This window comes from Camellia sinensis, chromosome 10, assembly GCF_055761805.1.
Source record: "Camellia sinensis isolate YWXY chromosome 10, ASM5576180v1, whole genome shotgun sequence".
NCBI lineage: Eukaryota > Viridiplantae > Streptophyta > Magnoliopsida > Ericales > Theaceae > Camellia > Camellia sinensis.
In genome coordinates this window covers 3060904-3132992 of record NC_138970.1, presented here as the reverse complement: position 1 = coordinate 3132992, position 72089 = coordinate 3060904, and the positions used below count along the sequence as shown (strand labels likewise).

General features: G+C 38.2%; 1 protein-coding gene and 1 long non-coding RNA gene across 4 annotated transcripts; both read left to right on the top strand.

Annotated features, from left to right (window-relative positions):
• The first annotated feature begins 30641 nt into the window (after positions 1-30641).
• LOC114306406 (uncharacterized) lies at positions 30642-42916 on the top strand. 3 transcript variants are annotated; one of them, XR_014343057.1, is made up of 6 exons: positions 30642-30765; positions 38247-38336; positions 38717-39031; positions 39489-39572; positions 39950-40070; positions 42683-42916. It is a non-coding gene; the product is annotated as an uncharacterized LOC114306406 (long non-coding RNA). The 3 variants fall into 3 exon arrangements; XR_014343056.1 differs by having other exon boundaries at positions 38717-39036; XR_014343055.1 differs by having other exon boundaries at positions 30644-30765; positions 38717-38788.
• An 8049-nt stretch (positions 42917-50965) lies between these two features.
• Positions 50966-51523, top strand: LOC145801529 (uncharacterized). Its single transcript, XM_082893297.1, has one exon. The coding sequence runs from the start codon at positions 50966-50968 to the stop codon at positions 51521-51523; it is 558 nt and encodes a 185-aa protein (XP_082749423.1).
• Positions 51524-72089: the final 20566 nt, after the last annotated feature.

Sequence of the window (72089 nt, the reverse complement as noted above, 5' to 3'; positions counted from 1 at the left end):
GCCGACGCAGAAACAAGATACCTACCACTGGAAAAATTAATGCTGGCCTTAGTAATGGCTTCAAAGAAGTTGAACCATTACTTTCAGGCACACAAGATTGTGGTCCTAACAGAGCACCCACTGAAATCCTTGTTGCAACAAGGAGACTTAACAGGAAGGATAGCAAGATGGGCTGTAACCCTGGGCCAGTTTGACCTGGAGTTCAGGCCGAGAACAGCAATAAAGGGTCAAGTTTTGGCCGACTTCGTCGCAGAACTCACACCTGAAACCATCGCACATCGGGCTCCGTCGAGCGAAGATGAGCATTGTCCCAACAAGCAAAAAGAATCCCAGCCAAAGACAAAAAAGCAAGAGAAGGAAAAGCTCAGACCCTGCAGCATCTACATCGGCGATACATTCAGACTATTCGTCGATGGAAGTTCAAACCGCCAGGGAGCAGGGGCAGGAGTACTGCTGATATCTCCAGATGGAGAAATAGTAGAACAGTCCATCCGTTTGGGGTTCAAAGCCTCAAACAATGAGGCAGAATATGAAGCATTAATTGCAGGGCTAAAGCTGGCAGCAGCAGCAGAAGTAGATGAGGTAATTGTTTTTTGTGATTCACAACTCATTGTTAACTAGTCAACAGGAGAATTTGCAGCCAGGGACGAAAGAATGTCGGCATATGCAAAGGAAGTCATCAGATTGGCAGCCCTATTTCAGAACTGCAGATTGCTCCAAGTTAGCCGAGATGACAACACCCACGCCGATGCATTGGCTAACCTGGTCAGCTCAATTCAAACTGGAAAAACAAGGACAATTATGATCGACTACATGTCGGCCCCGAGCATAGATAAATAGAGCACCGAACAAGAAGCAATGTGCGTGGACTTGGGACCAAGCTGGATGGATGCAATCATTGCATTCCTAAAAGAGGGGAAGCTGCCAGAAGACCATAAGGAAGCACATAAAATCAGGCTGAAGTCGGCCAGATTCAGTCTAACAACAGAAGGCCATATCTACAGGAGGTCCTTCACTGGTCCGCTCTTAAGGTGCGTACACCCTTTTCAGGTTGAAGATTTTCTTTACGAAATTCATGAAGGAATTTGTGGAAGCCATGCTGGGGGCAGATCATTAGCCCACAGGGCCATTACCCAGGGGTATTGGTGGCCCTACATGCGAAATGATGCCGAAGCCTATGTGAAGAAGTGTGAACAATGCCAAAGGTTTGCACATTTGATACATCAGCCAGCTGCTGACCTGAACCCAGTATCCAGCCCTTGGCCGTTTGCCCAATGGGGCATGGATCTGGTCGGACAACTTCCCCAAGCAACTAGGCAAAGAAAATACTTGCTGGTAGCAACAGACTACTTTACAAAATGGATAGAGGCAGAACCTTTTGCCAAAATCCGAGATGTGGACGTCAAGAATTTTATATGGAGAAACATTATCACCAGATTTGGGATTCCAAGAGCAATAATCGCCGACAACGGAACACAGTTTGACAGCAAACTCATCAAGAACTTTTGTGCAAAATTCAAAATCAAGAATTATTTCTCAACACCAAGTTTTCCTCAAAGCAATGGGCAAGCAGAGGCATCCAACAAAGTAATTCTGGATGGAATAAAGAAGAGACTGCAGGCTGCAAAAGGAAAGTGGGTAGACGAGTTGCCCAACGTACTTTGGGCATATCGGACTACGCCAAGAAGATCAACAGGAGAATCCCCCTTTGCCATGGCTTATGGCACAGAAGCGGTCATCCCATTGGAGATCGGCATCCCAGGGATCAGAACCCAGGGAGTAGAGAATAGCACCAATGACATACTCTTAGCCCGAAATCTGGATTTGTTGGAAGAACGAAGAGAGAAAGCTGCAATTCAACTTGCAGTATACCAGCAACAGCTTGCCAAAGCTTACAACAAGAAGGTCAATCCAAGAGTTTTCAAGTTGGCGACCTAGTCCTGAGAAAAGTCGTCGGGAACAAGAAGGATCCCAGGGAAGGCAAGCTTGGCCCAAACTGGGAAGGACCCTACAGAATTACTTCAGTATTAGGCAACGGAGCTTATCGGCTTGAGGACAATGAGGGCAAAGCATTGCCCAGACCTTGGAATACTTGTAATTTGAAATTTTTCTATCATTAGATGTGCATCATTTTTTGGCCGATATCATCAATAAAGTCTTTTCAGAATTCTTTCAACACATATGATTGATAAAGTTATACATTGATGTTTATTGAAGACATAATTAATGTGAACCCAAGTCAAACTCAGGATCACATTGGGGGCAAAGAAAAAGCCGAGATTATTCCTTAATTCACTTGTTGAAATTTGTAGCAATTTACAAGTTGGAATTAAGCTGATTCCTTATCTTCACTTGTTGAAATTTGTAGCAATTTACAAGTTGAAGTTAAGCCGAGATTATTCCTTAATTCACTTGTTGAAATTTGTAGCAATTTACAAGTTGGAATTAAGCTGATTCCTTATCTTCTCTTGTTGAAATTTGTAGCAATTTACAAGTTGAAGTTAAGCCGAGATTATTCCTTAATTCACTTGTTGAAATTTGTAGCAATTTACAAGTTGGAATTAAGTTGATTCCTTATCTTCACTTGTTGAAATTTGTAGCAATTTACAAGTTGAAGTTAAGCCGAGATTATTCCTTAATTCACTTGTTGAAATTTGTAGCAATTTACAAGTTGAAGTTAAGCCGAGGTTATAACTCTAGTTCTCATAGCAATATATGGGTTGCTTAAACCTAAGGAAGATGCTTAACACTTGTCGAAATTTGTAGCAATTTACAAGTTTATGTTAAACCGACATATGATCACCCGCTGAGGTATACAGAAATTTACAGGTTGAAGTAAAGGCTAAGTATATTGTTTACTACTTGTTGAAATTTGTAGCAATTTACAAGTAGGATAGACCGAGATCACTGTTTAATACTTATTGAAACTTGAGAAAAAGCTTGCAAAGTTTACATTGAGTAGTATATGCTTTATACTTGTTAAAATTTATGCATGGTTTGCAGGTCAGTATTTTGCCGAAGTAAAAGTTTTGTAGTTATACCCGAGGTATGTAACCCCGAGAAGATTGCACAAAGGAAGCAAAATGGAAAAGCATGCAAAAATTTCTAAGTATAGAATTACGTAGAAGCAATCAACGGAACATCACAAGATTAAAAAACATCTATAGAAAGAGCAGTTGCAGTTACATATTGAAAAAGTTACGTCAGCCATAAGAAGGAGTTTTACATTATCCAGAAATTAAAAGAGAGTACGGAGTGCAAAGTGCAGAAAAAGAAGAAAAAAGTACAAAAGGCATTTTAAATCAAGACTCTTCAGTATTAGCAGCTGCAGGGACTGGGACCTCGGACGATTCTGGTGGAACCTCGTCGGCCACTTTTTCTGCTTGTATCTCGGCATCAATCTCTGCTAATGTTTTCTCAACACTTCTTTCTACCAAGAGAAGATCGGACGATAGCTGCCCAGTGACAATTTCCTTGGCTGCCTTCTCAACTTCATCACCCTCCTCATCCAAGGTTAAGTCCATAACCTGCTCAGCAGGAGGAGGGGACTTGGCTTCAGCAGCATCCTTGGATTTCCTCACCAAGGCTTCATCATCATTTTTCTCTTCATCCTCATCCTCAGCATCAGCCTCAGTCTCTGATTCGTCTTCAGTCTGACTTGGAGGAGGAAATGGTAAAGGAATGACATCGGCATTACGAAAGGGCGAGTCAACAGGGAGATCAAGTTTTTTAATCAAGGACATCCAACCAAGGGAAAATCCCCTGTTGCATGCCTGCCTGACTTGAAGTTTATAATCCTCTGCGACGTCGGCCATACCCTGGGCATAGGCCTTTTCATCGGCCTCTTTGACTTCGGCCTCTTTGGTGGCCAGAGCTTGCTGGAGCTCTTTCTCCGCTTGGGCCTTCTTAGCCTCGGCCTCTCTTTTCTCAGCCTCAGCAACTTTTTTAACGGCCTTAGCGGATTCGGCCTTCTCAAGAGCTAAAGTTTGGGCTTTAGTTGCAGCCTCGGCCTGATCCTCTAGTTTTTTCATCTTTGATTCAAGAGATTTGATCTCCTTCTTTAGGGAAGACACTTCCCTCTTCATATCAACCAATCTTTGCCGATTTTCAAAAGATTGCATTGAAAATGAATGGGCGTGTTGGATGGCCTGAAGAAAAAACAGAAGTGTTAGAAAATATTCAGAGTAAGAAACAGAAGGAAAAATCACGAGTGCAAACAGGAACACTTACCTGAACGGAGTGTTAGAGCATGAGAGCGTAATTCTCATACTCACTGAGCTTAGAATTTCGTTCCAGATCATTCGGAAGGAGAAAAGCAGTGCTGACGGTGACACCTACGTTGATATCGTCGGCGCTTTCGCTGGCCATAATAGGCCTATCCTCCAGAGTTAGTTCAGGAGCCCATGGAACGTCGGGCTTCTTGGACGCCGAGGTCGTCGCAGACGATGACCTCGGCTTTTTTGATTGTGTAGACCCTGAGGGTTGGGCTTCAGCAGACCTCTTGGTGGAAGCAGAGGTTGATTTTTTGCTTTCTGCCAACTGAGAAATAGGCAAAGCATCCTCAGCCTCGGCATCAGTAGCCTTGACCTTGGGCTGAGCCTTTTTTACTCTCTTCGGTTTTGGTGGGGGCATCGCATGCGTTGGTACAACATCGGCGTCGGTTGGAAGGTCGGCAAGCAAATCTTGAGCGACAGGCCTTGGACGAACCATCTCGGCAGTCTTCACAAGTCTTCGTCGACGTTTACGTTCTGGAATTGGTATTAAGTAGGGGGCCGAAGTGGATGGAAGATCGACTGGGTCAGAGGTGGATCCTTGATCTGTTCGGGATGAAGAAGCGGTTACAGTTGTAGCAGTAGGTGGAGAGAGACTCTTTTTCTTCCTTTTTGGGATGTCGGGTAAAGTGGATTTATATGTAGGGATGAAGTTTAGTAACAGTGGGGCTTTTCGTTTATGGATTGGAAGGTCAAGGAGTTTTTTCAGATCTGTTCCTGGGAAGAAGGATTGACGGAAGTTTTTCGGTGGCTAATGAAGATCTGCAGGACAAAGAAACAGACGTCAGAAACAGAAAGTATTAAAGACTTAAATAAAAACAACCAAGTGTTGGCTCAGGGCTCTTACCCTTGCACTCTTTTACTGTTCGAGGAAGAGGGTAGAGGTGGACATCTTTATCTGGGCCAAATTCCCAATTCCCCGAAGCGATAACAAAGTCATCCCCAGCCCCCTTGTTGGAGTCTGGGAGATCGGCTACAATTTTGTACTTGGTAGACCTCGACTTAAGGTAATAAACAAAGCCCCTTTCCTTCAGGTTGAGGGCGCACATTGTATAACAGTACTGAAGGTCGGCCAGGGTGATCCTAAGATTCTCTTGCCTAGCTAAAGCTATAATACCGTTAATCACCCTATAGGAGTTGATGGTAAGTTGCATGGGGTTCAGCTTGTAGAAATAAAGAACTTCACGAAACAAGGGATCAAGTGGAAGCCGAAGTCCACATTCAGTAAAGGCAACTATAGGAAAGGGCATCGTATGGTCTGTGGGCATGATGGTATCATCGTCCCCAGCTAGCTTAAGGTGAACATCGGCTGGGATAGAGAATTCCTGCCTAAAGTATTCAAGTTTTGTTGGGGTATTTACCCTATGCCTCCACATACCCATTACGTCGGCCTAAACAAAAAAGAGTGTGTTTCAGAAGATGGGCGTCTTAGAAGGATTGCAAAAACCTCGCCAAAGGCCTAGGAAAGGACTGATAAGGCTTGTTTCGGTTTTTCCTAAAATTTGAAGGTTCTACACACAAATCCCAAGCCTAAGAACTATAAAGATCAAGATCGAAGGCACAGATCTGGGGCAGATACAAAAAGAGAAAACAAAGACGAAGTTTTAGATTCAAGAACAAAGATGGACTATCAGAAACACGAAGAATACAAAGGGATAAAGGTCAAGAATTATGGCAAGAAAAATGTTGAAACAGTGCAAATGTTCAAAATATGAGAGAAATCGAGCAACAAAGCAGTAATGGTAAAAACACATAAAAAATTGGGAGTAAAGGAAACAGGGCCTTACCAGAACAAATGAAGTCGGAAAGAACGACGCCGAGAAATAGTAACGATTGCAGGCACAACGGAACAGAGGAAACTTTGCTAAGGTGAAGAGACAAAAAATCGTAGAACTTCGAGTTAGAACAATGGCAGATTCGAAAGAGCTTTTGCAGAGAGAAAGAGCAAGAAATCAGAATGAAAAAGTGAAGAAAGAAAGAGGCAAGGAAAAGTTTTGTCAAAAACGTGAAACGGCGGCAAAAATAGGGCATTTATTACGCTTAGAGCAACGCACGCGTCAGACGGCGCAGGCAAATGACAGACGGCTTTCAGGCGCGTCACAGACACGCTCCAATGAAGACAATACACATAAAAAGAACGGTTAGATATGCATGACAGCTCATGCGCGTGGGAGAGTACGTTCGAAACCTTGTTCTCCGAAGAGAATACATCGGCTGGAAGTGGATTATCTCGGCTAAACGGTTTTTTGAGCCATTACTCAGAAAAGAAACGTCGAAATATCGGTATAGGTTCCATCACCTCAGAATGCCGAGGTAATAGAACCTAGGGGGCAGTTGTGGGGATATATTTTCTGAATACCAACACGTGGCATGGTGACGCTGACGTGTCAGCCGAGGTGCCACGTGTCGTGGTAGTTAAGCCGAGATGATCTCGGAGTTGCCGAGGTTGTCTCCGAAGATATCGGAATCCGAGATAAGCGGATAAGGGACAAGAGTCCTAGAACGAAGAAGGAACTTAACCAAGATAAGGATAAAACTCTTAGGGAGTTTATCTTTATCTCTTAAAGAGTCCAAAGTAAGCACTAAATTGGAGTTCATAGAAGTCATACTTCTAGTAGGACTTGGATTGAATATATTATAAAAGAGAGGCACCCCCGTGGGTCTAAGGTATGCAATTTATGTTTTGAGTATTAAGTTTTGCACTTGATTATCTTTGAGAGATATACTGACTTGATCGTCGGAGTGCCCCCGGGTGGAAGAACCACCGCCGTAGCCTTTTCTTTCTGTTTCAGGTTGCTGAAGCCATCTATTCTGCCTGTACTCTCCAGTTGATCACTAAGCAGGCAATGTGGTCAGATTTTCACCCACACAGTATCCAAAGAAGCAGTAGAGAATAGATCGCAACAATCTCAAGAAACAAAAACTGAGCACAAATTAATTAATTTCTCATTTTACATAAATAGAAAACGCAAGTAAGACATTTCATATAATTGTACACAGTTTTTCCGTTTCCTTTTCCAATAGATGACACCAATAGATGAAACCAGTAAATACAGAACCTTTCAAGGTAATCTATTAGTTGTTCGAAATAAAATCTGTCGTTGAAGATCTTCGTAGTACGCCCTTTGCATTGGATTTAAATTTGTCATGTCCATTGACATTATTTTATGATCTTCATTTCGTTGTTCTCTTTCATTCATCATAGATAGGAGTTTTAGTTGTTCCTCCCTATCTTCGGCCCTTCTTCGACGGTCTGCAGCTTTCTGGTTACGGTCGATCGCCTTTTGTTCATCTCGCTCAATAGTTCTAGCAGAAATAGTTGATAACACTTCAACCATTTTGGATTGGTTGGCAGCCATTTCATCAAATCTACTATCGTGGGTTGTTTGATTCTTCAACTTCTCTTTCGCTGCTTTAGTACCATTTGGTTGTGTTGATGGATTAGATGGTTCTTCGTGCAGAACATTATTCTGGTTGGATTGAAATGCATCAGATTCTCCAGTTGGTAGATTAGAACATGGATAAGCATGTTGCGTACTCTTTTTGGATTGTGTTCGAAATTCATCCCACTTACAACTTCGGCGCAAAATATCCCAACATGTATCAAATGTGAAGTGTTTTTTCTGTATTACATGATACATCCGCTTTGCTTCAGCGACCTACAAAAAAAAAATTACAACAATTTTAATAACAAATATGCATTTAGAGAAGAAATTTGATATTTAATAACACAAATAAATGTTACGATGTCTGCCTCAGTTGTTCCACTTTGTTGCCTCAGTTGAATTTGTTCAAGAAAACCACAGAATTTATTAATTGCCTTTTGCATGGCAGACCAACGGTGAGACAAAGAAATACGGTTTCGATTTGATTCACCACTCAATTATGAATCAAAATTAACAAGTATTTGTTCCCAAAATATAACCATAGTCTGACTATTACCAGTAATGGGATCTTGAGAGACTGCTAACAAAGATCTACATAAAGTTTCATCTTCTATAATTGTAAATGCTTTACCACGAGAAACACGAGAAGTTTCTGAAATGAAATGATTATCACTGCTCTGCGTGTTCTGTTCTCGCGAAGTTTCCAACATAAAATTAATATCAGTGTTGTGCTGAAACATTTGTGATTCTTCAAACATTTGAAAATCTTCCATAACTTCAAAAAAATACAGTACATACAATATGTAAAATAGTAAAAAATATTAGAATGATATACAATATAAATTAAAGTTTCAAAGGAGAAAAATCACAGAAGAAACAAAATTCACAACATACAATGTAATGCTCTTCTCAAAATAAAAGACTCTGTCATCTTGATATACAAAGCTGATATATTTTATAGCACACATTATCAACGGTAAATTTTAAAAAAACTCTGTTCATGCAACGGTAAATTTATTAAAACGGCTACTTTTTAAAATATGTATATGAGCGGCAAATTATCAAAATACTCTGTCCATCCAACGGTAAATTTACTGAAACGACTAATTTTAAAATATTTATATAAAAGATAACAATTTGAATTATATTTTCAATGAAATTGAAATTTATATCACCCTTCAAATAGTTTCAAATTATTCCAAGTCCACAAAATAAGCTATCTAAAAATAAACCTATCTAAAATTCTACCTGTTCAAACCAAACCTATCAAACCAAACCTGTTGAAGGCAGTACCATTCTCATGCGTAGACCGGGCGACCAGATGGTCAACTAGCCCGTCAACCGGCTGGTTGACCGGTTCACCTACACAGCTCAGGCCACGGACCAGTTCAAATCCATCAGTTTAGCCAGTTCAAACTCCTCACAGTCCAAACCCGTCGCCTAATCTGATGAACCGGTTGACCAAGGCAACCGATGTATCTCTTTCAACGGTCAGTAACAGTGATTTGGTAAAATCCAGAACTTGTTCTCAGTTTGATACTTTTTTTGCTGATTTCTCATTTTGATATTCATTTGGTGCAACGGTTGGAGCATGAAAAAGTACATTTTTCATCAAAATTTAAATCTGATATCAATTTTGGTTCACCGTTGGAGATGGTCTAAGACATTACTTTTGTGAAAGGCTTTGAATTTTAAGTTATTTGTCTAACAAAAATGCTTCGTGACTCAAAATTTCGAGACTCGAATGTTTTTTTTTTTTTTTTTTTGTGGTAAGGGTGGTTTTGTATAAGGGTGTGTTAAAAAATTAGATACCCCACACGAACTTAGCCGGTATGGTTTGATGGAGTCTTCTTGCTTTAAAATAAAAATATAGTAGGAACTCATACAAAACTATATGGAATTAATAAATTTTAACCAGCAGCCTAATTGATCAATCAATTTTATCACAAAACCAGTCCAACCCAACTCACTCACCTTTTCAAATCACACAGGCTAAGTTAATGGGGGATATCTAGTTTTTGAGTACACCCCTACACATAACCACTCTTTCCGAAAAAAAAAAAAAACCTAACCAACGCAGCAAAAAATAAATAAATAAATAAAAACATGATTCGAGGCATTTGAGCCTCGAAATTTCAAGACTTCTAGCACGACTATTTGTCTAAATGCTCAAGAAAAATAATAATAGTAAGACTCCTTATCCAAAATCTTTTTTTTTTTTCTTTAAAAAAAAAACACCTTTGTCAAAATGCACAACAAAAAGAAGGGAAACACTTCACTGTCAAAAGATCAAAACAAAACTTTCATTGTCCAAGTTATTTTATATTATGAAATTATCATGTAATTCTTTAATATCAATCCCTTAAAACTAATCATCTCGAATAAATTGGAATCGAGATTTTACTTATTCAAAAAGTAAAACTAAAAGAGAAAATGATAGGACCTCACACTGCTTTCACCAAAACAAGAAGAGCATACTTTAGATGTGATAGGATGAGATGTTAGGACAGATTCATTCTAGTCTATGAGGCCAACCACGTATTTCATTACAATTTAAATTATTTAGTGTTGTTTTAAAAAGTTGGTAAAAAAATAGTTTTTTTACTTTTTTAGTTTATTTTGTCTTTTTTATGTGTAAAAAATGTGAGAGGTGATATTGTCCACATAAATTTCAGAACATAAACCTTACACTTTGGATCATTTACCATGTGTATTATCAAGAAATCAAGACAAAATGGCATACCTGAATCCATTGATGAACGGTTAAACGGAAGCGTGATTATTAATGAACTCTTTGTTATTGATTATGTTATTGCCTTCTAATCCTTTCCCCTTTGGTGCCTTATGTTTCTCCTTGAGAGGATTTAGAAAGAAAAATGGCAGTGTTCTTATTTTTCCACTTGGGAAGGAATAGGGACCATAACCTTTTAAAGGTTGTAATTGGTTTTCAAAACTGAAAGGTTGTGGAAGTTCAAAAGGAATGAAAATCAACTTTAACCATTATTGGTTTTAATTTCTATTTATTAGTTTTCAAAACTGAAAGGTTGTGGAAGTTCAAAAGGAATGAAAACTAACTTTAACCAATATGTTTTAATTTCTATTTCTATAATTTCTATTTCTGCCCCTCATAGAAATAGAAATTATACAACTAGTATCTACACATTAGGTCCATAACACATATACCCTTAAGCCTATTAACTAAATTGAATCACTTAAATTGTAACACCACATTTAATTATGTGGTCCCATTGAGACATTATTTAACAAATATGATTTAAAATATATAAAAAACTAAAAGCTGACTTTTTTTTTTTTGCTTCCCAAAAGACCCCTTATTTTTTATTGTCCAATGTATGTAATTCATTTATGAAAAAAATAAATCACGTACTTACAAAATTATATAATTATAAATACGGAATCAATTTAATTTTTTTTATCGACAATCTACAAAATGCCAAAGTAAGACCTTGATGATCCACAGGCGCTCACAGCACTCCACTACACAGAGTAGACTGAAGATATATATATATATTATAATATGGATTGCAAATTGCAATCTTAGAATAAGTCTTTAATGTTAGTATAATATTATATCCTAAAGAAAGAACTTCAAGTAATATATATCAAGCATATCTTGAAGATAGCAATCCTATACACACACATATATATATATATATATATAATAATGTCATACTTATCATATTTCTATATCATAGGATATTTATCATTTTACTTATGAAATATAATATTAGTGTGAGGGGTCTCACCATCAAGATATCTTCAATATAATATTGATAATTAGACTAAGATATCGAATAATAAGATAAGGATGGTCATTCTTGCATAACTCAGTTAGAATATACAAAGAAAATAATTTCACAACAAACCAAAAGAAAAGGACATCATCAAATTATAAAAATAGAGATGACAGCAGCATGCATGCAAGCAACTACAGTGAAATTATTATATTATTATAATCCACTTTTATATATACATATATCTCATTGCTTTCACAGCATAGTGTTTTTAAGAAGAAAAAAAATGAAAACAAAACTCCTCATTGTACAAAACTCCAAGTTTGATAGTAATTGCTTCTAAGTCGGTTTTTTAACACTTTATTTATTTATTTTTTAGGTCTAGAAGACAATGATAGGTAAAATAAATGGTTTTATCTATAAAATTACAGAAGAAAGACGACACAAACAATTAGGAATAGACAAGCAATTTGACTGAGTTTGAGTTGGAATTGGTTCTTGGTTTTGAATTCAATTGTAATTAGAACTAATCCGAAGGAATGCATTGAGTTGTTAGGTGCAACCTCCTACAAATTAAAAATTAATAATCAGAAATTAAAAAAGTTACTCACTCAACTTTTCAGTTAGTTTTTTTTTCAGCAATGGTAGAGGGCCACAAAAACAGTGGCTCAAATGGCTCAAAACTGCCAAAACGTTTTGAGCCACTGTTTTTGTGGCCCTCAAACATTTTTGAGTCATTTGAGCCAAAACGTTTTGAGCCATTTGAGCCACTGTTTTTGTGACCCTCAAACATTTTTCTTTTTTTTTTTAATCCCAAAAATTTTTAGATAGACTCAAAAGTCGAATACTCATTTATCTTCTCATCTTTCCTTGTTTCTTCTCTTTGGCCCCGTTTGTTTTGGGCTATAGGGAGGGTATTGGGACTAGTAATACCAAGGTATTACTAAAGTCCCTGTTTGTTTGCAGAGAAAGGGTTGGGACTATTAGTCCCTTGGTATTGCTAATACCCTTGGAAGGGGGATTGGTAAGGAGGAGGTAGAGATGGTATTAGAAAATAGTGAGGGGATTATAAATTTTTTTATTTTTTATATATTGGGAATTTTTTTTTAAATATAATGTTTAATTTTTTATATTTTTTTATTTGTTTTATTATTTTATATAAAAATAATTTAACAATTCCTCATTATTAATCCCCTCACTATTAATCCCCTCACTATCAATCCCCTCACTAACAATCCCCTCACTATTAATCCCCTCACTATCAATCCCCTCCATTCTATCTCCCAAAACAAACGGGCCCTTTATGTCTCTTTCTCAGATATCGGTGACGACCTCATCTTTTCTTGTTTCTTCTCTTTATGTCTCTTTCTCGGATATCGGCAACGACCGCGACCACGTCTTCCTTCTTTTCTTTCTCTTTCTCTTTCTAATCTACATCACCAGTGACCACGACCACACCTTCCTTCTTTTCTTTCTCTTTCTAATCTACAGTCACTAGTGACCACCATTATTGGGATTCACCGGCAACCACCGAGCACTAACTCGTTACTTCGTGCTCACCGACGGCGAAAGAGATGAGTTTCCGACGAAAAAGATGAGTAGATCTATTGATCTACATCGGATTTGAGTAAATCTACATTAGATGTGGCTAGATCTAAATCAAAAAATAGTTGTCGGAGTACAAGCATCTCTCTATATCTGTCTCTTTCCTTCGACCTCTCAATTTTTTTACATTTATTATATTACACACTTCTATTTTCCTGTTATAATGGAGCAACTTTCAAATTCTGAACAAGTTGTTTTCGAGTTTTAGTTACACACGGTAAAAACTGTAAAATTTTACAATTTCAGTTTTTTTGGTGCTAAAATGAAGGGCAAATTACACAAATAATCCCTATAGTTTGGAGCTTGTGTCACTTTGGTCCCTGACTTTTCAATTATGACACATTTGACCCTGAATTTTGAATCTTGTTCTAAATAAGGACAATTAAATATATAATTAGATTTTTCAAGGATAAAATTGTCAATTTGATAAAATATAAACTAATTTGACAAAAATAAATGTCAAACAAATATTTTGAATTTTAAAAAATTATTTCTACTTACTAAAAATAAAATTATGTAAAATTGATAAATCTTTTAGACATTTATATTTTTTTTACCAAATTAATTTTGATTATGTGTTTGGATGATGATCATATAAAATTAGTTTTAAAAAATTAATCATGTAATTTTTATTCATTTTACATAATTGTATCATTGGTGGATAAAAATAATTTAAAAAAAATTAAAAATATTTTTTTGACATTAATTTTTGTCAAATTAGTTTATATTTTATCAAATTGGCGATTTTACCCTTGAAAAATCTAATAATATTTTCAATTGTCCTTATTTGGAACAAGATTCAAAATTTACGGTTAAATGTGTTACAATTGAAAAGTCAGGGACCAAAGTGACACAAGTCCCAAACTATAGGGACTATTAGTGTAATTAACCCTAAAATGAATCATTCTTTAGAACTGTAAAATTTTGCAGTTTCATAACTTTCTTTAGAATTGTAAAATTTTACAATTTCATAATATGTTTTTTAATTTGATTAATAAGGATAAATGCTTAATAGAATCATATTTTGAAACTGTAACATTTTATAGTTTCAAAGCTTATTTTTCAATTTGATCAATATTAGAGATTATTTACTTAAACCCTACAAAAATTGAAAATAATAAATGTTTTTTCCCCATTGTTGTTGTTTGTTGTTCTTAGGTTTTTTTATTCTTTTAGTTTATCAATATTTAGCACATTTTGCTATGTTTTTTTGTTTTAATTTCTCATTTTATTTTTCTTTTTTTGGACAATATTTTGGATATTTCTGTGAGTCATTGTCGATATTCTTAACATCTAGCGAACATTCTAGACATTTCGGTGACTTCCGATGACGTTCAGAACATTCTGACGATATTCCGAAGAATTTTTGACGATATTCTGGCAACTTCTCGGTGATGTTGACCATTCCGGCCAGTCTCTGACGGAAGTCTGGCTGTGATGGGATGTAACACCGTCTTTAAATTTTTTTTTAAAAAAAAAATAAAATTTGTTGGTAACAATTAAAAATATGTAGGACTAATTGGTATAAATATTTTATTTTGGAATTAAATCAATTTTGAATTTTGTATATGAGAGTGGACACCAAAACAAGGCTCGTAGCTGCATCAAATTTATTGACGTATACTTTAAAAAAAGAAACTTAAAATATATATATATATATATAACTTAATTGATCTTAGATGGTATAAAGATGTATTTACCTCTCGTGTCATGTTACGCGAAGACTGTACTAAATCATTTTGGAAAGAAAAATTTATTAATGGATTACCTAGCTTATTTGCCCATAAAATTAGAGATGTTCTTAGTCAACCCACTGGTGTTATTGAATATGATAATCTCACGTATGGAGATATAATTAGTACTATCCAAAAAGAAGGTTTAAAAATGTGTATTGACCTTAAACTTACTCAAAAAGCTAATAAAGATAAACATAGAGCTAAGTATGAATTAGGAAATTTCTGTGAACAATATGGTTTACCTCCTGTTGCACCCTCTCGTAGGAAGTCACACAAATACTCCAAACATAAATCATCCTATAAACATTCCAATAAATATAAATATAAGAAGAATTATTCACCTTCCCAATCCAATGATCAATTTTATACCAAACCTAAAAAGAAATATTATAAATCTAAATCACATCCAAAATCTAAATCTACTAAAGATGTTACTTGTTATAACTGTGGTCAAAAAGGTCATTACTCTAATAAATGCAAAGAAAAACAAAAATTAAAAGATCGAGTCAATCAACTCCACATTGATGATAATTCCAAAAATCAATTATATGAAATCTTTCAATTAAATCAATCATATAGTAGCTCCTCTTCTGATCATTCTAATACTTCATCCGACTACCATTCACCTAGTAATAATTCCGATAATGATATTACCATAGGTTGTAATGACGTTTGTTGTAAACCAGTTAAACAAATAACTGTCCTCACCAAAACTACTCAAGAAGAATCTGCCCTCATCGACCTAATTAGTAAGTTAGATGATCCCAAGTTAAAACAAAAATATACTGATAAATTAAAATCCCTCTTAATTCATTCAGATTCCAAACCTAAATTTGATAAACCTATCATTAGTCTATCCAAAACTTTAGAAAGATTTAAAAATAAACAAAAAGACAACGTTACATTACAAGATTTACAACAAGAAATTAATCAGATTAAACAAACAATCAAAGAATTACAGCATAAAGATAAAAAATTAGAAGATGAAATTATTACTTTAAAACTTGATAAAAGTTTAGACAATTTCCAAACCAATGAACATGAATCCCCACATGGATCTGAACATGAATCTGATCCTAATCCGGATAACTTAATATTTGATAACCGATCACACCAATCTCAATCCAATAATCCTGAAGAAAAACGGTTAAGTCTAATCAACAAACTTTACATTCAAAAATGGTATTCTAAAATCAAAATAATTGTAAATGATTTTGAATTAGAATTAATTGCCTTAATTGATACTGGTGCTGATTTAAATTGTATCCAAGAAGGATTACTTCCTACTACATATTATGAAAAATGTCAAGAAAAATTAACTTCTGCTAATGGTACAAAAATGCATATTAAATATAAATTACCAAAAGTACATGTTTGCCAAGATAATATATGTTTCAACACCTCTTTTGTTTTAGTCACTAATATGACAGATAAAATTATTTTGGGTTCCCCATTTATATATTTACTATATCCCTTTACTACATCCAGTACTGGAATTACTACACATGTTCTAGGCCAACCAGTTACATTTAAGTTTTTATCTCCTCCTGAATTATTATACTTAAACCAATTAAAAGATTGTTCTATTTCTCATCAAATTAACCGCCTTACTCGGCATTTAAAATTTCTAAAAGAAGAAATCAATCACAAAAGAATTGATCAACAATTAACTAATCCAGTTCTTGTCTCTCAAATTAAGGATTTTCAATTAAAACTCGAATCAACTGTTTGCTCCACTTTACCTACTGCATTCTGGCATAGGAAAAAACATGTCGTTACCTTACCCTATATTAAGAATTTTCATGAATCCCAAATTCCTACTAAATCTCGACCTATCCAAATGAATCATGAATTACTTGAAATGTGTAAAAAAGAAATTAAGGACTTATTGAAAAATCGTATAATTAGTCCAAGTAAATCACCTTGGTCCTGCCCCGCTTTTTATGTTAATAAAAATGCTGAATTAGAACGAGGTGTCCCTCGACTTGTTATTAATTACAAACCATTAAATTCTGTTTTAGAATGGATTCGGTATCCTATTCCTAATAAAAAAGATTTAATTAAACGACTTAGTCAAGCCGTTATTTTCAGTAAATTTGATTTAAAAAGTGGTTTTTGGCAAATTCAAATTCACCCTAAAGATAGGTATAAAACTGCATTTAATACACCCTTTGGTCAATATGAATGGAATGTCATGCCATTTGGTTTAAAAAATGCTCCTAGTGAGTTTCAACATATAATGAATGATATATTTAACCCATTTAGTCATTTTTCTATTGTCTACATTGATGACATATTAATCTTCTCGAAATCAATTAGTGAACATTGGAAACATTTAACTGCATTCTTTTACACAATTAAAAGTCATGGTCTTGTTATTTCTGCTCCTAAAATTAAATTATTTCAAACTAAAGTCAGATTTTTAGGATATGATATTCATCATAATACTATCCTACCTATTAGTCGATCCATTGAATTTGCTTCAAAATTCCCTGATGAAATCCTTGATAAAACTCAATTACAAAGGTTTTTAGGTTCCCTCAATTACATTGCTGAGTTTTACAAAGACCTTAGGAAAACTTGTCAACCTTTATTTGATCGGTTAAAAGATAATCCTCCTCCTTGGTCTTCTGTTCATACTTCTATTGTTAAACAAGTCAAACAATATGTTAAGTCCCTTCCTTGTCTTGGTATTCCCACTGAAAATTCATTCAAAATTATTCAAACTGATGCCTCCGATATTGGTTATGGTGGCATTCTCCTTCAGCAACTTACTCCTCAATCATCTGAACAAATTGTTCGTTATCATTCTGGTGTCTGGAATAAAGCCCAATTTAATTATAGTACTATTAAAAAGGAAATTTTATCCACTGTTTTATGTATTCAAAAATTTCAAGATGATGTTTTAAATCAAAAATTCTTACTTCGTGTTGATTGCAAATCTGCTAAATTTATTTTAGAAAAAGATGTTGAAAATCTTGCTAGTAAACAGATTTTTGCCCGTTGGCAAGCTATTTTAAGTATTTTTGATTTTGATATTACCTATATCCCTGGTTGTCAAAATTCCCTCCCTGATTATCTTACCCGGGAATTTTTACAGGGGGGTAAGAGATGACTGCACCATTTACTGCTTACCATAAATCCCGAATTACCTATTTCAAAACTCTCATTAAACAACTTACCCATCGCATTCACCGCCTCAAATCAGCCAGATCCACTACCAAAAGAGCCCAGTATATCAATTACCAACAGATTCAAGCTCGCCGCAATTTACTTGCTCACAACTACAATTGTTTACATCATCATCAAGATTATCTAGATCTTCTTTCTGGTTGCTAATCACTGTTTATTATTTCACAGATGTCTCGACCAAGGCCTCCTTCCAAGGCTTTGGCCTCCTCTTCCCATAAACCAAATCAACTCATTGTCCCTCCTCCTTTGGAGTCAGTTACCCCCTCTTATTCACTTGACCTCATTAACCGTTACCAAACCCTTGGTACTATTCAACGCCCTGATTATTCATCTGCATTGGCCTCTGATCCTTTTGTATCTAGCCAATCAGTTTCAGTTACTCCATTCCCAGTTAACCCTGTTAAAACATCTCGGTCTGACTATACCAATTCACACGTTACCAACCTGTTCTATAAAGAACCCAGTCACCCAAGAAATCAAACCATCAATGACATTGCTAAATTCCATTTTGGCTCTGGATGCCATTTCACCCTTTCCCATCCAGAGAAAACTTTAGCCTATTACAAGGATATTTTAATCAACCATCATTCCATCTTAATTAAGCCAATTCAGGACCGCACCTATGCCTATAAGGTCCTATACCATTCACTCTATATTCACAACATTGTTTCCATGGCTGAATGGGGAAATCCTAACCAGCTTCGAGATCTACCTGGTCATTCTATTCCATACAATTATCATGATTACGTTGATGCTTGGTTCAAGATTTTCTTGTACCAGAATGAAACTTTTAGTCATTCTTGGTTCATCTCATTTGATCAAAAATTCAAATCTGAATTACCAACTTGGTTTCTGAGATGGTGGTCTCACTATGGCGCCATTTCAGCTATCCTTCCTGATGATCTCAAAAATATAATTCATTATTTCAACTCTGTTTATCCATTTTCTGCTCACCAGAAGCAATTTCCCTTATTACTCATATTCATTGCCAAATACAAGATTCCATGGATATTCAAATGGCATTATGGGATTGATGATAATATTATCATCCGCCAACACACAGTTAAATGGTGGGATAAATTCAATGTTCCCAGAATTCTTGAAATTGTTCCAGCAGAATTTCCACCTGATCAATATGCTCCAACTCCTGCTCTTGCTCAAGCCCAGCAGAACCCAACTGCTGCAAGCACTCAAGGCAGCCAGCCCAGTCTTCCTCCAGTCAACCTTGGCAGCCCCTCATCCAGTGGCTCCAAGTCCAAATCAACAAAATCAAAGTCCAAAGCTGTTGCTGCTCAACCAGCCCAATCCAAGCCCAAAGCACAATCCAAAGTCAAGGCAAAGCCCATTCCACCTCCTGTTCAGCCCAAAGGGAAATCCAAAAGTAAAGCCCAATCATCCAAAGCCGACATGATCCAGTTAGCCCATCAATTGTTGAATCAAGCTAAAGCCCAATCCACCGATTCAGATAATTCAGATGATTCAGCTCAGGACCATTCCTCTGAAGAATCAACCAATCAATATTCCGGACCAGAGTTTCAACATGCTCAAGACCCATTTATCTGATCAACATTGGATTCCATATAGATACAAATTAGCTTCAATCAATACTCTTTTGAGAAAAGCTGCCAATTTGTATTTATATTGATTCATAATTCACATGTTCCACCGAAAGTAATGAATAGTAAAAACTACTGTTCACTTTTACTGTTCACCGTCACTATTCAACCAATCAACTTTTGCTAAAGGCTGCTCAGTTGTGTAATCACTCCACCGAAAGCATCCGACAGCATCTGCTTTTCACCTGCTCGGCCAGCTGCTTTCAGAATTCACATGCTCACTGTTTTGCTTTTTATTTCTTTATATTGTAATCAATTGTAAGCATTCAGGCATTCTTCAATTTTTTTCTTCTCCATCTTTGTTGTAAGAAAAAACAGAGTGTTTTGAGAGCCTTACCAGTTTCCCCGTTGTACCTAGTTAAGATCCTTGCAGTTGCTACTAATACAATTGTAAGTTATGGTTTCAGTTTATATAAATGTATTTTATTTAAATGTTTTCAGTTAAATGTTTTAAATGTTGATGTTGTACTGCTTCATAATCCATCTCCTTCATAATCCATCTCATTCATGTCCTTCATGTATATATATATATATATATATATAACATGAAAGCTTAGATTTTTTCTCCGGATGGGACTTTTGTCCCTTTGTCGATACATGGACCATTAGATTGAATTCAATCCAATGGCTTAAGACGTCTAATTTTCAACACATCCAATGGCTTATAACATGGAAGGTTAGATCCCCCCTCTCTCTCTCACACACACACAAATTTTGAACACACACGCTCAGAATCTCTCTCTCTCTCTCTCTCTCTCTCTCTCTCTTCATCTTCTCTCTTCCTCCATCCCTCTAAACTGCCAACAAACCCATCTCAATCCCTCTGAACCGCTCCAAAATTCTTTAACTTCGTCGGTGACTGAATCCGAGCATCCAAAAACCAGAGTCAAAGCATCCAAAAACCAGAGTCAGATCATCCGGTGGCTAAATTCTTTAACCCTAGCGTGGCTCTGGCACAGAGGTAAAGAATTTTTCTCAATCATCCAAAAACCAGAGTCAGATCTGTGAACCCTCCTCCAAATCCACAGAGGTAAATAATTTTATTTGTTGTTTAATCATTTATAAATTTATTGATTTTCTTAGTTGTTTTCTCTCATATTAATCAACAAATCGGACATTTTTTAGGATTAATCTAGACAGTTTTTTGGGGATTAATCTAGACCATATTTTGTTTTGGTAGGGAAGGTTTGTTTTGGGTTGCCTATTTCGCCATTTTTTTTTTAATTTCTGTTTTACCATATTAATCTAGACAGCCTTGTTTTTTTTATTTCTGTTCTAGGTTAGACAGTTTTTAAACCCTTAATTTGTTCATCTTATTTTTTGTTCATCTTTTTCATCTTATAAAAATGACCCAATAAGTCATGTATTGCAAGTGTTTGATAGAATGACCCAATAAGTTTTCTTTATATAGGCACGCAACTAGAACCCATTTCCTGAACACATGTGTTCAGAAAATAAACGAATCATGTTTTTTTGTTTTGTTTTTTTATTTTTTTGTGTGAGTTTGCTGGGCTCGAATCAATTACGATCATTACACATGTGCTTGATAGAATGACCCAATAAGTCATATTAAATTTATATACACCCCAAAAGCATTTAAACATATGCATCCAAAGTTTTAATCACAGTAGTTCATAATCTTAAAAAAATATCATAAAATCCTCGTAACTAAGGCCACTTGAATTTATAATTAAACATCATAAAATTTCATAACCATAAACACTACAAAAAGTCTAATAACCAAGTTATCATAAATTTGACCATCACAAAATCTTATAACTAAATGCCACAAATTATTAGAATTATGGTTGGGAAGGTTTGTTTTGAGTTGCCTATTTTGCCATTTTTTTTTAATTTATGTTTTACTATATTAATCTAGACAGATCTGTTTTTTTTTTTTTTTTAATTTCTATTTTGGGTTAGACAGTCTTTAAACCCATAATTTGTTCTCATATTTTTTTTTTCATCTTATTTTTTGTTCATCTTTTTCATCTTATAGAATGACCCGATAAGTCATGTATTGCAAGTGTTTGATAGAATGACCCAATAAGTTTTCTTTATATAGTCACACAACTAGACACGTGTTCAGGAAATAAATCAATCATGTTTTTTTGTTTTGTTTTTTTATTTTTTGGTGTGAGTTTACTGGACTCAAATCAATTATGATCATTACACATGTGTTTGATAGAATGATCAACAAATCGGACATTTTTGGGGATTAATCTAGACAGTTTTTTGGAGTTGGTGTTGGGATTAATCTAGACACTTTGATAGAATAATCAACAAATCGATCATTACACGTGGTTTTGGTGGATGTTAGAGTAGTGGGTATTTAAATAGAATGAATGTCTCAGCATCATTTAGTGAAGTGGGTATTCGATGATCACATAGTTTTTTTTTCTCCTAAAATACCCTTTTCTCTATTTATTTGTTCTCCTAAAATACCTTTTTCAAGCCTTAGAATCATATCCTTCTAATTATTTTTGTTGTGAGTTGCGTGTTGCCTTTCTTGAATTGATCATGACGTGTTTGAAGCTTTTATTTCAACAATGTGATTATGGCAGTGGAGTTTTGGTTTCAAATGTTGAGTTTTGGTTTCTTTTGTGAAACACTCACATCTTATTAGCATTTTTGAAGGAGTTTGATTATTTAAAGCTCCGTTTTTTAATTTTGAAGGGACATTTGTCTGTATCATTTTCGATGGTGATGATTTTAGCTTAGATAGCTTTGACAAGACATTTGATTCAGTTTACAATTCAATTTAATAACGAAACTGTGCTATTCAAAGTTGCAAGCTCATCCCATTTGAAATCCATTTTAGCAGCTGTAATGACCCCAAAAGTCATCCTTATTTAATTAGGGGTTAATGTGTTTTAATTTAACTATATCTATCGGAATTAAAGAATTATCTACTGAGTTATGGCGACCTTTATTGTATCGGCTTGAAATTTTTTTTCCCTCCGCTCGAGTGTGGGCTCATTTTTGACATTCTTAATAGTGTATTTAGAATGTTCTTACCTTATTTTGGGGTATTGTTTGAGGTGGTGGTATGATGGTAAAGTAAGATTGGACCAACGAATATAATTCGAATAGTTAATCTATGATCAGCCGTCATTCATTTGCCCTTTTCTTTTTCCACACTTTGAATTTGGATGTGAGGTTAAAACCATTGGAAATCTTATCTTCGGGGCTTCAATTTGACCACAAGAATGACCTAAAACGGAGTCCGGATGAGAGAGTTACGTCTATTCAAAGTTTTGGAATCTGTGCTGAAAGCAGGTACGCTCGAGCGTGGGAAGCGACGCTTGAGCGGGGGACGCGAATTCAGCAAGTTTAAATCGCATTTCTGGATCATTCTTGGCATTTTTCATCTCCTTCCTCCTTCCTCTCCTTCTAGGTCTGAAACCCTAGCCCCCAAAACCTTGATTTCCTCTACTTTGATCAACAATCCACCATGGTTCTTGCATCAAGGATGGAGAACAAGAAAGGATCAACATTTTTAACCGATTGGAACTTGGATTTGCGAAGGATTCTCATTAAAGCTTCGTCCCTTTGCTTGTTTCTTGAGGTAGGGTCTTAGTTCTCCTTCATGCTTTCATTGATAGATAGATTTGTGATACTTTGGTGTATATAAATGTAAAACCCATATTTTTTTTTGAACGTCTAGTGTAGTGTTTATTATGAGAATTGGGGGTTTAGAATTGGAGATGTTGGAAGTTAAATTGGTGGGTTAAAATGATGGATGGTGAATCCTAGATGTATAATTATTAGGAAAATTGGAATAAAAAGTAATGGGTTAATAAGTTTGAATTTTTCTTGAAATTTCAATATTTTCTTGAAACCCTAGGTTGATTAATGATGATAACCAATGAATTGGCCTAAATTGAAAGTAGAGTAATGAAATTGAGGTATTGAATTATATGTGTTCAAGTTTAATTGGAATTTGGAAATGTTTGAAAATTATGTTTAAAATTTGCGAATGAACTATGTTATGAACATTGTAATTCATGCTGTAATGTGAAGGGAAAATTGGAGAAATAATCTATTAATGATATGGATGATATGAACTCGGTTTTGGAATGTTAAAATGGAATTCAAGGATTTATTTTGAATTATGTTAAATTACAAATGGTGTTGATGAACTAAGTGATATTGACTTTGTTGGATTATGTTATGTTGACTCATAGTGAATTGAATGGTGTTGTACTATGATGAATTATGTTTGAATTACGTGAATTGTGTAGGGTCAGCTACAGGGGCGGATCAAGCACCTGAACACTGCGAGTAGTAGTACAGAAATGTACATCTTATTTATCGTTGATAATTATTGTCACTAACACTCTGTTCTTTGTAAGTGTTATCAACGTTTATGACAAGTGGAAATCAATATGAATTTCTATGAATATGGAAAGATTTGCGTACGTCGGTATGACTTTGGAACCCTTTTGTTCTGTCAATAACAAGTATTAAACCTCTGTTATTTATCAGTGTATTATGTACTTCTTAAGAATAAATGGAGCTTATGTTCATCCATGAATAATGATACCTGTATGAGTCCAAGATTATTTTGTTGTGTTACGTATGGACTCGAGGTCGTTTAGAATCTATGATATGAAAACAAAGGTTTAACATTATTATGTAACCCACGTTAGAATGTAAACTGTTCTGTCCTTGCTAAGCATGCTCTATGTTCTGATATGTTACGTTTTGATTTAATGAACAGTTGATCATAAATGTAAAGTATTCATGACATCCGTAACACACGACCCTTACCCGGGGGTAATAATACCGTGGTTTAAGTAATTATGTTACAAGTTTAAGTATGCTACAGATTTAAGCATATTACAAGTATAGGTATGTTACAAGTTTACGTATGTTCTAAGTTTAAGTATGGTACAAGTTCAAGTATGTTATAAGTTTACGCATGGTACAAGTTCATGTATGTTATAAGTTTACGCATGGTACAAGTTCATGTATGTTACAAATTCAAGTATGTTACGAATATGACTTTTGATTTCTGCTTATGATTTAAGTATAAAAAAAATATGTATGATTTGATTCCGTTTATGATATGACATGATATGTACGGTTTGGTCTGGAAAACCTATTAATTTCTGGTATATGGAACTAAGTGCTGCAGTGCGAGTTACCTCTAGAATCTGTATGAGCCACCTCTTGAGTCCATACATATGTGAAAATTATGAGGCTGAAAGCCATTCCATGAAAGTTATGAGGCTTATGGCCATCTATATAAGTTGTTATGAAATGAAACAAAGTGCTACACAGAACTAAGTGCTAGAATGTGAGTTACCTCTAGAATCCGTGTGAGACACCTCTTGGGTTCATACATGCATGTTTCAAGGGCTTAATGCCAAACTATGTTCAAGGGCTTTTATGCCATATGTTTCAAGGGCTTTCATGCCATATGCTTCAAGGGCTTTTATGCCACATGTTTCAAGGGCTTTAATGCCACATGCTTCAAGGGCCTTGTGCCACCATGTTTCAAGGGCTTATAGCCACCATGTTTATGTTTCAAGATTGAACCTAAGGCCGTTATGTACTTAGCACAGAATCAGACTAACTATGTGAACTTTACATCTTTATATGCATTGCTATGTGTTATGTTTCAAGTTAAGCATCGTTTTATTTATGTATTACTATTCACTGAGCCCAACTCACTCTCTGTTATATCTGTTTCTGTAGGTCACCAATCAGGTGGTCAGTCCTAGCCATGATGCCGATTTCTTTTGTCAACCTTCGTGTGTCCTGGCACTATACACAGCCATTGATTTTGGTAAACTAATAAGATGTTGGCTTGCTTTTTGAATGTCTATCTAAGATTGATGTATATAGCTTTCATGTTTTTGTATATGCCCAATGATAGGGCTAGGTCTGTATATATGTATATATATAACTGATGTTCAGGTGTATGTTTTAGATTTTATTTGTCTGTTAAAAGTTTGTGATCCTGGCATGATAGTAGTAGCTCGATGGAGTTTGTTTCCATTGTCAAATTTTGATATTTAGTGCTTCCGTTCAGGCCCCATATGTATATATATATATATATATAATAGGTTAAGTGTCCGTTTCTGAAGTGGTCATGCCCAAACTTCTAGGGGCGGGTTTGGGGCATGACAGCGGCTCTGCAGCATCATCTCTTCCCGTTTCTCTCTCGCTTTCTCTTCAACGGACCACCATCAAGGTAATGCCACTTCTCTCTTGCTCTCTCTTTAAACCTCATCTATTTCAGCATCTTTTGTTTCAATAATCTTTACTCTAATTTGTGAATATCTTTTGTTTCAATAATCTTTACTCTAATTTGTGAATATCTTTTGATTCAATAATCTTTAATTCCAGCAGGTTTGTTACTCAATAATATTGACAACAGGTTGTCCAATTTAATTGCTTTATTGATGTTTACTGTTTGTGATTGAAACATTGTGTCTGAAGCATTGTGGACTTCCTTAAGACCTTTTATATCGAAACATTGTGGTAAGAATTTGATTTGTGTTCTTACTTAAACATTGTCTCTATATATATTTTTTGTTTGCTTTTCTATCTATTTGTCCACTTTATGTGTAGAAGTATATATTGGTTGACTTTACTACTACATATATTTCTACTCATTTGCACCTTTTGCTAGGTTGGGGTAATGTGGCATATCTAAAAATTTTAGGATTTATTAATTTGTAAGAAAAATGGTAAGATTCATTAATATTTTCTTTTCAAGTTGTTTGGAGTTGGATTGTGTTACCAATACCTGAAAATGTCCTCATATTAGACTGATTCATTATTTTTATTTAATGTTTGGAGTCAAATTATTATTTTAAAACTGTGTAGATATGCAAATCTTTTGTTATATGTTAATTTTAATAAATAGATTCTTGGAAGCAAAGTACTAAGTGATTGATGTGTTTTATTGGTAGTTTCCGTTGGAAACACAATTCATTTTGATAAATTGTTTAATTTTAGAAAATTTTGGTGGCAGAAAACGATTAGTAGATTATTAGTTTGGTGTCTGCATATCTATGTGATTTTTTATTAATTCATTGAATGAGATATTTTATTCATGGAAAATGATTGGTAGGTTATTAGGTTGTAGTTCCATTTAAACCTCTTTTAGTTCAATAAAATTTAAGAAAGCTTAAGCCATCGATATGTTTGATTCCTAACAATAATGTAGGAGCCATCGATATGTTGATAGTAATAAACATAATTGCCTTTTTTTTTTGTGGTGTTTCTTTTGATAAATGTGTATGAATGCGCACTAAATTTGAGCATGTTAGTGAACAGATTTAAGCATCCATTTTATGAAGTTTTAGTACATATCGGAATGTATTATCAAATATGTAAAACAATTATATGTATCTATTTACATGTGGTATAATCATAATAAGTTGCAAGTCTTCCCATTTAATAACTTCTGCTCTGACAACTTATTTATGGCCTTAATTGGTTCCATATTAGTGTATCGATTTTATGTTTTTGGGCCAAAACTTGAAAATTGAACTGCAAGTCCATATGACATTTGGTTATATATGATTAGGGACAATGCAAATATTGAGAATGCAGATATCCCAAATATTGAATCAACTCTTTTATATATAGATACGATTATGGTTACTTGATCTAAAACGGGTTTTGAAGATGGTTTTGAAATGGGTTTTAAGATGGTTTTAATTTGTAAAAGAGTAAGGATTAAAGTTGGTTTTCTTTTATTAAAAATGGTTAAAGCTGATTTTAGGATAAGTTTGGAATTTTTCAAAAAGATTTGCTGAAAAAAAAAAAGAGAAAAAAAGGAAGGATTGGAGTACTCCTATCAAATTAAGTTTTTAACCAAGATTTCAGTTGAATTTGATGAAAAAAGAAGAGTAAGGATTCGAAATATCATTTAGTTGTTGATGGATGGCAGATATTATTTTGAAGGGAAGAAGAGAGTTGCAGATGTTATGCCAATTGCTACAGGTCATGAGTGTGAAGAACTTGAGGCCGAACTCGAGGTATCCTATTGTTTATTCAGTTCAATTCATGTGTCTGATACGAATGTGTAATACCATATACATTTGATAGTTTGAGAGAGAATTGAATCCAAATTTAATCCAATTCTTTCATTTAGGGAAGGAATGTTTTGGAGATGAATTATCCAGTTGGACCTTTTGGCACCAAGGTTTGAATTATTGGACCTTTGCTGTGTACTGTGATTTCTGCTTTACTTTGATTATGCTTTCATTTGTATCCATTGAGTTCTGCTTTATTTATATGCATTTTGATCCCAATCTGATATGTTTGATCCCAATCTAATATTTATATGCATTGAGTTCTGCATTTATAAAATTAATTGGAAATGTTTGATTGCTCACATGGTTTTGATTTATGAAATGGGATTGATTCTTTAATGGGAAATGGGTGTTGACTTTCTATGGTTTTGAAAAGCTTTTGATTTATAAAAAGATTTTCTATGGAACGAAGACTGAAGTGGGTCTTTCTGAGTAAAGAATTCTAATTTTACATAACGAAACAGAGGGTGTTTTTTTTTTAGAAAAAAAATTAGAAATTGGAAGAAGAAAAGAAACATACATTTTTTGTGCGTTGAGAAAAGAATGGGTTGGTTTTTTGTATTAATTTTTGACTTTTTAGCTAATGTTTCAAATTTAACCAATATAGATAGGAGTTAAATTAATCTTTTATTTTTATTTTTATATATGATTATGGATGTATGTATATCTATATAACAAGGAAGCTCGGTTTTTTATTTTTGATGAGACTTTTGTGTATTTGTCAAAATCTGCACCCTCAGATTGATTCAATCCAATGGTTGAGTTTGAAAACAAGTCAAAGTTTGAAAATGTGTTATTCACTTTGGATTGTGCAGAACGGCTGAATCAATTCCCCCCCAAATGCTCTTTCTATCTACTCTTTCGTCTCTGCCCAAATCCTCCCTCTCTCTCATTTCAGAGAAATCTTCCCTCTTTCATACGTTCTTCCCTCTCTCTCTCTTTCCCTCTCCTCTCATGACGACACTGCTACTCACCGACTACCGACCACCTCTCCTCTCCTCTTGCTGTCCTCTCTTCTCTCGACCACCCACCATTGACTCTTTTCTCTGGCTGTCCTGTTTCACCTCTCTCCTCTTGCGACGACATTGTAGCCATTCAGAGGTAAAGACCACCGACCACTGACTCTCTTCTCTCGCCCTCTTGTTTCGTCTCTCTCTTCTTTCGACGACATCGCAGCCATTCAGAGGTAAACTACAACTTACAAATTTGCAATCCATGATATTTTTGTGAGTTTCTCTCCTCTTGGATTTGGGTTACAATATTGTTCATGGGTTTTAGAGATTTTGGACTTTAGAGATTTTTTGAGGGTTTTTATTGGGTTTTAGAGATTTTGGACTCAATATGTATTTTTGGTTCTTGCTTGAGTTTGGTGATGGGTTCTAATTGTTTAGTTTAAATTGTCCATATCTGAGCATTTAATCAAATTTTTTCATGACTTAATAGGCCTTTGTGGATGAGTTTTGTAAATTGGTGCTATCATTTTCCCAAAAACAGGGCATGTATCTTTCCTTTATATCTTTCACTAGGATTATGTTTTGTAAATGAGTTTTGTTGAATGGAGTGTTATGCATGGATGTGTTCTTTGGCCAATATTTAGTGTTTTGATGTGTCCTTATTATTGTTTTCATGCTTATTATCTCAGTAACACACAACTCATCCATAGTAGTTAAAAACAGAGCTTCCTTGGCCAAGTAAAAAGATGTGTCCTTATTAGTGGTTAATTATACCCATTATGACATGGATGAGTTTTGTAAATTGGTGCTGACATTTATCCACAAACAGGGTAAATGTTGTTTATTTATTTTCTTTGTTGTTTTCTCTCATATTAATCTACAAATCGGATAATTTTTTGCCAATAAAGGGTTGTGTTTGTGTTTGTGTTTTAACATAGGAAACAAAACCAATTTTAAACCCTTAGTTTGTTGTCAGATTTTTTGATATCATCTTAGTTTCTTTGTTCATCTTAGTGCCTTAAAACATTATTTTTTGTTCATCTTAGTTTGTTGTTTTCTCTTATCTTAGTTTCTGGGGATTAATCAAACAAATATTTTGGGGATTAGTCAAACAAATATTTGAAAATATTTGGGTCAGACAGTTTTTGTTTTTGTGTTTATAAGGGTTTGAAAATATTTCTATCTTTTTTTTTTTTTATCAATGTATCACAAAATATTTCTATCTTCTTTTTTTTTTTTTATCAAGTTATCAATGTATCACAAACAAAATTATCAATGAAACCATATGTAAGCAAAGTTTGTTTACAAATTGTTACAAACTGCCATGAAAGAGCTGTAGTAAAAAAAGAGCTGTAGCAAAAACTTAGTATGAGCTTAACAAAAGATTGTATTTTTGTTAACAGCAGCCATTTTTTGTATCAAAACTTTTCCAACAGTCAAAATACCCAGGAGCCATTCTTTGCATCAACAGTCTTTCAACAGTCAAAATACCCTGTCCATGATTGTATTTTGCTGCATACTGGTTGTTTGTGGTTGAATATTAATTCATTTCTAGCAAGCCTAAGAGTCCAAATTTAGGTTGTCGATTGGCTCAAAATTGTTACTCTAATTTTTTGGGATGTCTTTTGTTTTGCTCTTTTTTTGGATGTCTTTTGTTTTGTTATCATGGATTCTATTATTTGGCAACCTATAAATTTTGAGCCAATCGACAACCTGATATCCACTTTGGTGGCAGTATAGAAAGTGTTTGGTCAATTAAGGATATGTCCTCCTTAAACATGTTTCAAGTTCTACATCAATCTCAAATAATTTTATATAGAATTATATTGTTGTAGTGGTGCAATTGATTTTGATGAGTTTGTGCATATGATGACAACCAAGATTGGAGAAAGGGACACTAAAGAAGAGCTTATGAAAGCATTCCACATTACTAACTTTTTTTTTTTTTTAAAGATGTGTGAAAATAAAGAAGAGCTTATGAAAGCATTCCACACGAAAGAAGAGCTTATAAAAATGTGTGAAAATATGATTATGCTTGCCTTATTTTGTCCTTTTTTTTTTACTAACTGTTTTTTTGTCATTTGAATATAGAGAACAATATCTGCCATAGACATTCAACAAATTGCAAAGGAGCTGGGCCAGAGCTTTATTGACAAGGAGATTCAAGAGATAATAGAGGAAGCAGATCGTGATCGTAAGTTCGCCTCTTTTTATTATGATTTGCATTATTCTTATGTTGTGTGCTTCAGGTATTTGTTTGAACCTCCAGACACACTATATTTTAGAATTGTTTTGTTAGTGCCACTATCAAACCTTTTTTCCCTTTTTTATGCGATCTGCATTCGTTGTTGAACTGAAGTTTCTACTATGTAAACTGGCCATTTGTGTTAGAGTGGCTTTCAAAAATAGCAATTTACATATGTTGAATTGATTCACACAGTTGTACTGGTCTAAATATTTCTTTAATAGAATTATTAGTTGCATAATAACTAACTCATTGCTAACCTTCTTCCCTTTGTTAGTTTCCCTTTCTATGCTCTACTATTTCCAAGCTATTAATTCAATTAAATGACATTGCCAACCACTGTCACACCAATGAATACCATCGCAATCACCAACATCTCCCCGTCATCATCACATGTTGATGATTATATTCAAGCATCATTAACCCAACACCAGTTAAAATCTTCATTATTGACCAAATAAGCCTCTGTGTGTGTGTGTGTGTGTGTGTGTGTGTGTCTCATGTACGCAATCGCAATTACGCATACACTTGTGGGCATAGTAGTTGATGACACAAAAATATTAATGAAATATCCATTGGTTCCTAATACATAAATCTAAAAAGATCACCCATTCAGGAAAAGAAAATAACATTGTGAATTCTATAGAATTTCATAAACAACAGTGTAATAGGAGATTTACAGAGAAAGAAATATTTGAGATTGAAGTTTGTGTTTAATATGTGTATAATAATGATATGCTGGCTTGAGGATTTTTTTTCGTGAATACTTTTTTTTCTTTTTCTTTTTTTTGGCTTTTTTGGCTATTTGATTATTGAAAAAAATAGAGGATAATTTCATAGCTTTTGAAATTGTGAGATTGGGTTTTACTTGGTTGAGTTTGACTTGATGAATTTGATGGGACTTTTGTCTTACGTGTCAAAAGGTGGACTGTTAAATTGAATCATAGGCTAAGATTTTATATTCTAATCCAACGGTTCAAATTTTATCTTTTCCTCTCTTTTTTTTTTTCCTTCCAAAAATGAAAAAATCTTGGAAAGACAATTCTTAGATCTTTTTAAGGTTAATGATTCAATTCTTATAATATTTTCTTATGTGCATTGAAATATTTCTTTCTCATGTCTATCTTTTGTCAAAAAAAGGTTAGCTTAGTTATATCTTGGAGATGTTTTGGCGGTCGACCACCTGGTGGATGAAATTATTTGTTGGTTGTATAGAGCTTGACTTTATGAAATACATATATTTTTTGTTTGTTGACTTTACTACTACATATGTTTCTACTCATTTGCACCTTTTGCAAGGTTGGGGTAATGTGGCATATCTAAAAATTTTGGGATTTATTAATTTCTAAGAAAAATGGTAAGATTCATTAATATTGTCTTCTGATTCATTATTTTTATTTAATGTTTAGAGTCAAATTATTATTTTCAAACTGTGTAGATTTGCAAATCTTTTATTAGTTGTTAATTTTAATAAATAGATTCTACAAAGCAAAGTAGTAAGTGATTGATGTGTTTTATTGATAGATTCAGTTGGAAACACAGCTCATTTTGATAAATTGTTTAATTTTAGTAAAATTTGATGGCGAAAAATGATTGGTAGGTTATTAGTTTGGCATTTGTATATCTATGTGATTTTTTATTAATTCCTTCAATGATATATTTTATTCATGGTATATGAATTAACTTTATAACTTTTGTCAATAATGGGCTCTTCTTTTTTTTTCTTTTTTCTTTTTTTTTGGGAATAATTAGGGATATGTTCTGCTTAAAAGTGGTTGGCCACTTTGCGAAATGTCCTACTTATATCTGTAATCTACACCAGCCATTTTTTATATTTATATATATTTTTAGAAACTATAGAGTTGTAGTCTAAATGAAATGGGATTGAAGTTTATGAAAATATGTTTTATTTGTTGCTATAAATTGATTTGCTTCTCCTATATTTTGGATCTTGTAGACACCCCATTTTTGACCGTCCTCAAGACTTGGACGTCATCGTTTGAACACTCGATGATTATCCATGTTCGTGTTCGCCTTGAGTTCTCGGAGGTTTCGACCGCGCGCCTTGCCTCAAGACCTTTCGACTTGTTTGTTTTGTGCTTGGTTGTAGACCAAACACTTGTGTGATTGCTTCTAAGGGCAGGGAATGGCTTGTTGGCCATCCCCACACCTCACCGGCCATGGCCTGAGGCCACCAGCCCTGTTTTTTGGTGTTGGCCGGTCAGCATTGTTTTTGGTCGGCCGGCCATTGTTTTAATCAATCGGCCACTTTTTCTGGCCGAGACCTTTTCTTGGGGAGGCTTAACCCTTCTGAACCTTTGGTTTAGCTTCTTGTGGGAGGCTTGACCCTTTTGAACCTTTGGTTTAGCTTCTGGGGGGTGGCTTGACCTTTTTGAACCTTTGCCTAGCTTCTCCAAGAAGCTTGAACCTTTCTTTGCTTCTTGAGGAAGCTTGACCCCTTTGCTCTAGCTTCCTCAAGAAGCTTGACCCTTTTTGCTTTAGCTTCCTTAAGAAGCTTGGCCCTTTGCTCCAAGCTTCCAAGAGAAGCTTGGACCTTTGTTCTTCTATAAGAGGGAACCTCTCCCTCACTAGAAAAGGTTCAGATTTTTGGCCAAGGCTCCATACACATATATCTCTCTCTATATCTCCTCCATTTTAGCTCAAAAATATAAGGTTCTTGGCCCCATTGCACTACAACTCTTAGCCCAACCCTTCCACCTTCGGTCTAAGCATCTTGGAGGCCATTTTCAGAGGCTAAGGGACTAGTTTTTGGGTCTAGAGTTGCTGGAGTTCTTGGCTACAAGGGTAACACTCATTTTCCCTCTTTTATTCTCCATTTTTGCACAAGCTTTTAGCCTGTCATGCATGCTATTTTGAGCTTAGTGTATAACTGATAAAAGTTCTGATTTTTCATGCTTTTGATCTTTGTTTAAGATCACTTTTGTGTTTGGGGTTGCTTACCCCCTCTTAGGCCTTGTTTGGCCTCCTTTTTGTACCTTTTTTGTGAGCTTCGGGACCACCTTGTATTGGACTTCTCACCACTAAAATCCAGAGGGATTTCAATGGTGGGGATGGTGTTTTGAGGTCCTAAGAAGGAGAGGGCCATCCCCTCTCCTTGTTGTCTTCAATACTTGTCATATTTGCCTCATATGTGAGCACTTTTGTTAAGTTCATGTTGGCCATGTCTTAGCTGGTATTTGTGGTTATTTTTCTGTCATATGCCACTGTTTTTGAATATCTTGGTCAATCCATGCTTGGTGTGTACACTTGTAGTGTAAATTTTGCAAACTAGTCTTGTTTGCTTCATGTTTGAGCATGTCCTTCTAGCTCATGTTGGCCTCATTTCAGTGGGTTTTTTGTCATATTTTGGCATGCCATGAATCTTTTTTTGGCTGGTTTGGTGGTCCCTCACATGCTTTATAGGCTTATAGTGTAACTCATGCTTACTAGCTTACATTGCATGTTGTTTTGGCCCTCCATTCTAGCACATTTTGACCTTGCTCTAAACTGATTTTGTTCATGATTTGGGCTTCCTCAGCTCTATTTTGTGGCCACATGGTCGAAAAATGCTTGCCATGCATACTTGTTGTGTAATAGCATTGACTAGTTTTGAGTTTTGAGCACTCTTGCATGCCTAACTTGAAGTATTCGCATGTGTTGGCATCATTGAGCATGATATTTCAGAGCTTATAGAGGTTCTACACTTCCATATTTTTCATGTTTTAAGTGCTCCTTAGAGTTGTGGTTGTACACCCCATTTATGAGTCATTGCATGAGCTTCATGTAAATGCATTCTGAGCCACCATCCCAACACATTTTGCCACTGATTTTGGTCTGCATAGGGACTGTTTGGGGTTGGTTTCATCATTTGAGCATCGCTTTGCATGTCTATAGTGTATTGCACTTCACTAGCTTCGGTGCTTAAGTCTTTAACAATGCATTACATGAGTGTTTGCATGCTTCGGAGTCATTTTTGGAGTCATTTAATATACCATTTCAGAGCTGGAATGTATGCCATGTTTCATCTTTGCCATGCTCTTGGAGAGTTGCATCTTGTGCTTTAGGCTCGGGGCCATTGCATTGTGCATGTTTGCATGAGTTTCGGTGCCTTGTTTTCATCATCTTGGCCACTGATTTTGGCATGCTTGAGAGTTACCCATGTTAGTGTAAGTTCATCTTACCATGTTGTTGCATACTTGTTTCATTTTGCATGTTGTTGCATGCTATACATGTCCACATGTTTAGGTTGTATGCCTATTGCATATTGCATGTTAACATGCTCATGTTGCATTAGATTTGTTGCACACTTGAGTTATTTGCATGCTTGCTTGCTTGCCTAGGTTGCATTGCATTGTGTGTGCATCTCTTGCCTCTTGATCAATCATGATAGAGGTTGGGGCCCTTTATGTGTTTTGTGCATTTCATTCCATATTGAGTTGCACACTTGACTCTTTGGCCATCATGCATGAAAATGCATGATTGGTGGCCCGAGGGTCGAGGACCATCCTCCTTTGAGTTCATAACATGATAAGGAGGGTGGTCATGAACACATTGCTTTGAAAATGCATTGCCATGCTCTATTTGCCCTCTGCTGCTGCAAAACAGGATTCTGCAGGAAGAGTTGGCCGACCGACCACATTCAGTGCCGGTCGGCTATTCATTTCTGGCTGAGAGCTATACAACTAGTCGATGACCACTTTTCCATGGCCGGTGACTATTCCTCTTGGTCGGTGACCTTCCACAGTGCTCAGAAGGTGGTCCAGAAGCAGCCTTAGGACTTGTGCAGTCTTTCGAGGTGCAGAGTAGTGTAAACAGAGGCAACATGTGGCATGGTGACAGATTTCCAAGCGAGGCGAATCGAGCATGCAAGCATTTGACCCTCTTCCCGAGGCAGCTTTACTGCTTTAGTAGTTTAATTAATTTAGGATTTTGTAATATTTAATTAGCTAGAGTAGTTAATTATTTATTTGTGTTGTATTATTTATTCGGACCCTCCGAGCGAGGGCATAATTGTAATAAGTGTGCATGTGTGTGATGTATGTCTTCCAACCCCACGTCTTCCTCCCTTTTATTTACCAGCTTATGATGGTTAGATTAGGGCATGTTTCAATTAGTATATTTATGCTCGCATGTTTGCATCCATTCATCTGTCTTGCATGCACCGGGCTCGGCGCATCATACTAACTGCATTGTATTTCAATTCCAAGTTGAATACATGTTATCTGTTGCATTTCATATACCATGTTTAGAATAGCCGAGCCTATCTGAGTTGCATTTTGCATGTGTTACATTAGCCATCTTAACATGACCTAGGATCATGCATTGGTTACTAACTAGTTTCTGTTTTGGCTTGGAGTACTCGGTGAGTGTTTATGCTTTAGCATCCTTGCATGCGTGTGAGTGACTGCCATGATAGCATGCTTACCATGAGACTATTTGCTTATGTGATATAACTGCCTGAATGCCTGTGGGTGGAGGTTGGGTGATTTGAATTGGAACAATGCATTGAATGAGAGTTTTAAGCCCACTTGAGAGTGGCAAAATCATGTTACCTGAGGGTGGCAAATTCGCATTTTAGCCTACTTGCGAGTAGCAAACCGTTTCAAAAGCAAACATGAGGTGTTTTGTTCCAATTCAGGCGATCCAATCTATACTTGTATGCTGTGTGCATCACGTAGTAAATCTAGGCTAATAACCGGAATAAGAGCACATAATGTTTTCAAAACTCAATATCATGGTTAGTAGAGGCCGATCTTTGATCGGGCGAGCGGGGGTGCTCACAAAGTGACCTTTTCCAATCGTACCCAAGTTCCCAAACCGAGGCAACTTTGGTGATGACGGACACGTGGCCTTAGGCAAACGAGTCAGGGTTTCCTAAATTCTCCAAAATAAAATATTTAGGTGGCGACTCTGTATCTGGCAAAGCAGTCCATGTTTGACACTTCTTTCTAAAAATCAGTTTTTCAAAAACGATTTGCCGGATTTAGACTCTTTGGTGATTTATCAATCTCGCATTGCACTTTGCAAGATTAGATTAAGGACCGTGACATTTGAGTCTGAACTGTAGTGAACCCACAATGAATAGAACGGGATTCCCTCCCGGGACGTTCGGGGCACGTCTACAAGTCTTTAACTCTAACTTCTGACTTAGTTCTACATAGATTTGCTTCTTTCTATGTCAATATTTTTTTCTTGCAATGTAACCTCTCTCTTACAAGATGTGCTTGGCCAAAAAAATTAGTGCCAAAAAGGGTAGACTTTGGACCAAAACTCATTGAACGACCAATTTTATGTACAACATCACTACCATAGAGGTGGTGTACTGGATTGAAAGGAATTTTGCATATTTAGATTAGCTTGGAATTTCGACTTGTAGTGTCTTCAAATTGATGATTGATTAGAGGAAGGAAAAATGTTGTTTTTCCATTTTATTTATTTGACAGTTTGATTGAGCTTCTTTCCCTGTTTTCCTTTTCCCCATGTTGTAATCTTCTGGAATAAAATGTCACATTAAACTCTAAGGTAGTGTTTGGTTCACTGTAATAAAGTGTAAAGATTCCTTATACTTCTCATGTTTGGTTGACTAAAAGAATAATGAAAAATTCATTGCAATGGGAGTCATCATTAACCATTATAAGGGAATGATTATTCCATAGGGAAATGTAAGGAATAACCATTTTAGTGAACCAAATAAAGCATAAATGAGATTGAAGTGTTTCAAATATAATTAGTGTTCTGATAAATGATTTGGGTCATTTTGATAAATGTGTGAATTGGATTTCCTTTTTCTAACATGTAAAGTAGTGTTTTGTGATATTTTATTTTTATTTGATTGCTAGAAATTAGAATTATAGAGAGAAAGAAATAGCCTGTTGTACTTAAATTATGGCGCAATTAAATAATCAAACAATCATTGTACATCCCATTAGTATTTAAACCCAATCTATTTATAGCACTATTAAATGAGTTATTTCTTCACTATAGATCTTGAACAACCTCTTCAACAACCTTGGAGTTCATTTTAATTTAAATCATGGACAACATTCATGTTTAGTTTATATTTTATTAATCAACGCTTAATTTCTTACTTATTATTTAAGATTTTTCTCATAATCAAATGCTTTTGTATTATTTTTTACAGGTATATGATATGTTGGAGGAAACAGTAATCTTAGATCTATATACTAATTTTTTTATTTAATCTACATTTCTTAATATAATTTCTCTTTTACCTTTCAAATGCATTTCTATATATACACAGATTTAGTTTCTTCAATACAAAAATGTCAGTGTTGTGATCCATAATCAAATTGATTAAACATAAATGCCATTGGTATTCAGTTTTCTCTATGTTTGTGGGGTAAGCCCACTAATCAAATTTATTTGCTTCTCATATTTTTCCTTAATAATTTTTGCTTATTTTTTAAAAGGCAAAGGAAAAGGTAAGGGTAAAGGAAAATGAGAAGCTTAAAGGAAAAAGAAAGGAAAACTACCCAAGAAAGGGAATAAAAAATACACAGGTGCTATGATTCTTTTCAAGTTTGTTTTGGAGCATGTGTAATAAAAATCATGGGGGAGTGTGATATTTTGAAGCATGCATAATCTATGTGTAATTTTTTTTTACTGTAAACTTTGTGATGATGGGCATAGTGCTTTTAATCCTTAATATTACTAATTATGCATCCTTAAAAAACAATACACTAGATTATGCATCCTTAAAAAACAATACACTAGAAAAAAATTATAGAGGATTTTTTACAAAGATATATAAAATTTTCCAATTAGAAGAGGGAAGTAACTAAAGTTTAAAAAAGAATACAAATGATGAAGAAGGAAATAAATTTAAAGGGTATTTTAATTAAAATTTTGTTTAAATTATGATCAAGTCAAACTTTTGTAGGATTGGGGTGAAAAAGCTATGGAGCTGAAGAGGATAAATAAGACTATATTACTCCGATGGAATTGTAACAAGGTATCCTTTCTCCATATTATTTCAATAGCTATTTTTCGTATTGTTTTAATATGCTAATGTTATTGTTTTTTAAACATTAGATTATTGTGCATGCTCCTTGCTGGAAAAAGTACACAGAAGTTGATACATGGTCATTTCAAAATGTGATGGAGAACAAGTTTGAAGGCGTCCAAGTACTTTTTGTAAAAGAATGAGTTTGAAGACATTATATGGCATACATTTTGCAAAGTCAACAAATATTTTGTAAAGTATATCCTTGATGTCAATCACTTTTGTAAAGCTTCCTACTGCTATTTTTGTAAAGTCTCTTATCAATGTAAAATATTGGACCTTATGGATGGTTATTTAGTGTGGACTGTAAAGTGCTCTTGAAAATTCACTACATTTAATTGTAACAATTTAATTTAGTATCTTTGCATATTTTGGTGGAAGTCACATATGCTTGACATGGATTTTTGCGTAAATTTAGTGCCTATTGTGCAGGATGTTAGAGTTACATTGAAAAAGACTAATTTATTAGTGGGTTGAAGGAGGAGGATGTTATAGTATTGTTGTCTCTTAATATTTAGATACTTAACTGTAGGTCCCCCCCTCCTTATTTGATCATGGTTATGGATTTTATGTTTTTTGATTAAGAAAGACCCATGTATTTTGATGCACTATTTTCATGATTTGTTTCTGTATTCATTTATCTTTTCAGGACCTCTGACATTCCAACACAGCTGGTTGTGAAAGTAGATTGGATTTGTTGTATCATCCATGATATTCTGGTATCAACAATAAGGTTAGTCTTCAAAGTAACTTGGGTTAGTTTTATTTCATTTATTTATAAGTAGTTAGTTGAAACTGTGAAAAAGTTGGAAGGATTTGAACTATTCCTATTGATATTTGATGTTTTATTAGACTGACTTGAACTATTTGTTAAACATGGCTAATTTTGAAATTATGTTAGAGAATGAGGTGGGAACTCTCGAAGGCACCACCTCAATTATGTGAATGAGGTGGGAAGCTTACATTCATGATAAATTCATTAGGAAATAAAAGATTTGAAATTTATTAGTTATTTTTTTTAGTTTTAAATTGGAGTGATTATAATTTTGAATTGATTGATTATAATTGAATTTCGTAGCACGTGTGGTATCAAAAAAAATTTGTTCGCAGTGCCTTCAGCCATAGGTTATCCTTACATGGGTGGGTCTGTTGGGTGCTAGCCTTGCTAGATTGGTGGGTCCAAATCGGCAACATCACGGCAACAAATCATCTGTTTCTTAATGCTCAATAGGTTAGCTCTCTCTCTCTCTCTCTCATACACACACACGCACATACACAACTTCAATATGACTATTTGTTCATTCCTTATGAGGTTCAACTTCTCTCTTTAAAATTTATTAGAGCATTCCATTTTTCGGTACATGGATCTTAGCCCGAAATTTAAGAAATTAGGATACTTTGCCAGTGCTGAATTTATCTGTGAATAGAATCAATAATTAACTTATCTTTTCCCTACAAATTTGGATAATTTGTTTGTTTGTTTGTTTGTTTGTTTTTTTTTTTTCATCCCATCATCCCCGCCATCAACAACAATGCTCTCACTCTCTATCAAATCAAATGGGGATTGAGGAAAAAATTGGTTTCATGTTAAAACCCATATTCTTTTTTTCCCAGGTTAGTCAAATAGGTTAAGGATTGTTAACATTAAATGGGTTAATGTGAAAGGTTAACCTAACTGTTAACATTAAGCTGAAAATAAAATATTTTTGGTATTTATTAAATACTTTTGTATTTACTTAATCTTTATCTGGCACATTATTCAGTGGTGATTTGCAGAATGATTAGTTGTGGTGTAGAGGATGTGAGCAGTGGGTTTTGTTTTGGGGTAATGTTCTTATACTTTTTATAAAAGATATATTTTGGTGATTTGTTTGGAGAAGTGCTCTTACTGATTTTGGATTTGGTGCTTCTTCATTTCTAAAAGATATATTTTGGTGATTCTTTTGGATATATTTATTTATTTATTTTAGTTTAGAAGCATTGTTTTTGTATCTAAGAAGCTTTCAATTGTAGTAAGAGTGTTTAAAAACAGAAAATCACTTCCAATTTAATTGCTTTATTTACATTTATAGTAATTTGTATATGAAACATTGTGTTTGTGTGTGAAGCATTGTTTTCCTATGCATTTTGTTAGTTTAAATTAACATGGTATATGAATCATTTTGTATATGAAGCATGGTAATTTAAATTGAATTTTTTAAATTGGTTTAACAAAGAAGCCTTCTATTTGTTAGTCCACTTTCAAATTCTATTTTTTTTCAGTGTAATGATTTAACTATGTTTATTGTGGAATCTAATCTCTTTTTGTTCTTGATAGTATTGATTGGCAAATTATTGATATTGACATAAAACAGTGTATCTTTAGCTTAAATTTTATATTATTGATATTAGCGGGTTTAGAATTTTATATTATTATGTGTGTGGTTTTGATTGATTTCTTAGTCTAAAGAAACTAACAAAATGCATAGGAAAACAATGTGCAACCTTTATTTTTTTTTCCCTCGATATTTAATGTACATTTGTAATCTCATCATACACCACCAGGTCAACCCACCTGTGTTTGGATTTTGTTTTAGGCTGAAGATTCATAATGGAATGATTCCCACTCACTCCCACCCCGTATCTCAATTGAAATTTTGGTTTTGTTTAATTGATACAAAGGTATTCAATTTCTATGGAATTCGAAACTTTACCAATATAAGTAAGAAGATAAATTCAATAAACCAATTATAAATTCAATATCTAGAAAATTTTGATTTATTGAGTTATTGATATTGTTTAATTGGCATGAGTTATTGATATAAAAGGTAAATTCATGGGTGAATTTGTTTTAGACTTACAGAAGTTAAGTCAAAGTTTTTATTTACTAAGATTTCAAATTCATGGCTTCTTTGTGTTAATGATAGATATTAGATTTTTTTTTTTCTTTCTTCAGTTAATTGGTTTTGAATTTCATAACTTAATTATTTGGATTTGTAGTATCATCCTGTTCAATCTTTGATTAATCTCATTAACAAAAGTCTTCTTATTTACATAGAATCCTCTAATTGGTTGTTTATAATTTCATCATTATCGGTTGGTTTAACAGAGAACCTTTATATTTGTTAGTCTACTTTCAAATTCTATTTTTTTATAGTGTAATGATTTAAATACGTTTATTGTGGAATCTAATCTCTTTTTGTTCTTGGTATTATTGATTGGCAGGTTTAGAATTTTATATTATTGTGTGTAGTTTTGATTGATTGCTTGAATTAGATGGTTTGATTCTTGGTCTAAAGAAACTAACAAAATGCATAGGAAAACAATGTGTAATAACTCATGTCTTTGTTAGATTTATTCAATTAAGTTGATTTGATAGTATTGGGTAATAGTAAAATCAACTTATACTGCCTTTTGGGTATAAATAGGACAGTTTCATGATTTTATCGTAAAAGAAACACATTTCATCGTAAAAGAACCACCCGTGCATATGGCACTCCAAGTTAAAAAAAAAAAAGAAGCCACATTCAAGTTTTTTTTTACACAACGTGCATGGTTTTAGTAGGAAATGTTTTAAAACACAACTTTGAGCACTCAAGTACAATCTCTTCAATCATTCCAATTTTTTATCTTATTGAGGTGATGGTAATTTTCACTTTATAGTTAAGCCTTCTAATTGTTCATTAGGCACTACCTAATAAATTGTAATATAGAAATTTATTACACATACATACAATCTCTTCCCATCACCAACCTAAATTATTCGATCTCATGTAATTGTTTTGTTTATTGAATCCTTGGCACTCGATTAGAGTGATATATTTTGCCTTTGACTTTTAAATTTGTTTTTTCTTCAAATTTCAGGTGTATAAAAGTGGCAGTTGTCCATGATATTGCAGAAGATAACATCTTTGCATTTACATTTTTTTATTGGGTTTCTCATTACGCATTCTTTTGCTGTGATGAGTATATTGAAGAAACACAATGATAGTGAGAATTTTGAGTAAATTGTTGTATAATAATTAATTGGGCAAAGCTTTTTGTCATGAGCCTGCCTGTAATGGGATTCCAAATTAGATGTAATTATTTATTTTCATTTGTTTTCGTGTATTATCTAAATTATTTTCGTGTGTTGATGGTTGGCTCTTTCATTCTAAATTGGATGATCTTTTTATTTTTATTTTTTTTTATTATTATTTTTTTTTAAAGCTAGAATGATTACTCTTTTGTACTAAAATGTTCATTCACCATTTCTTGAAGCTTTGAAATTTGATTAAGCGAAAATGTTATTCAGTTATAATACTAATTTAGACGCATTCTTTTATTAAAGGTTGCCCCATTCTAACCCACTATATATGTGTTATCTTTGCTTATGAAGGTTGCCCCATTCTAACTCACTATACATTAAACTTTAATTATGAAGTTTGCCAAAACTATAATTTGTTATTTGGACTTATGTGTGAAGTTTTATATTGCAATGAAATTGCTGTCATTTTGAATTAATTTATGCAATTTTCTGTATTAGTGAAATTGTTATCATTTTGAATTAATTTATTTTAATTAATGTTTGTAACGTATGTGATATCAATATTATTTTCACCGTGCCTTCAGGCACGGGCATGCACCAGTATATATATATTATAAAGAGGCCAATTGTTGCACTAGTCTTCCTAGAGAACGAACACAAAGACAAAGACAATAAGGCTTTTGTGCAAGGAACGGCGTCGTCGTGGGGCTCTGTCGTGTGGTGTGGTGGATCTATTTAACTCCGCCGTTCGATTATCTCCCTCTCTAACTTTATCATTCTACAATCATTCTAAAAAAAATCAGTCTAGAAAATCCTGATTCATGGGCAACATGAATATTACTAACCATGATAGAAGTAAGGGCAGAGGAGGAGGATCATCATCATCTGCAATAACAACCACCATATTGGAATTTCGGAGAAGGTGTTTAGCGATGTTGCAGCAACAGAGGGCGCGCTGCTATATCCTCAGCCGCTGTATCTCCATGCTTCTCTGCTGGCACGCCCACGCTCTTCGCGACTAATCACTCAACCCTCTCTCTCTCTCTCTCTCTCTATAGAAAAAACATATATAAGTATATGCTTTGTAAAATATTACTTCTTCTTCCTGTTAAAAAAAATGCATACCTTCTGTTTCTCTTCTTGTAAAAAGAATCCATACCCTTTTTCTTTTTCAAATTTTTTTTTTTCATCTCTTTCGTAAAATATCACTTGTCCATCAGTCATGTTTCTTGTTCATATGTGAATGTACACAGAGCTTAGTGCTATGAATTGTATCATTAATCGCGACCATGCAATTTTGATTGTCATGCTCTGCTGCTAGATAGAGATTATTATACATGTATGTTGCTGGGGCTAATTTCTATTTCAAAATTGACCCATTTGAGTTTGGATACTCTTTGAAATTTGGCTAGTTTTCATTTTCAATTCACTTGTGTGTTGTGTGTATCTACGAAACAATTTGATGTAGATGATTGTTAAGTTGCTTTCGTGTTCGACTAGGCTATGAAAGGAAGAGACAAGGTATATTCCCTAGCTAGATGCTAAATATTTCACTTTCTTTAGTGGACCACTCCAAGGGGAAAATGTCACCCCTTTGAATACAACAGCTCTAGCCCTTCTCACTAACAAACTAATGCACTATTTGATTTACTGGAATAATGTGGAATGAAAATGAAATGAGATCGAATAGAATACAATGGTCATTTCTCAAACTTTCTTGTGGAATGATCAGTCCCTTGTAATGGCGCAATGATAATTCTATTTGCAATGCATTTTTTATTATTTTTTTAATAAACCAAACATTAAAATAAATATTTTGATAGAATGATCATGTTATTCCACTACTTAATAAGATTATGTTTCGCAGTTTATTAGAACTATTTATAACTTTTTTTTTCAAATTTTGTTTTGTGATTTTTAGCTTGCTACAAGGCCAAAATAGCTTAAATAATTTTTTATTAAAAAAATAATTAATAAAATGTTGAAGGAGAGATGGCTCTAGCTAATTTTTAGCTTGCTACAAGGCCAAAATAGCTTAAGTAATTTTTTTATTGAAAAAAATAATTAATAAAATGTTGAAAGAGAGATGCCTCTAGCTAATTATTAACTTTCAACTTGCAACAAATTATACCAAATGGGCCTTATGCTCCCATTTCGCACAGCCTTTGAAGTGGTTATCACTTTTTAATATTTAATATTTAGTGTAACTTATAGTTTATGAAACAAAAATGACTTGTACAAATTGATTTGATTATTAACAATTTGATTGGGAATGAGATTCATTTAGTTTTTGTATTTAAATTATCAAATTTTAATTTGTCAAAATTATACCAAACCAAGGCTAAGGCTCCTCGTCCCGTAGTGGGGTGTGCATTTGGTTGCTTTGGAAGTGTTTTTGTGGCCCTTAATCTGCTTAGGAGGCGTTTGGCCTTTACAGCAACTATGGTTATCAAAGCTCTTTATAGCACTTCTCACGCTTTTGGTGTATTTAGAGCAAATGACTCGTGCTACTTGGGATGGTTCGTGCATGCACGTTGAATGTAACAATCCTCTTGATCAATGTTTCAAACTTGTAGTTGTGAAATATGTGTTGTTCAAACCAGATTGCAATTGATGGCCGATGTTAAGTCTTATTTATGTGGTTAGTGGTGAATTCTTTATCCTAGGATTTTTCCAAAAATCAGTATCTCAAACCCTACTTTTAATTGTTAATTCAATTTCTCAATTTCATTTAATTTCCCCGTTGTCCCTGTGGATCGATACCTGGACTTACCGTTATTCTAAAAAATTTGGTATAGTTTAATGTTTATTTTTTGTGTGTGAAACGACCTATCAAATTTTGGCGCCGTTGCCGAGGACTTCTAGCGAAATTAATTAATTTAAAGTTACATTCTTATTTTAATTTTTAGTTTAGGATTTTATACTTTCGTGTTGCTAAGTGTGCAAAGTTTTTGCAATAAGAGCTATCATTGAAGTACAAGCGGAGTGCAACCGAGTTTTAAAATGCAAATCGCAACACTAAAGTGCTAAAAAAAAAAATACTCGCAAGCAAAGCACTAAAGTGCTAAACATAGAGAGCTCAAGTAGAGGTTGGAGACAACGGTTTATACGTCAAACATCTACAAGACGAGTAAAGCGTTTTTGTTAAACCGCTGTGAGTATTTTCTCCTTTGGCATTTTGCTTTCATAACTTAGTGCACCAGAGTCGGAACTTAGTGTGTGTGTGTGTGTGAGTGATGTATGCACGGGCGCCGTTCTAGTCGCTCTGAATTGTGGAGTTTGGACCTTGAACTAGAAAGAACTCTTAGGAAACTTGACCCTCTTCCCATGTTGCTAGGCTTGAATATCCATATCCATACTTCAAGCCATTAGAGATGGCGAACCCGAATGGCCTAAACGGGCCCAACCGAACCCTTAAGGATTACTTCACACCCACTGCATATACATCACCATCATACATTCAATTACTCGACACCATCGCTGCTCATTATGGGATTAAGTCCAGTACTATCCAAATACTCCCATCATTCCATAGACTAGCTCATGATGATCCTTACAAACATCTGCATGAATTTTTGGAAATTTACTATATAGTGAGAATCCAAAATTTCACCAATGAGGCCTTAATGTTGCGACTATTCCCATTTTCACTAAAGGACGAAGCCAAACATTGGTTGAATTCCTTGCTAATTTTGTCACAACATGGGACCAATTACAACAGAAGTTTTTGGAGAAGTACTTTTCCATTGGTAAGACCAACCAACTTAGACGAGTCATTACCAATTTGGCTCAAATTGATGGCGAGCAATTTTATGAAACATGGGAAAGACTTTGTGACCTTCTCCAACAGTGTCCCCACCACCAAGTGCCTGATTGGCAACTTGTTCAAACCTTTTACTATGGCTTAACTGAGCCTGACCGCCAAATGGTGGATTCTTCTTGTGGTGGGACATTCATGTCCAAAAATGATGCTGAGGTATGGCAATTATTTGAGAACCTAAGTGATAATTCCTTTCACCATGCCTCCGCAGCCCAACAAGTCCGGCAACCGATAGTTGGAGCCCTGAAAAGAGGGGGCATTTATGAGGTAGGGCAAAACCTAGAGTTAGCCCAACAAGTAGAGGCATTGTCCCACAAAATGGACCAATTATTAGCTTCAGGACATGCCCCTACACAGCAAAATCAGCCTCAATTTCACGAAGCATGTGCTATTTATGCGAGCCCTGCTTATGACTTGTGTAAGTGCCCTTCAGCATCACAATTTCCAGAATTAGTCCAAGAGCATATGAATGTGGCTCAAGGATTCTCCAGACTGGGTAATGACCCATATTCCAACACATACAACTTGAGATGGAGAAATCACCCTAATTTTTCATGGAGACCTCCTTCACAAGGCACTTCTTACAATCCTCCACCACCAAGGCAGAATTTTAATAATTTTGCTAACCAATCTTCCTACCAACCACCACAACCTTACCGGCAACCACAACCCTCGTCTGTTCCTCAAGGCAACTCAACATTTGAGACTCAAGTGTTGGAAGTTCTTTCAGAATTTAAGGGGTTAGCACCAGTAGTTCATTTCCATACTCACTCCATTGCCAAGCTAGAGGCCCAATTAGGTCAAATGGCTAGCAACATAAATAGGAGGGATGAGGGAAAATTACCAAGTCAAACTGTGGCTAACCCTAAGGGTCAATATGGGGCAGAGGGGTCGAGTGGGAATGGAAAACACCATGAACAGATGCAAACGGTGATCACTTTGAGAAGTGGGAGGGAGTTAGAGCCTCAGCCAGTTGCGTCTGATGCAGCTAGAGCTAAAAAGGGTGACCACGGTAGTAAACCCAATGAAAGCAAGGTGAGAGAGAAATACCTAAGGGGGATGACTTAGTCCCTAGTACTTCACATGAGTCTAAGGCACCATATGTGCCGAAGGCACCCTTTCTCCAATGCCTTGATACGCCGTCCCTTTTTAATAAGAAGATGGCATCCATGGAAGCAATGATGGAGGTGTTTAAACAAGTTAAAATCAACCTCTTCCTGTTGGAGGCGATTAAACAAGTACCCTCCTATGCTAAATTTTTGAAGGACCTCTGTACGCAAAAACGCAAATCTAGGACACATGTGTCCCAAAAAGTCGTACTCACGGAGCAAGTAAGCTTCATCTTATTGAGTGACACACCCCCTAAGCTTAAAGACCTGGGTGCCCTAACCATTACATGCATTATAGGGGACCATTTCATTGATGGGGCCTTGTTAGATTTGGGAGCTAGTGTCAATTTGTTGTCGTACTCTATATATGAGGAATTCAGGCTTGGTGAGTTGAAGCCCACTACTGTCCCACTCCAGTTGGCTAACCGGTCCCTCAAAGTGCCACATGGCATGATTGAGGATGTGTTAGTAAAGGTCAATAGGTTTTATTTTTCTATTGATTTTTTGGTTTTAGATATAGAACCAGTAGCCACCTCTAGGAAACAAATCTCGGTGATCTTAGGTTGACCTTCGTTGGCTACGGCTAATGCATGTATTAATTGTCATACCGAGGTTATGGATGTTTCATTTGGAAATATGCAAGTGAAACTCAATGTTTTCCAAGAATTCCAACAACCCTATGAAAGAGAGGAGTGCTTATTTGTAGATGTTGTAAGGGAGATAGTGGAGGAGGCTATACACTCAATTCTTGTAAAGGACCCTTTAGAGGCTTGTTTAACTCATTTTGGGTTTGAGGATTTTAATATAGACCGGTCAGCTGAGGAAGTGAATGCTTTACTTGATTCTTCTCCTATACTGGATTTTCCTCCGCAGAAAGCCCGGTTTGAGCGCTTTTCTCCTCTATCTAGGAAACCTGCCATACCATCTCTAGCCACACCACCTACGCTTGAGTTGAAGCCACTCCTGGCCACACTCACGTATATTTTTGTAGGGCCTCAAGATACTTTACCGATCATAATTGCATCTGACTTAACTACAAAGCATGAAAGTCAATTAATGAGTGTTCTCGTGGCACATCGGAGTGCTATAGGGTGGTCAGTGACTGATTTGAGAAGGATAGATCCCTCCGCGTGCATGCATTATATATATCTAGAGGACGACACCAAACCTTCTCGTGAAATGCAACGGAGGCTTAATCCCAATATGAAAAAGGTAGTAAAAAAAGAAGTGTTGAAATTGTTGGATGCAGGTATTATATAACCCATCTCGGATAGCAAGTGGGTGAGTCCTACACAAATGGTGCCCAAGAAATCGGGCATCACTGTTGTTGAGAGTAAGCGAGGAGAGTTAGTCCCCACATGAACCACTACTGGGTGGTGAGTGTGCATTGATTATAGGAGACTGAATTTCATGACTAGGAAAGATCACTTCCCTTACCTTTTATTGATCAGATCCTAGAGTGGTTAGTAGGGCAGAGCTATAATTGTTTCCTTGATGGCTATTCTGGTTACAATCAAGTTCCTGTGTATCCAAATGACCAAGAAAAGGCCACCTTCACATGTCCTTTTGGCACTTTTGCCAATCGCCGAATGCCCTTTGGGCTTTGCAATGCACTAGCGACCTTTCAACGGTGCATGATGGCTATCTTCTATGACATGGTGGAGAAATTCTTAGAAGTCTTCATGGATGACTTCTCCATGTTTGGACCGTCTTTTGAGGAATGTCTCTAGAACTTAACTAAAATACTTACTCAATGTGTGGAAACAAACCTTGTTTTGAGTTAGGAGAAGAGTCATTTTATGGTTCACGAGGGTATACTGTTAGGACACATTGTGTCCTCTCGAAGTATAGAGGTAGACAAAGCTAAAGTTAACCTCATTGCAGGCCTTCCTCCACTCACTTCTGTGCATCAAGTTAGGTCTTTCTTAAGGCATGTAGGTTTTTATCGTTGGTTCATCAAAGACTTTAGCAAAATATCTCGTCCTTTGTGTAGTTTACTTGCTAAGGACACCTTTTATCTTTGATGATACACGTTTGAAAGTTTTTAAAACACTTCGAGCTACACTTTCTACTGCCCCCATCATGCAATCCCCTGAGTGGTACCTTCCTTTTGAGATTATATGTGATGTATCTGATCAAGCCATCGGCGCCATCTTGGGCTAAAGGGTGAATAAAGTGCCCCATGTTATAGACTATGCTAGTCGTACTCTTTCTGATGCTCAATTAAACTACACTACCACTGAGAAAGAGTTACTAGCTGTTGTCTTTGCACTTGATAAGTTTTTGTCCTACCTCCTAGGGTCTAAAGTCATTGTGTTCACTGACCACGCCGCTTTGCGGTACTTATTGTCCAAAAAAGAGACCAAACCTAGGTTGATTAGATGGATTCTTCTCCTTTCGGAGTTTGACCTAGAAATCTAGGACAAGAAGGGATCCGAAAATGTAGTTGCAGATCATCTATCCTGAATCTTTATTAACTACACGAGTGATCCCTTAGCTTTGCACGACTCGTTTTCGGACAAGAAACTTCTTGCTGTATCATAAGTGACCCTCCCATGGTTTGCTCACATAGTGAATTACTTGGTGGTTGGTCAAATTCCTAAAATTTGTCTAAGTAAGACAAAGACTGATTTTTCTCACAAGTCAAGCACTATTTTCTAGGAAGACCTAAAATTGTTAAGTATTGTCTGAATCAAGTGCTTCAGTGTTATGTACCTCAGAGTGAAACCCATAACATTCTCACCTTTTGTCACTCTCATGCATGTGGCGGCCATTTTAGTAGGCAAAAAATGGCCACCAAGGTTTTACAATGTGGTTTCTATTGGCCTTCTATCTTCAAAGATGCCCATAACTTCTGTAGAGCTTGTGAGCGTTGTCAACGCATGAACTCTACGTCACGACGAGATATGATGCCAATGACCCCTATTTTGATTGTTGAGATTTTTTATATTTAGGGCATCAACTTCATGGGTCCCTTTCCACCATCTTTTGGATTTATATACATTTTGGTGGCTGTGGACTACATCTCCAAGTGGATTGAGGCAGTGGCCACCAGAACGAATGACCACAAAGTTGTAGTTAAATTCCTCGTTGAAACCATTTTTTGTCATTTTGGGTTCCCGAGTGCCATAATTAGTGACGGTGGCAAACATTTTTGCAACTGATTTTTTGAGGCATTAGTGCGAAAATACATGATCACCCACAAAGTTGGCACTCCCTATCATCCTCAGACTAGTGGTCAAGTAGAGGTTTCTAATAGGGAGGTTAAGCACATCCTCAAGAAAACTATGACGCCCGATAGGAAAGATTGGTCCACTAAGTTGGTTGATACACTTTGGGCCTATCGCACTACATACAAAACACCCATCAGGATGTCACCATATAGGATTGTGTTTGGGAAACCGTGCCATCTCCCTGTTGGGTTAGAACACCGGGCTTTGTGGGCCATTAAGAAGTTCAATTTTGATATGGCCAAAGCCGGTGACCACCGGAAACTCCAACTTAAGGAGTTAGAGGAGCTCCACAATAATGTATATGAGAGCTCCAAAATTTACAAGGCTAGGACTAAGGTATTTCATGATAAGCACATTTCTCGTAAGTCCTTCGAGCCTCACCAAAAAGTGTGGTTGTTCAATGCTAAATTGCGGTTGTTCCTGGGTAAACTCCGGTGCACGGTTTCCCAAACACAATCCTATATGGTGATATGGCCAAAGCCGGTGACCACCGGAAACTCCAACTTAAGGAGTTAGAGGAGCTCCACAATAATGTATATGAGAGCTCCAAAATTTACAAGGCTAGGACTAAGGTATTTCATGATAAGCACATTTCTCGTAAGTCCTTCGAGCCTCACCAAAAAGTGTGGTTGTTCAATGCTAAATTGCGGTTGTTCCTGGGTAAACTCCGGTCTCGGTGGGATGGCCCATATGAAGTTATTGAAGTCTTTCCGCATGGTGTAGTTGAGACTAAAAATCCATAAGATGGTACGACCTTCAAGGTCAATGGCTAAAGATTGAAGCATTATGTGGATGGTATTGAGAGAGGGGAGATGATTGAGGTTATCCACTTGACGGGACCAATATATCTTCCATCGCAATTATTTTGAGTCTAGGAGAATTTAAATCCTCTAAAGGTGTAATTCCTTTGGTGTTAGCCATGCCCAAACGGCATCTGACGGTCTGGTATAGCCACCTAATTATGTTTGTAGTGAGTTCCTAGGAGACCAACTGAAACGGTGGAAACTAAAGTTCGAATGGCAAAGCCTAGAACGCAAACGTTTGGAATTTCCGAGACTAAAGTCTGGTTTAAATACCCAAGGGTATGGAGATTGCTTCAAAACCACCCCGACTTGAACTCTGTATGGCAGCCCCATAGGTCGAGTTAGCTTTAGGCACATCGATTCTGGATACCAAATCAACCTAGTCTGTCACCCTGTTGGAAAATAGGGAAAGTTACAAACATAGCTAGGAAGAAAGCAGTACTCGTGGTTTTCGCGTGAAGATTATACCTTTGTTGAGCATTTAGATGTTTTCGAAGTGATATATTTATTTCAGATGTGCAATGAAGGTAAAATGGTTTGAATTTTTTAGGTTGTAATTGGGTTTAAAAAATAAAAATGAAAAATTCCGCACATGCGGCACAAATCCTAGTCCATTTGTTCGCTACTATTTTACATACAGGTGCGAGGGGTTGTGCGGCTTGTGTTGTCGCACATGCAACACGTCAGAATTTAAAAATAAAAAAAAAACATATTTCTTTATTGCAATTTTCTTATGTATTTTATTTTATTTTTTTCCTTATAAAAAAATATAAATAAATAAATATTGTGTTCATATCTGCATAGCTGGAGGTGCACCTACAATGTCTGGTAATATTCTCTCTCTTTCTCATTTACTTCGCATTTGTTTCCATTGCGGACAATGTCATATTCAAGTTAGGGGATGAGGGTGTGGGAGCCGAATAATGGCAAAATCAGAAGGTGCGTACCTTAGAAGATTGATATTAATCGGCTGTATCCTACGAGAATGGGAAGCTAAATATAATATATGTGTCGAATAAGTGTAGATCCTTAGAGCCGAATAAGAGAAAGGATAATGATTAAAAAGTAGGCCCTGGCCCCGAGGATCAAAAGGAACAAGTATAAATACAAGAACAATGGATTGAGAAAGGTATGTAAGAATCACTTCACTTAACTTAGTAAACAAGCTATCCTGAGTGTCTGAATTGACTTGTCCGTCGGAGTGCTAATTCTGGCACCCCCGACCAGAGTGTTTGTATCTTTTCAAGTGACTAGCTGAGGATCACTAGCGTCTCCCAGGATCTGAAGAGTATTTCCAAACCACTTCTCCACAATTGGCGCCGTCTATGGGAATACTCAAATACATCCATGGCAGGCGTGACTGAAGATCCTCCGATAGCCACTGACGAGACCGCACAGAGAGATGACCTCACTCCAGCAAATATGCTCGGAAAGGAAACCATCGCTACAAGACGCGCCTTGAACTTCGACTCACCAACGACTTCAGCGCAAGAGACAATGCAAGCGATCATAGAACAAGCAAAGCAGAATGAACAAAGGCTGGAGAACATGATCACTGAAAATTAACGTCTCTGTCAAGATTTGGCCCTAGAAGTAGAAAAATCCAGAGAAGCCGTGCACCAAGATCCCGAACGACCTCCGAGGGCAGGTGGACAACGACCTCGAGCCCGACCAAAGGATACCGATAGCGACTCCAACTCATTACCCACGGAGCTCAACAAGAAGGGACGATCCAAAACTTCTAGCTCCTCCGAAAAAAGTCTACATACGAGGAACAAGCGCAGAAGAAGCAGTTCAAACGAAGAGGACCAGCATGATCCTTTTGTCCGACGGATTGCAAGGGCGGCCCTGCCCAAGAAGTTCAAAGCTACATCATTCACTCTTTACGACGGAAAATCAGACCCCACTGATCATATCCGTCACTACAAGCAGGCCATGACATTGCATGCAGACAACGAAGCCCTCATATGCCGAATATTCCCCAGCAGCCTGGGGCCATCAGCTGTCAGGTGGTATTACAAGCTAGAGCCGGCTTCGATCAAAAGCTTCCATCAATTATAGAAATCCTTCAGGGCCAGGTTCATCACCAACGAGGTACAGCTGAAATAGGCTGACTCTCTCTGGGCTATGCAGATCCAGTCAGGAGAAACGCTCAGAGCGTATTCGGTGCGCTATTGGGAGTGCTTCAACCTCGTCGACGACGCTTGCAACGACTCCATGGCCATCACCGCCTTCAAAATGGAACTACATCCTGACAGTGCTCTTCGCAGTTCCCTGACCAGAAGACCCCCCAAAACAGTCTGGGCGTTGATGAAGACAGTTGAAGAGTATTGCAAAGTGGAATATGATGCCTTGAGAATAAAAGCCGGACAAATGTCCAACAAAACGGCCCCCCTTGAAATTACTCAACCAATAAGTTCCGTGCCACCTCCGAGCCCTGAGCCACGGCAACGCGCTAAATGAGACAAAAGGCGGGGCTCTCGCCAATCAAGCGATCAATGCTCCCACTGGACGAATGAACAACTGCAAGTCGACAGCAGGCGCTCGAGGCGTGCCGACAAGAAGTACACGGAGTTGTCAAAACCAATCACTGCAATAATGACATAAGTCCAACACCTTCCATTCTTCAAATGGTCGTCAAAGATGGTGGGGCCACCCGACACGCGAAGAAGGGATAGGCGGTGCGAGTATCACAAAGATCACGGCCACGAAACCGAGAGTTGTTACGCATTAAAGGAGCACCTAGAAGAACTGGTGCAAGACGGCCGACTGCAACAGTACGTAAGAAAGGGAAAGCCAATCAAGGCATTAGCCTTGAAGCAGGACTCACCTCCACTTGGCGTGATCCATATAATCTACAACTTGCCTGCATCCCCAACCGTGCACACAATTCAATTGCATCCAATCACCCAAAAACAACGTATTCCGACTGAATGGCCCAAAGAAGCTCCGACAATTACTTTCAATGACTCCGATCTTAGCGGCACAACAGCCTCCCACATCGATCTGTTGGTCATCAAATTACGCGTAAATCGGTGCACCATTGAACGCATTCTCATAGACCCAGGGAGTACTTCAGAGGTTATATATTACAAAACTTTCATCAAACTCGGCTTCAACGAGTCAGATCTGTCTCCGGCGCCTCACCCATTGTTCGGCTTTAATACGAATCCTAAGTACCTGTTAGGGAAGATCATACAACCTATTTGAGTGGGCTCCAGAACGGTCAAAGTAGAATTCCTGGTCGTAAAGCTCCCTTCACCGTATAATGTCATCATGGGGCGAACCTGGTTACATATTATGAAGGTCGTTCCAAGCACTTATCATCAGCTTGTGCGCTTCCCGACAGCCCATGGCATTGAAGAAATCCGTGGCTCCCCGCAATCGGTACAAGCAGAGATTTTATGAAAACCCTATCACTGACCCGACCTGTGGGCTTTGATACTTGTATATATATCACTTCTGCAATGCAAACCATTTTTCTTCATCGCTCAATTCATTTCTCAAAGGCCCCCTTTGGTGCATGACACCTTAGGGCCGATTAAGTCTCCGGATTCGGAGCGCCCTTCGTGGATATCACGATTGGCCACATTAAGTCTCCGGATTCGGAGCCTCCTTTGGTGCATGACACCTTAGGGCCGATGAAGACTTCAGATTTGGAATGCCCTTCGTGGATATCACGATTGGCCACATTAAGTCTCCGGATTCGGAGCCCCCTTTAGTGCATGACACCTTAGGGCCGATTAAGTCTCCCGATTTGGAGCCTCTTTTGGTGCATGCCACCTTAGGGCCGATTAAGTATCCAGATTCAGAGCGCCCTTCGTGGATATCACGATTGGCCACATTAGGTCTCCGGATTCGGAGCCCCCTTTGGTGCATGACACCTTAGGGCCGATTAAGACATCAGATTCGGAGTGCCCTTCGTGGATATCACGATTGGCTACATTAAGTCTCCGGATTCGGAGCCCCCATTGGTGCATGACACCTTAAGGCCGATTAAGTCTCCCGATTTGGAGCCCCTTTTGGTGCATGACACCTTAGGGCCGATTAAGTCTCCTGATTCGGAGCCCCCTTTGATGCATGACACCTTAGGGCCGATTAAGACTCCGGATTCGGAGCGCCCTTCGTGGATATCACGATTGGCTACATTAAGTCTCCAGATTCGGAGCCCCCTTTGGTGCATGACACCTTAAGGCCGATTAAGACTCCGAATTCGGAGCGCCCTTCGTGGATATCACGATTGGCCAAATTAAGTCTCCCGATTCGGAGCCCCCTTTGGTGCATGACACCTTAGGGCCGATTAAGACTCCCGATTCAGAGCGCCCTTCATGGATATCACGATTGGCCACATTAAGTCTCCATATTCAGAGCCCCCTTTGGTGCATGACACCTTAGGGCCGATTAAGACTCCGGATTCGGAGCGCCCTTCGTGGATATCACGATTGGCCACATTAAGTCTCCGAATTCGGAGCCCCCTTTGGTGCATGACACCTTAGGGCCGATTAAGTTTCCTGATTTGGAGCCCCCTTTGGTGCATGACACCTTAGGGCCGATTAAGTCTCCGGATTCGGAGCCCCCTTTGGTGCATGACACCTTAGGGCCGATTAAGACTCCGGATTCAGAGCACCCTTCGTGGATATCACGATTGGCCACATTAAGTTTTCGGATTCGGAGCCCCCTTTGGTGCATGACACCTTAGGGCCGATTAAGTCTCCCGATTTGGAGCCCCCTTTGGTGCATGACACCTTAAGGCTGATTAAGACTCCAGATTCGGAGCGCCCTTCGTGGATATCACGATTGGCCACATTAAGTCTCCGGATTCGGAGCCCCCTTTGGTGCATGACACCTTAACGACGATTAAGACTCTGGATTCGGGGCGCCCTTCGTGGATATCATGATTGGCCACATTAAGTCTCCGAATTCAGAGCCCCTTTTGGTGCATGACACCTTAGGGCCGATTAAGTCTCCTGTTTGGAGCCCCCTTTGGTGCATGACACCTTAGGGCTGATTAAGTCTCCGGATTCAGAGCCCCCTTTGGTGCATGACACCTTAGGGACGATTAAGACTCCGGTTTTGGAGCGCCATTCGTGGATATCACGATTGGCCACATTAAGTCTACGGATTCAGAGCCCCCTTTGGTGCATGACACCTTAGGGCCAATTAAGACTCTGAATTTGGAGCGTCCTTCGTGGATATCACGATTGGCCACATTAAGTCTCTGAATTCGGAGCCCCCTTTGTTGCATGACACCTTAGGGCTGATTAAGACTCCGGATTCAGAGCGCCCTTCGTAGATATCACGATTGGCCACATTAAGTCTCCCCATTTAGAGCCCCCTTTGGCGCATGACACCTTAGGGCCGATTAAGACTCCGAATTCGCATCGCCCTTAGTGGATATCACGATTGGACACATTAAGTCTCCCGATTTGGAGCCCCCGTTGGTGCATGACACCTTAGGGCCGATTAAGACTCTGGATTCGGAGCGCCCTTCGTGGATATCACGATTGGCCACATTAAGTCTCCAGATTCGGAGCCCCCTTTGGGGCGTGACACCTTAGGGCCGATTAAGTCTCCGGATTCGGAGTCCCTTTTGGTGCATGACACCTTAGGGCCGATTAAGACTCCGAATTCGGAGCGCCCTTCGTGGATATCACGATTGGCCACATTAAGTCTCCGGATTCGGAGCCCCTTTTGGTGCATGACACCTTAAGGTCGATTAAGTCTCCCGATTTGGAGCCCCCTTTGGTGCATGACACCTTAGGGCCGATTAAGTCTCCGGATTCGGAGCCCCCTTTGGTGCATGACACCTTAGAGCCGATTAAGACTCTGGATTCGGAGCGCCCTTTGTGGATATCACGATTGGCTACATTAAGTCTCCGGATTCGGAGCCCCCTTTGGTGCATGACACCTTAAAGCCGATTAAGTCTCCCGATTTGGGGCCCCCTTTGGTGCATGAGACCTTAGGGCCGATTAAGTCTCCCGATTCGGAGCCCCCTTTGGTGCATGACACCTTAGGGCCTATTAAGACTCCAGATTCGGAGCGCCCTTCGTAGATATCACGATTGGCTACATTAAGTCTCCAGATTCGGAGCCCCCTTTGGTGCATGACACCTTAGGGCTGATTAAGACTCCGAATTCGGAGCGCCCTTCGTGGATATCACGATTGGCCAAATTAAGTCTCCGGATTCGGAGCCCCCTTTGGTGCATGACACCTTAGGGCCGATTAAGACTGCAGATTCGGAGCGCCCTTCGTGGATATCACGATTGGCCACATTAAGTGTCCGGATTCGGAGCCCCCTTTGGTGCATGACACCTTCGGGCCGATTAAGACTCCGGATTCGGAGCGCCCTTCGTGGATATCACGATTGGCCACATTATGTCTCCAAATTCGGAGCCCCCTTTGGTGTATGACACCTTAGGGCCGATTAAGTCTCCCGATTTGGAGCCCCCTTTGGTGCATGACACCTTAGGGCCGATTAAGTCTCCGGATTCAGAGCCCCCTTTGGTCATGACACCTTAGGGCCGATTAAGACTCCGGATTCAGAGCGCCCTTCGTGGATATCACGATTGGCCACATTAAGTCTTCGGATTCGGAGCCCCCCTTGGTGCATGACACCTTAGGGCCGATTAAGTCTCCCGATTTGGAGCCCCCTTTGGTGCATGACACCTTAAGGCTGATTAAGACTCCAGATTCGGAGCGCCCTTCGTGGATATCACGATTGGCCACATTAACTCTCCGGATTCGGAGCCCCCTTTGGTGCATGACACCTTAGCGACGATTAAGACTCTGGATTCGGGGCGCCCTTCGTGGATATCACGATTGGCCACATTAAGTCTCCGAATTCAGAGCCCCTTTTGGTGCATGACACCTTAGGGCCGATTAAGTCTCCCGATTTGGTGCCCCCTTTGGTGCATGACACCTTAGGGCCGATTAAGTCTCCCGATTCAGAGCCCTCTTTGGTGCATGACACCTTAGGGCCGATTAAGACTCCGGATTCGGAGCACCCTTCGTGGATATCACGATTGGCCACATTAAGTCTCCGGATTTAGAGCCCCCTTTGGTGCATGACACCTTAGGGCCAATTAAGACTCCGAATTCGGAGCGCCCTTTGTGGATATCACGATTGGCCACATTAAGTCTTCGAATTTGGAGCCCCCTTTGCTGCATGACACCTTAGGGTCGATTAAGACTCCGGATTCGGAGCGCCCTTCGTAGATATCACGATTGGCCACATTAAGTCTCCCGATTTAGAGCCCCCTTTGGCGCATGACACCTTAAGGGCGATTAGGACTCTGAATTCGCAGCGTCCTTAGTGGATATCACGATTGGCTACATTAAGTCTCCCGATTTGGAGCCCCCTTTGGTGCATGACACCTTAGGGCCGATTAAGACTCTGGATTCGGAGCGCCCTTCGTGGATATCATGATTGGCCACAATAAGTCTCCGGATTCGGAGCCCCCTTTGGTGCGTGACACCTTAAGGCCGATTAAGTCTCCGGATTCGGAGTCCCTTTTGGTGCATGACACCTTAGGGTCGATTAAGACTCCGGATTCGGAGCGCCCTTCGTAGATATCACGATTGGCCACATTAAGTCTCCCGATTTAGAGCCCCCTTTGGCACATGACACCTTAAGGGCGATTAGGACTCTGAATTCGCAGCGCCCTTAGTGGATATCACGATTGGCTACATTAAGTCTCCCGATTTGGAGCCCCCTTTGGTGCATGACACCTTAGGGCTGATTAAGACTCTGGATTCGGAGTGCCCTTCGTGGATATGATGATTGGCCACATTAAGTCTCCGGATTCGGAGCCCCCTTTGGTGCGTGACACCTTAAGGCCGATTAAGTCTCCGGATTCGGAGCCCCTTTTGGTGCATGACACCTTAGGGCCGATTAAGACTCCAAATTCGGAGCGCCCTTCGTGGATATCACGATTGGCCACATTAAGTCTCCAGATTCGGAGCCCCCTTTGGTGCATGACACCTTAGGGCCGATTAAGTCTTCGTATTCGGAGTACCCTTCGGCACGAACAAAACAAAACAAAACACGCCAACATCCGAAATAAGGTGCTTAACTAAGCATATAAAAAATTCAGAATAAGACACAAATGTTTGAAATAAAACTTTTTATTTGATCAAACAGTTGTTACATAAACGCAACCCGCATTTGAGCTACAATACCCATTTTCAACCTCAAAAGCTAAAAAGGGGAAAAGACGCATTGGTAAAGCGACAGCGCCGAATCAACTCCCGTCACCTGGAAGTCCTCCACGGTTTGCAATGCCTTGAGCCAACTGTGCCCAAGCCCATGACTTGCGCATTGCCAAACTTCCCCTGATACCATTGACAATGTCAAGGCAAAGATCTAGGACAAGGAAGGATAAACCCAACGGTCATTGCCTTTCCTTTCGGTGTGATCTGCTTCGATGACTTGAAGACTCATGCCAACTTTTGGACGCCCTACCTCCCATACGGATGGGTCCTCTGCCGCACTCCATTGCAACACCAAGCTCGGCTGAACTCCAAGCCTCTCTAACTAACATCCCCACTTATCTCACCTCACATAATAAGTGATTGTTTATATGCGCGAAGCGCCCACTCCTTTTATTTTCAATACTGGCAGCGATCTCAAGGCCCCAATCTCGAGGTGATTTCATTAACGCTAAACTCCATGAGACAAACGTCGGTTGACATTCGCCACGGCCTAGTTATCCATTCGGCACTGGCCAAAAATCTAGACCCCGTGCTGAGTCAAATTTGCCACAGCCACTCTACTCACTGGTTTTTGGCTTCCTCAAGTTACAATGGCCTCATTCAGGAATAAACCGGCGTATCACTGGACACTTAACAGATACTCAAACCGACTAACGTTTATACATTCATTCAAAGATGTATACAATAAAACGAAACACGTACATGCCGAATACGAACTGCAACGAAATATTTATAATAGAGCTTTCTATTCAATCAAACAAACAATAAATTACATAGTTTTGACGTGATCTGCGTTTCAACTTTACAATAGGTATATTTATACGGCGTCACCCTCATCCTCACTCTTCTCAACTTCAAAAACGAAAAATGAAAAATGTTTACTGTGGTAGAGTGGCGATGCCGAATCAATGCGCGATGCTCGAAGAGCTTCTGCGGCTTGAGATGCCTTGATCCAACCGTGCCTAAATCCACGATTTTCACATCGGCAAACTTCTTCGGCAAGTTTCTCCTTGGTCTTTTCAATTCCAACTTTTCGGCCTTCATGAAAACCTTTTTCATAGGCCCTCTCCTTCGCGGTCTCCATTGCGAACATACTCGCCGTCTCACGATCGGCGAGCACGATACTGATAAGCCGACTGGTAACCCTTTCTTCCATGATTGGGTTTCCCTACCCGGCGGGTTGTACTTGAGCCGCCTTGGTCTTCCTTAACTCGCGCTCAGCCGCCTCCGCGCAAGCCTCCAAACTTTGAATACGTTCCTCCTTCTTCTCCATTTCTGAGTGGGCAGCGCGCAGCCGCATGCCGATTTCATAGGCAGTGTAAAGCCCCTTCACCGCCCCGCGAATGCCTTCACGAAATACTTCGTAGTCCTGTCAACCTACCATCGATTGCTGAACCTCAGGAGGAAAAATTTGTCGAGCAAACTCGACCACTACATTTGGGTCTCGAACGATCGAGTCCGCCTCTGTCATGGGTCTATTCCCCACAAATACCGCAAAGCTTAATGGGCACGGATTCCCGTCAGATTCTCGACTCGAGGTTGAGGAGATCTGCCCTACGACTGCTTGTCCTGCCTAGGCGACCTGCTTCGACGTCGAGGAGACTAATGCCTCTCTCGATCCCTGGAACTCCTACTCCCTATGCGCGAAGGGTCACCACCTCGATTCATGTCTCCACCCAGCTCAGCTAGCGTCCTCGCTTCCCCTTTGCTGTTAAAGAAAAGTCTGTTCGACATTCACACAATACCTTCAAAAGCTGGAGTCAGTTGCCTACTGTGCTCATAAAAGTTGTACCTTTAATCATTTATCCTTTACAGAGGCAGCACCCTCGAGGCAATCTCATTAATTGTGAAAACCTCAATCGCTCGGCACCGATTGGATCGACCCGCCTAGGGCAAGGGCAGATAGATTTATCAATATATTTGGCTCAAGTGCTCCAGCCGGCCCATGAATCGACTTCAAAACTCTTGAGTGATCATGCACCGCCTGGGGCAGGGGTAGATAGATTTATCAATATATTCGGCTTAAGTGATCGAATATGTTAGGCTTAAGTGATCCAGCCAGCTCATGAATCGACTTCGAAACTCCTGAGTTCGTCTCATCCGACACCCGAATGATCATGCACCACCTGGGGCAAGGGCAAATTAATCAATCTATTCAGATTAAGTGCCCCAGCCGGCCCATGAATCGATTCACCAACGTAATACCCACGAACTATTCGGCATACGAATGATAAGTCAATATTGCCAAGATATTCAATCGTAGAAAGCTCAACAGAGTAATCATTTTATCTAAAGTAGTGAAAGGCAAAAATTCTTCACCAACATAACATCACAAACTGCGCATAAGTAGTAGTGAAACGACAAGGTAATTTTCATTAATAAATTGAGTGCAGACAGTAACCAATTTATACATGAAAACTACTCGGAACCAACAAAAGTCCTTAAAACAAAAACATACATCAAAAGGTAAAGTATTTCATAAAATTCGAATGACTCCCAAATCAATCCTCGGGGCCAGACTCAAGTGGCTCAATGTCCACCTGCTCATAAGGAATTGGCAAGGCCAATGTAACCACAGCGGCATCAAGGGCCTTAAGCCACCCATGTTTGAATCCCCGATTCTCAAACTTGGGGACTTCATATACGTATTCCTCGAAGGCAGCGCCTTTTCCTGCTTCGAATGCGGCAGAAGCCTCAGATTCTGCCTTTTCCTTGGCCGCCTTCAACTCTACTAACTCAGTCTCCACCTTGTTAAGTGCCTCCTCGGCTACCCTAAGCGATTATTTGCTTGCGTTCGCCCTATCTTCGGCATCAGAATAAAGATGATCAGCAGTCCGAGCCCTTTTTACTTCGGCTTCGGCTCGCGCAGTCTCCATTACGGCTCTCATCATCTCAAACTCGGCCCTGCTCTTTTGATCGCCCACTTCTAACTACAAACGGTCAATCCTCTCAAGGACATCGTGTAGGCGATGGCCCAAGTCGGCGATCCTGCCGACCGTCTGCAAAATGAGTTGGGATCGTTAGATGCCATAGGCAACCAAAATCAAAATAAGTCAAGTTCACCTACCAAAAGGGCCGACTGTGCAGATAGGGCTATGGCCACCAAATCCGACACGACGTGAAAGGATGCCTTATCAGCTGGTAGGGAGACTGAAGCCGCCAGGCTCAAAGCTACCGCTGGGTCGATAATGATGGATGCGTTAGAGGAAATCAGCGTGTCTCTGATCTTCGGCTGAACAATGAAAGGAACAACCACGTCCGACTCTTCTAAGCAAGGCTTTTTGTCAGCAGGACTATCTTCTGAACCGGCCCATCCCTTGGCGCTACGCTTCTTGCCCCGCTCTTCCGGAATCAACCATTCTTCAATGACCGGTTGTTCAACCTCTTTCGCCGTTTCGGCCGCAACAATCTGAGCCGGCTCTTCAATAACGGGTTCGAAAGACTCAATCAAGGCAGGTCCAGAGTGGGCGGCCTCGACCTTTTTTCGGGCGGCCATTCGCTCGGCATTTTTGTTTCGAGCCATCTGCATGAGGTTTTCCCTAGCCATACCTTTAAAAAAATCGCCGGGTAGGTCTCCCAAACTTCCAAAAATATCTCCAAAAGAAAACTCTGCCTGACCCGAAGTGGACGGCGATGTAGGCTGACTAAGTTTGGCTGCCTCAAACGCCGAGTTTAGGGCCTCGTCAACCTCTTCGGCCTCCTCAGCGAACTCTCTGGCTGGTTCGATGACTACCTCTACCACTGGCTCCACGTCTTGCCTCGAATCAGAAGCTTTGAGACCAACCTACCTAAGGCTCCTGAAGCTAGGGAAGATAAGAGCCGCAAGGTGTTGATCGCCGGATGGAGTCAGAATGTTGTCAGCGGCCAAAAAAGTAGTATAAGTAGGCTCGTATCGAAGAAGTATGTGGGCCGCTCTCCCTTGCTTCTGTACGTTTGGACGGCCGAAGTATCCGAGTGCAGTCGCAATCTGCACAAGGACTACGTTGTCAGTAGAAACCAAAATCTTCTTCAATTTACTGTCTGCAAAGACAAAAGGTTAAACATGGAGAGAAGGCCGAGTGAAAGAAAAGTTCAATAAACGCAAGGAGACACACGACAACCTGGTTCACCCCTTTGTTTGGGAATAGGGTCTAGGCGACCCTCGCCTTTGCCATATTCCCAGTTCCCTCGGACATTGACCATTACGTCGTCCACACGCTTACCAGAACTGGCAAGCATGGTTACCAAATGATGGTCAGTATCCTTGGCCCTACGAAAGTACCGCCCAAGCCGACCAGAAGATTTGGCTAAAGCATAGCAGTGCCGAATGGCCGAAATGCCAAGATCAATCCTGAGGTGCCAGTTCAACTCTACGATCCCCATTACGATTCAAAAAAAGTTCACGTTGGGCTAAGAATGAATCAGACCCCAATGGCGAAAGTCGGCCCTAAGGAATGGATGTAGGGGAAAACGGACCCCGCCCTCTGCAATGGATAGGAGAGGAAAGACGATTGAATTTCGATCCTCTCTCTCCATATCCAGAGTATTGTCCATCACTAGAGACAGATGAACATCGTCAGGGATGGAAAAGTGTCGCCGGAATCCGAAAACACGACCCTTAGAAAGGAGGTCTTTCAAGTGTTTAGCCATTTTCGCGGGGAATCAAGGGTTCGCCAAAATTAAAATAACAAACAGAAAGTAGGATTGCAAAGAAAAGAGAAGAAGACTTACGAGGAGCAAGGGGGACGAGGGTAGACGGAGAAGAGTTACAGAAAATGCGAGTCAGAGAAGGGATACCCGCTGGCGGTCCAAGAGTCTCGAATACTCGACGAAATGTGCACTCGAAAGGACTGAAATTTCAAATCGCAATAAATGCGAGACGCACGAATGAGGCGGGAAAGTGTAATGATGACCGAAAAGGTGTGCGTATTTTGACATCTATATTGGGGTACGCGAAGCCGCCTGACCTATTTTGACTTTTCCAATTCAAGACCAAACACGCCAATTAACTACTATCAATGGGGAGTTCGGGGGGCAATTGTGGGAACCGAATAATGGCAAAATGAGAAGGTGCGTACTTTAGAAGACTGATATTAATCGGTTGTATCCTACGAGAATGGGAAGCTAAATATAATATATGTGCCGAATAAGTGTAGATCCTTAGAGCCGAATAAGTGTAGATCCTTAGAGCCGAATAAGTGTAGATCCTTAGAACCGAATAAGAGAAAGGACAATGATTAAAAAGTAGGCCCTGGCCCCGAGGATCAAAAGGAACAGGTATAAATACAAGAACAATGGATTGAGAAAGGTATGTAAGAATCACTTCACTTAACTTAGTAAACAAGCTATCCTGAGTGTCTGAACTGACTTGTCCATCGGAGTGCTAATTCCGGCACCCACGACCGGAGTGTTTGTATCTTTTCAGGTGACTAGTTGAGGATCACTAGCATCTCCCAAGATCTGAAGAGTATTTCTAAACCACTTCTCCACAGAGGGTATTTTCTTTTGTGTACTTCTGCTTGGCTCTTAATTCATAATTCATGTTTATACCTGTTTCACTTGATTGCACTACTTCACTTGATGTTGACTTGTGCTAGTAGACTTGTAGACTTATCATGAGTAAATACTCGCATGTGATGTTTGCACTAGGATAGTTGTTTGTGGTTGTGGTATTAGTACACTTATCATGAGTATGCCTTGATTCACATGAACACACTATCATAGCGGTGACCTTTCTATTATAATCCCTAGTGTATATCATTGATAATTTCTAAGGTTGCAGAAAAGAATAAATGAATAGCCTTGATTCTCAAAATAAAAAATAAAAAAAAAAACAAACAAACAAACTTGACTTGCTTGGATTCATAACCTCTTTAACTCAAATTATTAAGCCCGCAGAGGTGTCTCTATACCTAGTGCCTGTAGACATCTCATTTTTGACCGTCCTAAAGACTTGGACGTCATTGTTTGAGTGCTCGATGATTGCACATGTCCGCGCTCATTTGGAGTCTCCAGGGGTTTTCGACTGCGCGCCTTGCCTTTGAGTCTCTGAGCTCTCTTGGTTTTGTGCTTGTTTTAAGCCAAACCTTAGTGCCCCCTTTTGCCTGGAGGGAGAAGTAGAGGTGTAGACCACTTTTCTCCCCTGCCAACCAATTTTCTCCCCTATAGACCACTTATGGTGGTCGGTCAGCTAGGATGGGTGGTCGGTCGACCACCTTAAGTGGTCAGCCGCCTGCCACCACCTTCTTCTCTTTATGTAGACCAACTTTCCTCCTCTGTTGACCAGCTTTTGTTTCTGTCGACCACATTGGGTGGTCGGTCGACTAGGTGGGGTGGTCGGTGGACCACTTTAACTGGTCGGCGGCCTTTCTACACTTTCTACAGATATTTTTGGTGCCAACTGTACCAGCTGTTAGGCACAGAATGCATCCTCCCTACACGTGTAGGGAGGGATTTGAGCAAGCTTTAGCTTGCATTTCTATATAAGGGGAAGTGCTTCCCCCTTAGAGAGGGTTTAGATTTTTTAGAGCAAAAAAATCTACTCTCTCTTTCTAGAATTCTCTCTCTCTATATATATATATATATATATATTTGTGCTTAAAGTGCTTGAAAATGGGAATTCTTGGTGAATTTGCAAAGGAACTCTTGATCAAACACCACCATCATTGAGATAAGATTCTTGGGAGCCATATTTGAGTGACTTTGATCTAATTTTGCCTCAGAAGTGGCTGGTTTTGAATATTGGGCTTTAAGGGTGAGTAATAGCCTCTTTAGAGCTTTATTTTCATTGCTTATTTAGCCACCTTTGCATACTATTTTAGGCTTAGCTTTCAATTGAAAAAAGTTCTGTATTTAAGTGCTTAAAATGGTTGTTTAAGGCTTTGTTTGAGTTAGGGGTGGTTTACCCCATTTGGTGGCTTGTTTTGCCTTGTTTTGTGCCATCTTTTAAGGCCTTTGAGACCATCTCTTTTTGGCCTTCTCACCGCTGAAAATCAGAGGAATTTTAGTGGTGAAAAAGTGGTTTTGAGGTCCCAAATCGGTGGGGGTGGTCCCCTCCATTCTCTTGTTTGCATGTGTTGATGGCCCTCCAAAAGAGCATGTGTTTCTACTTCTTAGAGGTTTTGTTTAGGCTCATTTTTGTGACTTTTCAGACCTTCCATAACTTTGTTTTTGGCTGTTTTGGTCACCTCTTGCATGCTTCTTATACTTGGAGTGTAATCCTACTTGTAGCCTTGCAAAGTAGCATGTCTTTGTGCTTTGAATTTGCTTAGTTCAAGCATGTTTTTAGCCATTATTTGACATGTCATAACTATGATTTGCATTGGTTTGGTTGCCTCTTGCATGCTCCTTGCACTTGTAGTGCAGTTTTGTTCACTAGCCTAGTGTATTTAGTGTTTTAGCCTATTGATCTAGCATGTGTATGCTTTACTCCAGCATATTTTTGGCTATGTTTTAGCATACTTTAGGTCTGATTTGAGTGGTTTTGGTCATGCATGCTTGGCTTTGCATAGCTATAGTGTATTTGGCTTTGCTAGCCTTGCACTTTGAGACCTCTAGCATGTCATATTTGAGCTTTTTGCATGGCATAGCATCATTTGATATGTAATTTCAGAGCATATACTTCAGCCATACTCTCATGTTTATCACTCTTTCATTGTGTTTAAGAGTTGTGCCTTTATGCCTTGTTTGTGAGCTAATACGGGAGCCTATCTTTCTTGCCATCTATGTTGCAAGTCTAGCATGTTTTTGCTACCATTTTGACCTGCCTTAGGTCTGTTTTGAGTGCTTAAGGCCATTTAAGCATTGCTTGGTATGGTTGTAGTGTAAAGCCCTTGACTAGCTTTGTATTTCAAGTCTCTTGGCATGCTTTATTTGAGCTATTTGCATGAATGTAAGTTCAGAGCATGTCATTGCCACACTCTCACATTTTCCATTCCTTCAATGTGTTTGAGAGTTGTGTCTTCATGCCTTGTTGGCGAGCCATCAAACGTGCATATTTTCCTTGTGTTATATGCCTTGATCTTAGTATATTTCAGCCACTGTTTTGGCATATTTAACCTCTGTCCGGGGTTGGTTTGGTCATTTAGGCTTAGTATTGTATGCCTATAGTGCTATGCTCTTTGCTAGCTTTGATGCATTAGCTTCTAAACATGCCATGCATGCATTGCTTACATGATAGAGCCTTGTGCATGCCACTCTAGCATTGGTAGATGAGCATGTTGTTTGCACGTGTGTTGCATTGCGTTGTGTTTGGATCGGACGTTAATCCAAACACGAGAAACGAGGGGCGTTTCATACTTGAAGTGATGAAATGCGCCTCATTTCTTGGTCGTCGTCCCCCTTGATTGTGCATGATAGGGTGGAGGCCTTTCGAGTCTTATGTGTGCATTCGTTGAGTTTTGCGCAAGCTTGATCCTTTGGCCACCATGTATTGAAAATGCTTGGTTATTGGCTCGAGAGTCAAGTGTCATACTCCTTTGAGCTTGAGATATGATAAGGAGTGTGGAAGTGCATACATTTCCTTGCAAATACACTGTCTTGCCTCTGTCTGTGCTCTGTTGCAGCAACAGGAGGAATTTCAGCCCTCAAGGTGTTATTGAGATTAGAAAGAAGCAATTTGGAAATCGGTGTAATTTTCAAAGGTTCAAAAGAGTGCAAACAGAGGCGTCTTGAGGCAAGGCGGTGGATTTCCGAGAGGACGCAACCGAGCATGTATATCTCCCTCGCCCGCGAGGCCATTTATCGCTTCTGTTACCTAGTTGTAGTTAATTCCTTGTGCTGTAATTAATTTAGCTTAGTGCTTTGTAATATTCTAATTAGCTTAGATTAGCTAGTTATTCAATTTGGTTTGTAATAATTAATTAGCTAGAATAGTTAGTTAATTAGTTAATTTGTAATAGTTAGCTTAATTAGCGTGGCTAGTTAGCTTTCATTTTATTCGGACCCTCCGTCGAGAGGGCAAATGTTGTAATAAGTGTGCATGTGTGCTTGAATGTCTTCAAACCCCACGTCTTTCTCCCTTTTACTTAACTGCTTTCGATGGTTAGTTTTAGGGCATATTTCAATTAGCATGCTTATGCTTGCATGCGTGCATCATTCATTTGTCTTGCATGCACCGAGCTCGGCGCATCATACAAACTGCATCATATTTCAATACTTCTTGAATACGTGTTTCACAGCATGCTATCAGATGTTGCATTCATATGCCATCTTAGCTAGCCGAGCCTATTTTAGTTACATTTTGCATATGTTGCATTAGGCGTTGTTGACATAGCTAGGATCATGCATTGATTACTAACTAACTTTTGTTTTGGCTTGGAGTACATTGTGAGTGTTTATGCTTTAGCATCCTTGCATGCGTGGAAGTGTTGCCATGACAGCATGCTTGCCATGAGGCTATCTGCTTAAGTGTTTAACTGAATGAATGCCTGTAGATGAAGGCTTCATTGTTTGAATTGGAGCAATTCATCAAAATATGCGTTTTAAGCCCACTTGAGAGTGGCAAATCATGTTTTCTTAAGCCCACTTGAGGGTGGCAAATCTGCACTTTAGCCTACTTGAGGGTAACAACTTCAAACCACTTTTTGAAAAAAAAACATGAGATGTTTTGTTCCAACTTGAGTGATTGAGTCTATACTTGTATGCTGCGCACATCACATAGTAAGTTAGCTAATAAATCGAAATAAGAACACATGTGTTTTCAAAACAACATATCATGATTAGTAGAGGCCGATCCTTTGATCGGGCGAAGGGGGGTGCTCATTTCAGGACCTTCCCCTCTCGTACCCAAGTTCCCGAGCCGAGGCAACTTTGGTGATGACGGACATGTGGCCTTAGGCACGAGTCAGGGTTTCCTAAATTTCCCAAAATAAAATATTTAGGTGGCGACTCTGAAATCTGGCAAAACAGTCCATGTTTGGCGCTTTTTGATTAAAATCGATTTTCCAAAACGATTTTCCGGATTTGGACTCTTTGGTGATTTATCAGTCTTACATTGCAATTTGTGAGATTAGATTCAGAACCGTGATAGGAGTCTGAACTGTAGTAGCTATGAACCGAATCCGTGCCCTCTCCGAAAGGGGGGCGCGCGGAGCGAGTTCGGGTGGTCTACAGTGCCATAAAACCGTCTGGTTTGGGAGTCATTGGCCCAATACTTGCTACATGGGTAAATTAGAAAATTTAAGGGACCTAGGCATTGCACAGTTAAGAAAAAATAAAGACTTGTTCAAGTTCGTAGCCCTTTCAGGTCGAGTTATTAAGCCCGTAGAGATGTATTCACACCTGGTGCCTTAAAATCGTCTAGTTTGTGAGTCATTAGCCCAATGCTTGTTACATGAGTTGATTAGAAAACTTAATGGATCAGGACATTGCCCAGTCTTTCAAAATAATAATAATAATAATAATAATGAGAACCTTGGTTGCAAAAGTTTAGTTTTTCTGTATATGTTGGGTGTTATTGTGAGTTACACTGTGCTATTATAGTGGACAGCTAACTAGTTATAAGGAATCCACTTTACACCAAGGGCATTGATGATGTGTTTACTAGTATTCACAAGTATATGGGGACTTAACTTTTGTATTAACTGAATTGTGGTTCTTCCTCAATAGATTCTTTCATGCTTGTCCGTTATGCCTTCAATGACTCATTATGTCTTAATATCACATTATAGTTGGCACATAAGTTAATTGATAGTTGGAGTAGTGTGATTACTTATTGTTGTTGGGCAGATGTGAATATGTTGATATTTGTGGGTATCATTTCTCGAAACCCTCACGAGACTATACTCATCAACTTGGGATAACTTTGTGGTTTAAAAGCTTGTTGCATATGCTAAATGCAATCGTGATCCCTACGAAAGTGTCTTATAGTATTTTCTTTTTCTTATTTCTATTGTTTTGCTCGAGGACTAGCAAAATGTAAGTTGGGAGATGTGATGTAGGTTGAAAGGTACTACATTGAGGCTGCTTAAGTTACATATATAATTTTTGAATTTTGTTTATTTGATGGAGATGATGTGTTTTGTGAACTTGTACAGATTTGGCAGGCAAATACGCAAATTCAAACAAAAAGTGACGCAAAAGCAGATTTTCCGTGCGAATAGTAAAAAGTCCCAGCCTGCCACCTCACCGCACGTACGGCCCACCACCGCTCAAGTGACCCACCTAGGGTTGCGTGCATAAAAATTTAAGGCTCTTCTACTGGGAATAAAAAAAAGAAAAGAAGGCTATAACCGGGTTCGAAAATATTCTAAGGAAAAGGGAGGCTAGGGTTTGAAGAAAGGGAATTTTCTCAAGCTTCAAAGGCAACTTTCATGGGGGTTTCTTCCTCTTCCGCCTGTTCCCACTCCTCCATGAGTGGCTAGTTTTCTTGTTTTAGGGTTTTGATGAAACCCTAGCCATGTAAACAGATTTTTCTTAGGCTTGGATTGCGAAACAGTTTAAATAAATATATGAATGTTTTAGAAGTTTATAATAATTTTCTGTTACATCTCTTCAAGTATTTTATTCTCTATGATTGTTTAATGCTTTCCATACATTAGTTTTCTTTGTGTTTGTATTCAAAGTATGAGATGAGTTATGCTACGAGAGACGGGTCATGTTGCTATTATAGTTTAGAGCAAACAACTCGTGCTACTTGAGATGATTCGTGTATGTACGTTGAATGCAACAATCCTCTTGATCAATGTTTCAAACTTGTAATTGTAAAATATTGGATAGTTCAAACCGGATTGCAATTAATGGCCAATGTTAAGTCCTATTTATGTGGTTAGTGGTGAATTCTTTGTCCTAGGATTTTTCCAAAAATCAATATCTCAAACCCTACTTTTAATTGTCAATTCAATTTCTCAATTTCATTTAATTCTTGTTTAGTCATAATATCCTTCAATCTTTTTATCAAAATTAATTTAGAAATTTAACAATTAAATTAGTTTAATTTCCGGTTTGTCCTTGTGAATTGATACCTGGACTTATCATTATTCTAAGGAATTTGGTATAGTTTAGTGTTTATTTTTGGTGTGTGAAACGACCCATCAATTTCGAATCATCTAAAAACATCGTCAAGACTAGCAGAAGGGTACCTCTTAAT

What these genes read in the sequence shown, in the direction of transcription:
- LOC145801529 (XM_082893297.1), top strand. Translation starts at nt 50,966, where the DNA reads ATGATCACCCACAAAGTTGGCACTCCCTATCATCCTCAGACTAGTGGT.